The sequence below is a fragment of the Gossypium arboreum genome, chromosome 10 (assembly GCF_025698485.1).
Source record: "Gossypium arboreum isolate Shixiya-1 chromosome 10, ASM2569848v2, whole genome shotgun sequence".
In the NCBI taxonomy this organism is placed as follows: domain Eukaryota; kingdom Viridiplantae; phylum Streptophyta; class Magnoliopsida; order Malvales; family Malvaceae; genus Gossypium; species Gossypium arboreum.
In genome coordinates this window covers 130,760,716-130,832,804 of record NC_069079.1, presented here as the reverse complement: position 1 = coordinate 130,832,804, position 72,089 = coordinate 130,760,716, and the positions used below count along the sequence as shown (strand labels likewise).

Genomic DNA, 72,089 nt, shown 5'->3' with positions numbered 1-72,089 from the left:
TTTTATTGATAAAATTTATTCTCTATACTTTTCGAATTGGCCAATTTTAGTCCATGTTCTTTTTGAAATTTAAAATTTTAGTCCTGACCTAACAAAAGAAATATGTCAAAACTTGCAGATTTAGCCTATATTCTCCAAATTGATCATTATTAGTCGCTATATTTTCGAATTATAAAACTTCAATATTGATGCAAACAACAATCGTTAATCCATTAATTAATTTTTTGTGAGTAATATGTAGAAATAGCAAATTAACATAGTATTACATAGGCGGTAATAACTTTGCAGCACCAAAATTTGAAAGTAATATGTGAAAATAGCTACCATTTAGTTAGGATTAAAATTTTAAAATTCGAAAAATAAAATATTAAAAATGATCAAATTAAAATATTGAGATTAAATTTACAATTTATGCGTAGCACAGAGACTAATAGTTCGAGAAAAAAAACATATATTCCTCTCTAATGACTGCTTGGATACTCCAAAATAAGAAGAAATTTGGGAATTTTGTACGTTATATATACATTTTTTTGGTCAAATCAAACATATAATTTCATTAAAAAATTGGGTTGATCCTTCCTATACAAGAAGTTTGCACATGGTAAAGGTGTTTTTTCGTATCATCATTCTTAGACTTTCTCCCAAACAATGAATTAAGTCGAATAGCTATTGGCTTGAATTTGTGATCTAAAATAATTCTTATCAACATTTTCAATTTATTCATCGATTTTTTTTCAATTAAATCGAAATTCAAATTTCATTACAATAAAAAACTAACCTTAAATAAATCAATATGCCTCCATCTTAAAGAGGGTATGGAATGATCCAAACCGGAGAAGATAAAGAAGGGAGGATTTGTTCTACTCGTTGTGATATGGGGAAAGGCTCCAAGCCTATATCTTTGTCCCTATTTTTTTCTACATCATAGATGTAGATGCCTTCGACGTGAATAGATTCCTCCGTGGAGTAAATGCAATTAGGCTTGCAACCAGGGTAATCAGCGGCGGCAACAGTGAAAGTGCAACAATTTCCCAAGAACAAAGACCTATCCCCCAATGAATAAATCCTCTTCCAACTCTTAGTGTCCATGTCTAGTTTGAAAATCGTATAACCTTTGTATTCATAATCGTCATCGTCATCATATGGATCGCGATATGTCATACAGAGATTTTCACCTAAAGCAAATAGATAACAGGTGCGAACACCATGAAACCTTGGAGGCCGTGAGGCAAATTCCACGGCTTTTGGATGAGCACCATGTAAGTCTTCAAATAAAACAATCTCACCACTATTTAAACAACCATAGAAATTACCCTTGAAATAAATGGCGTCATCAATTAAAAACTTAAAACCATCATCATCGTCGTCGCCGTCGTAACTCAGAGTACGCCATGCTAGATCTCCGGGCTTTGCAAAAGCAATGTATCGACGATCGAGAAAACCCCAATAAATTGCAAAAACTATACAATTAGAATTCGGCTCTTCGGGATTTATAGATAACATCAGTTTTTCCATAAACGCGTGATTTTTAGGAAGGGGAAAGCTAGCTCTTGAGAATGGATTAAACAGTCGAATTTCGCAATTAAAGCCATGTGTTACCAACCAACCAAAAGGACTTCCCCAATATCTACTTCCTCGTAACTCCGGTAAATTGAGCTCATCGAAGATTTCTTCCAATGTACTATAGAAATAATAATTGCCACAGTTGCCACCCTCTCGTAGCATTAAACAAACTGCAGGGAAGTTGATTTTTTGATCCGTGAGGGAAGCTCGCCAAGAACGACAGACAGCGGTCATACGAATATGATGTCGAGGGGAAGCAGTCAAGCTTGCAATGCGTCTCAAAAGATCATCCAAAATATTAGCCCAACTTGAGACATCTGCAATTGTTTTTTCCTTGGAGAGCATGATGATGAACAAATCGTTTGAAGTGTAGCTATGGCTTTTGCGTTTTTGAAAAGAATTTATTTAAATAAATTATATTAAAGAGAGAGGGGAAGATAGTTCAGTCCTACTTAAACATTAAGTACTAATGAGCAGCAATTAATGTTTGAGTAATTATCTTATTAATGTTTAATTATATTTAAAATAATTTAATAATATTTATTTATAAGTCCTTTTTTTGTTTAATTTAATTATGGTATATCATATTATTATTCACTGATAGTGCATAGGACTTATGCACTAATAGTGTGTAATGGCCTAAATTCAAGGTTATCGGAATAATGATTTCGTAACCATAGATCCGATTTAAAGAAAAATTTATTTTAATATTTTTGCTTGAAAATTTATATGATAGGAAAATCGTATGAAAATATTGATAGGAAAATTTTATCGATTTAGTGATTAGTTCGAAAAAGAAATTATTGAAGAAATTGGGTAAAATAAGGTATCGGGACCTCTATCTCGTAAAACCGAGTCAAAAAATAATTTTATAAATATTTATGAAATGTTATTAATGTGGTATTAAAATTTCGTTAGGAAATTTTAATGTTTGGGTAGTCAATTAAATGAAAAGGACTGAATTGTAATAGGTGTAAAAGTTGCTAGAGTGATTAAATAGCTTATTAGTCTAATGAGAAAGGATTTAAAAGGTAATTAGACCCAAAAGTTATTTGGGCTGGCCGGCAAGGGTATGCAATCAGCAGAAAAATTGATAAATTAAGGGTAAAATTGGAATATTGCAAAATTAACTAAATAAAACTAGGACTAAATAGGAAATATCTAGATTTCTCTTCATTTCTCTTCAATTCCAGCAGCTAAAAACGCCATAGGAGGGTTCTATAAGCTGGTATTTCATAATTTTTGCACCAAGTGAGTTAATCCTTGCCTTTTTCTTGTAATTTTTGTGTTTCTAAGACTTTTACAACTAGATCCTACTATTAAATTCATTAGTTTTTGATTTCATGGATGAAATTTAAAGTCACCATGGTTGAGTTCTATAAGTTTATGATGAAATAGAATGAAATTAAAGCTTTAATTTGTTTATGAGATGATTTTATTAGGCAATTTCAATGGAAATTGATTTTTGGGACCTAATTGTGAAAATGTTTGGAATTAAAGTCTATTGCTGAAATTCTGATTCCTAAAGGTTGTAAACTAGTTTAAGGTGATATAATAAAATGTTAATTGAGAAAAATCAGCTCAATTGAGAGGCTAATTGAGTAGGGACGAAATTATTATTTATTAAAAGCTTAGGGGAAAAATGGTAATAAACAGCTTACACTAAAACAGTTTGGACGGCAGCAGTAGACTAACTTTGAAAAATCACCAAAAATTTTAGGAATCGAATTAGAAGATGAACAAAATATGTAATTAAATCTTATTGAGTCTAGTTTCTCATAGAAGAAATATTGTAAGCAATGGATTTGTAAATTTTGAGATATAATGAATTTTGTGAGACAAGGTCAGAATGAATTCGGGTTCCCCTGTTTTGACTTTGAGAAATTATAAAAAATTGAATAAAAATAATTAGGGACTTAAATTTATATGTCTAGAATTCTGAATGAGTCTATTTTAATAAAACAAACAAGAACATCATTTGAATTCTGTATAAAGAGATAATTTATTTTAGTGAAGAAGGGTCAGAACTGTTAGACAACAGAACAGGGGTGACTTTGAAGAATAAACTGTACTGATTGGCTAAACCAAAAATTCTTAAAATTTTATGGTAAAAATATATATGAGTCTAGTTTTAGGGAAAATTAACGGATCTTAATTTCGAGTTCCGTAGCTCAAGTTATAAATAATTTAGTGACTATGACTCAAGTAGACAGCTTTGAATGAACTATAAATAATAGTTGAATTATAGAGAATGTTGCATATGAACATGAAATGTATTAAATTGATAATTAAATTTATTTATTTAGATCCAGAAGATTCAAATACGAAGCTAGATCGAGGAAAGGAAAAGTTCGGGATTAATAGATTTTACTGTTTACAATCAAGTATCAAGGTAAGTTCGTAACTTGAATTATATTCTTAAATTACTTGAGATTGTATGTTTTTGATATGAATATGATTTGAATGTTCATTGTATGAAAATTTATGAAACATTGATATATTTGATAAAATGGGAAGAAATCCCGTTTGAATGAAAGGAAAATTCGATGGATTTCGAAAAGGAGTTGACGGTAAAAGGATCTAGCCGGACGGGTGATCCTATCTGATATAGCCCTCCGAAGAATATGTGTAAAATGGATTTAGCCCGGACGGTAATCCGAATTAGGGTCTCAATTTAGCTTTGGACGGTAATTCAGATCCAAGCTCATTAGAGTAATTGTCGTTGCGGGATTTAGCTCGGATGGTAATCCCGACAATACTCTATGAGTTTATATTGCGAGGATTTAGCTCGACCGGTAATCCCGCCGCAAGGTTGAGGTTCATGAGTGTGCTCTCTGAAATGGAAATGTGCGCACATGAATATGAATTGACGGACCCGGAATTATACACTAAAAGTGTACCTCTGAAAATCCATTGAAATTCCGATAAATTCAACAGGATAAATATGAAAAATAATAAGGGAATGAAAATCATGGTATTGATGAGTACATCAATCATGGTATATATATATATTATTGATACATGGAAATTATTGTACTAACTTGAATGTTGAGTTTGTGCATGTTAGGGTAATAATGCATTGAATGGATATATGAATGTTTATTATATTGTATTGAAAATATTAGGTAAGTATAATTCTTGTTACATGAGCTTACTAAGCACAAAGTGCTTACCCCGTTTCCTTTTTCCCTGTTTTGTAGTGTTAAGAGCTCGGAGGTCGGATTTGGTCGGAGACACATCACACTGTCAACCTCAGGATTTCGGTATATAAAGAAACTTTATTTTGGAAATCAATGGCATGTATAAGCTAACAAAGTAAATGTTAACGTGAAATGAATGTAAAGTTACCCATTAGTATGGTTAACAAACCTGGTTATAGATATGTGATGACGTTATTTTATATAAATGCATGAATCTATCATAAAAATATGTTGAATTGATTTGGTTGATGTGGATTGGTCTCGATTTAATATTACAGGGAAGGTTAGATATTTATAAAAGGGCTATATTGAATATAAAAAAAAAAATTAATTCGTAAACTCCGGTAATGCCTCGTACCCTATTCCGGCAATGAATACGGGTAGGGGTATTACATTTATTGGTATCAGAGCTACGGTTTAGCCGGTTCTAGGACCGATGTAGCAAATCAGGATTAGCTATACATGCCATTTAAATTATTATTGATAGTGTGATATCTCGACCATTTAAAATGTGTTTTTCTTATAGTAATGTCATCCAACCGAGCTCAATCTGAGGAAGTCGGGAGTCATGCTCAACTTCAAAGACAAAGAGAAGAAACTAGCAAGAGAAGGCCCGAGACGGAGGGTCGAGGGGAGGAGGCAAAAAACCTTCTTTCAAATGATGAATGAATGGTTTAATCAATACTTAAGAACTAACCTCAGAGTGCAGCAAGTTCAAGCTTCCCTCCCGCTCCTTCACGGTTCCCGAGATCCCACAAGGTGCAGTCTTGAATCATCGAGAAAAGGAAAGCTCCAGAGATAAAATTCGAAAATTTGGGGTAGAAGAATTTGAGCAGCGAGTTGATGATGATTCCGAACGGCTGAATTCGGTTAGAAAATACTACTCGGGTTCGGAAGAATTATCTTGTACACCGAAGAATGTCCGAAATGTGCCGTCTCACCGCTAAAAGATACTGACTTACCATTGGTGGAATACTAAAGCTTCATTGTTCCAAAAGAAGAAATTACATGGGAATTCTTTCGCATCGAAGTTCGAGAAAAAAATATATCACCGGAGGTTCCTTGACCGAAAAGAAAAGAATTTCTTGAGCTAAAACAGGCAATAGATCAAGATGTCAATATGAAAGAGAATTTGTTCGATTGAGTAAATATGCTCGAGAATGGGTACAATGGAAGTGAAATGTGCAAACGATTCAAGAAGGGTTGAATGAAGACATTAAGTTACTGATCGGAATTCTTGAAATTCGAGAGTTTGCTACATTGGCAGAGAGAGCTTATAAAGCAGAAGAATTGAACAAAGAAAAGAAACAGGCTGAGAGGGAAGCTCGAATTTTTAGTAAAAAATCGATGGGAAAATCCCAGTTTTCTGCTTCAAAGAAATTGAAGAAATATCAGGATCATTCTACTTCAGCCATTGGGTATTCGGGCAAAGAGCGAGGTTCTCAACGCACTAATCCAAGGCCTTCTACTCCATCAGTGACCAGTGTTGGCGGTGTTGGCACTCCTAAACCGAGATGCCGATCTTGTAATAAAGCTCATTTTGGTGAATGCCGATTTAAGAGTGGGGCTTGTTACCGATGTGGTTCTTTTGACCATTTCCTCGAGATTGTCCGAGAAGGGTTGAAAAGAAGTTGAACATATATCGAGCCGAGTAATCTAGTTTCGAGGCGGACCACCTCGACCATCCGGTAATGTCGGTGGTAGTCGAGGAGCTACAAAAGATACTATAGGTAGGCACGAGGTACGAGCACTGCTAGGACATATGCCATTCGTGCGAGAAGATGCTTGACACCGATGTTATTCTTGGTACATTTTCTTTACTTGATATCGATATTCTCGCATTGATTGATCCCGGTTCTCGCATTCATATATATGTGTTAAACTTGCAATTGTTAAAATTTATCTGTTGAACCTCTCGAATTTGTGGTTAAAGTCTCAAACCCTTGGGCGGTCGTGTTAGTGGATAAAATTTGTAAAATTGTCCACCGATGGTAAGAGGTTATTGTTTCCGGTGATTTGATGTTCTTGCCATTTGATGAATTTGACGTGATATTGGGTATGGATTGGTTAACCCAAAGATGATGCGGTAGTAAATTGTAAACAAAAATATATTGTGTTAAAATGTCGAATGGTGAGTTGTTCGGTGAAATCTGATCGACAGAGGGTTATCGATATGATTTCGATAATGGCGAGCATGAGGTATGTCAAAAGGGTATGATGCTTACTTGGCTTATGTACTCGACACCAAGGTATCTCGAGTCAAAGATACTGAGCGATTCGATGGTATGTGAATTTTTCGATGTGTTTCGGAAGAATTACCGAGATTGCCACCGAAAGAGAAGTGGAATTTTCTATAGATTTGATTCCGGAACTACTCCGATCTCCATAGCTCCGTCTCGGATGGCTCTATAGAATTAAAAGAGTTAAAGACACAATTGCAAGAGCTTGTTGATGGGGTTTTGTTCGACCGAGTCATTCACCTTGGGGTGCTCCGGTTACATTTGTGAAAAAGAAAGATGGGTCTTTGAGATTGTGTATCGACTACCGGTAGCTTAATAAAGTAACCATAAAGAATAAGCATCCGTTACCCCGGATTGATGATTTATTTGATCAGCTGAAAGGTGCTACTATGTTTTCAAAGATTGATCTTCGATCGAGTTATTATCGATTCTGGTAAAGGAGTCGGATGTGCCAAAACAGCCTTTAGAACCGTGTACGGGCATTATGAGTTTCTAGTTATGCCGTTTGGGCTAACTAATGCACCTGCAGTATTCATGGATTTGATGAACCGGATATTTAGACCGTACTTAGACAGATTTGTAGTAGTATTCATTGATGATATTTTGGTTTATTCTCGGGATGAAGAAGAACATGCAGAACATTTGAGAATTGTGTTGCAAATTCTACGAGAGAAGCAGTTGTATGCTAAATTCAGTAAATGTGAATTTTGGCTTCGAGAAGTGAGTTTTCTTGGACACATTGTATCTGCCGAAGGCATCAGGGTAGATCCAAGTAAAATCTCAGCTATTGTCAATTGGAGTCCACCGAAGAATGTATCTGAAGTTAGAAGTTTCTTGGGTTTAGCTGGTTATTATCGGAGATTTGTACAGGGATTCTCTATGATAGCTTCTCCAATGACTCGATTATTGCAGAAAGATGTAAAGTTCGAGTGGACTGATGAATGTCAACAAAGTTTCAACCGATTGAAAGACCTATTAACGAAAGCACCTGTATTAGTGCAGCCTGAACCGGGTAAGGAATTTGTTATTTACAGTGATGCCTCATTAAATGGTTTAGGTTGTGTTTTGATGCAAGAAGGTAAAGTAATAGCCTATGCTTCAAGACAACTTAAACCACATGAAAGAAATTACCCAGTACATGATCTTGAATTAGCTGCTATTGTATTTGCGCTGAAGATATGGCGGCATTACTTGTACGGTGAGAAATGTCATATTTATCTTGATTATAAAAAGCTTGAAATATTTGATGACACGAAAGATTTGAATTTGAGAAAGCGCGGTGGCTTGAACTAATAAAGGACTATGATTTGATTATTGATTACCATCCGGTAAGGCTAATGTTGTAGTGATGCTTTGAGCGAAAATCTCTGCTTGTTTTACGAGCTATGAATACCCGGTTATCATTGGTGATGATGGTTCAATCTCTAGCTGAATTGAGAGCTAAACCGACATTTTACAACAAATATGTGAAGCTCGGAAGAATGATGAGAAGTTACTGAGTTAAGCAGGCGCAGTGTGAGTCGGGTAATGATTCGAATTTGATTGGTTCGATGATTGTTTATTATTCGAGGTAGGGTATGTGTACCTCGAATTGAGCTCATCTGAAGATTCTACACGAGGCCCACAGTAGTACTATGTCCGTACATCCGGGAGTAATAAAATGTATAATGATCTGAAAAAGATGTCTTGGTGGTCGGGAATGAAACGTGATATCTCGAGTTTGTATCAAGGTGTTTAATATGTCAACAAGTTAAAGTGAACATCGTACCTTGGGTTACTTGACCAATTACTATACTGGAATGGAAATGGGAAAGAATCACTATGGATTTTGTATCGGGCTACCTTTGTCTCGAGGAAAAAGATGCTATTTGGGTGATTGTAGACCGATTGACAAAGTCACTCACTTTATTCCGAGACGTATGAATTATTCTTTAGATAAACTATTTGAACTGCATATATCTCGAGATTGTCGGGTTACATGGAGTGCTGTCTCCATTATATCGATAGAGATCCCGATTTACGCCTCGTTTCGGGACAAATTGCAAGAAGCCTTGGGTACTCATTTGTATTTCAAGATCGCATTTCATCCTCGACAGATGGTCAATCGGCGTGTAATTCAAGTATTGGAAGATATGCTCGATGTTGTATACTAGAGTTTGAAGGTAATTGGGAGAGGTATCTACCTTTGATTGAATTTGCTTACAATAACGATTATCGATCTAGTATTAAAATGGCTCCGTATGAAGCTTTGTATGGTAGAAAATGTAGAACACCGTTATATTGGATGAGCTCGATGAAAGGAAGATACATGGGGTTGATTTGATTCGGAAAGAAGAAAAGTAAAGGTTATTCGAGATAGTCTAAAAGCGACTTCCGATCGTCAAAAATCATATGCCGACCTTAAGCGAAAAGAGATTAAATTTCAAGTCGGTGACAAGGTATTTCGAAAGTGTCTCCTTGGAAGAAAGTTCTTCGATTCGGTCGAAAGGGTAAATTGAGTCCAAGATTTATCGGCCCTATGAAATCATAGAAAGAATTGGACCGATCGCTTATCGATTGGCATTACCACCGAACTTGATAGAATCCATAATGTTTTTCATGTATCTATGTTACGACGATATCGATCAGATCCTTCACATGTTATTTCTCCGATGTAGTAGAGATTCAACCGGATATGACTTACGGTGAAGAACCGGTCAAGATATTGGCACGGAGACAAAAGAGCTTAGAAATAAAAGATAAATTTGGTGAAAGTATTGTGGGAAAAGCACGGATTGAGGAAGCAACATGGGAACCGGAGGAGGCAATGAGGAAACAATACCCAAACCTCTTTACTGGTAAGATTTTCGAGGACGAAAATCCTTAAAAGGGGGGGAGAGTTGTAATGGCTTAAATTCAAGGTTATCGGAACAATGGTTTCAGTAACCATAGATCCGATTTAAAGAAAAATTTATTTTAATATTTTTGCTTGAAAATTTATATGATAGGAAAATCGTATGAAAATATTGATAGGAAAATTTTATCGATTTAGTGATTAGTTCGAAAAAGAAATTATTGAAGAAATTGGGTAAAATAAGGTATCGGGACCTCTATCTCGTAAAACCGAGTCAAAAATAATTTTATAAATATTTATGAAATGTTATTAATGTGGTATTAAAATTTCGTTAGGAAATTTTAATGTTTGGGTAGTCAATTAAATGAAAAGGACTGAATTGTAATAGGTGTAAAAGTTGCTAGAGTGATTAAATAGCTTATTAGTCTAATGAGAAAGGATTTAAAAGGTAATTAGACCCAAAAGTTATTTGGGCTGGCCGGCAAGGGTATGCAATCAGCAGAAAAATTGATAAATTAAGGGTAAAATTGGAATATTGCAAAATTAACTAAATAAAACTAGGACTAAATAGGAAATATCTAGATTTCTCTTCATTTCTCTTCAATTCCAGCAGCTAAAAACGCCATAGGAGGGTTCTATAAGCTGGTATTTCATAATTTTGCACCAAGTGAGTTAATCCTTGCCTTTTCTTGTAATTTTGTGTTTCTAAGACTTTTACAACTAGATCCTACTATTAAATTCATTAGTTTTTGATTTCATGGATGAAATTTAAAGTCACCATGGTTGAGTTCTATAAGTTTATGATGAAATAGAATGAAATTAAAGCTTTAATTTGTTTATGAGATGATTTTATTAGGCAATTTCAATGGAAATTGATTTTTGGGACCTAATTGTGAAAATGTTTGGAATTAAAGTCTATTGCTGAAATTCTGATTCCTAAAGGTTGTAAACTAGTTTAAGGTGATATAATAAAATGTTAATTGAGAAAAATCAGCTCAATTGAGAGGCTAATTGATTAGGGACGAAATTATCATTTATTAAAAGCTTAGGGGAAAAATGGTAATAAATAGCTTGCACTAAAACAGTTTGGACAGCAGCAGTAGACTAACTTTGAAAAATCACCAAAATTGTAGGAATCGAATTAGAAGATGAAAAAATATGTAATTAAAGCTTATTGAGTCTAGTTTCTCATAGAAGAAATATTGTAAGCAATGGATTTGTAAATTTTGAGATATAATGAATTTTGTGAGACAAGGTCAGAATGAATTCAGGTTCCCCTGTTCTGACTTTGAGAAATTATAAAAATTGAATAAAAATAATTAGGGACTTAAATTTATATGTATATAATTCTGAATGAGTCTATTTTAATAGAAACAAACAAGAACATCATTTGAATTCTGTATAAAGAGATAATTTATTTTTAGTGAAGAAGGGTCAGAACTGTTAGACAACAGAACAGGGGTGACTTTGAAGAATAAACTGTACTGATTGGCTAAACCAAAATTCTGAAAATTTTATGGTAAAATATATATTAGTCTAGTTTCAGGAAAATTAACGGATCTTAATTTCGAGTTCCGTAGCTCAAGTTATAAATAATTTAGTGACTATGACTCAAGTAGACAGCTTTGAATGAACTATAAATAATAGTTGAATTATAGAGAATGTTGCATATGAACATGAAATGTATTAAATTGATAATTAAATTTATTTATTTAGATCCAGAAGATTCAAATACGAAGCTAGATCGAGGAAAGGAAAAAGTTCGGGATTAATAGATTTTACTGTTTACAATCAAGTATCAAGGTAAGTTCGTAACTTGAATTATATTCTTAAATTACTTGAGATTGTATGTTTTTGATATGAATATGATTTGAATGTTCATTGTATGAAAATTTATGAAACATTGATATATTTGATAAAATGGGAAGAAATCCCGTTTGAATGAAAGGAAAATTCGATGGATTTCTGAAAAGGAATTGACGGTAAAAAGGATCTAGCCCGGACGGGTGATCCTATCTGATATAGCCCTCCGAAGAATATGTGTAAAATGGATTTAGCCGGACAGTAATCCGAATTAGGGTCTGAATTTAGCTTTGACTGGTAATTGGATCCAAGCTCATTAGAGTAATTGTCGTTTGGGATTTAGCTTGACCGGTAATCCCGACAATACTCTATGAGTTTATATTGCGGGATTTAGCTCGACCGGTAATCCCGCCGCAAGGTTGAGGTTCATGAGTGTGCTCTCTGAAATGGAAATGTGCGCACATGAATATGAATTGACGGACCGAATTGTACACTAATAGTGTACCTCGAAAATCCATTGAAATTCGATAAATTCAACGGGATAAATATGAAAAATAATAAGGAATGAAAATCATGGTATTGATGAGTACATCAATCATGGTATATATATATATATTATTGATACATGGAAATTATTGTACTAACTTGAATGTTGAGTTTGTGCATGTTAGGGTAATAATGCATTGAATGGATATATGAATGTTTATTATATTGTATTGAAAATATTAGGTAAGTATAATTCTTGTTACATGAGCTTACTAAGCACAAAGTGCTTACCCGCTTCCTTTTCCCTGTTTTGTAGTGTTAAGAGCTCGGAGGTCGGATTTGGTGGAGACACATCACATTGTCAACCTCGGATTTCGGTATATAAAGAAACTTTATTTTGGAAATCAATGGCATGTATAAGCTAACAAAGTAAATGTTAACGTGAAATGAATGTAAAGTTACCCATTAGTATGGTTAACAAACCCGTTATAGATATGTGATGACGTTATTTTATATAAATGCATGAATCTATCATAAAAATATGTTGAATTGATTTGGTTGATGTGGATTGGTCTCGATTTAATATTACAGGAAGGTTAGATATTTATAAAAGGGCTATATTGAATATAAAAAAAAAAAATTAATTAGTAAACTCCGGTAATGCCTCGTACCTATTCCGCAATGAATACGGGTAGGGTATTACATAGTGCATCAAATATTATTCAATAATATAATATTATAATTAGTTTGGTGATCTCCATGAAAATCATATTGTAAATATCTTATTTTATACATATAGTTATAAGGAGTAATATTTAATGCATCGTTAGTGCATAAATATCATATACCATAAGTTAATAATAACATGATACATCATCATCAAATTAAACAAAAATATAGACTTATTAATAAATACTAATAATTTTATTTAAATATAACTAAACATTAACCTTAATTATTATAAACAAATATGAATAACTCCCAAATTTAGGATTTTCAGTTTAGTTTAAGTTGTAGGATTTTGGGTTTAGATGTCAAGGTTTTACCATTTATTTATATTTAATTCTGTTTAAAATTGTAATTTATATTTACTTAAAAGCCCTCCACTATTTTTTAATTTAATGATGAGATGTCATGTTATTTTTACTAATGGTGCATAAGACTTATGCACCAACAGCTCATCAAATATTCTCTCTTATATTATTATTATTATAATAAAAAGTATGATTGAGGCTTTATTTGATAAATCCTTGAAAAATTAAATTAATTAAAATTTTATATTTTAAATGATTTAATTTTTACTTAATTTAATAATTCAAAAATAAAAACAACTTGGTTTTGAGGGCCAATCTGAAGATTGTTAGCAGTTGATGCCGGAATTATGAAGCATATTTGTAAAAAAAATGTAATGGTAAGTTGTATTGCACTTTTAAAAATAGAATATAAATTTAAATTTTAGAGATGACATTATTAAAAAGATAATTTCGACAAGATACAAGAGTAAAAAAACACTGTTTTTGACCAATTTCATGAATGTTTTACTGAATTTATATAGGTGAAATTGCATGTGTTTCATATTAGTCAATGAAACAACAACATGCCAATCCCTAAAGAAACAAGAAGCACACTATAAAAATAAAATTAGTACACCAAACAATAATAAGACCCTTAATCAACATTGTCTCAATTCGAATTTGGCTAACTAGATAAAAACTCCAAATAAAACACCAATATAATTAATCTATGTGGACCTCGAATATATATATCTGTGTATGTTAGCAAGAGCATGGAATGATCCAAAGCTGAGATAATAAAGAAGAATGACGACGATGTCGCATCTTTTTTTGCTTGAGGAAAAGCCCCACTCGAGCACGAAAATTTCTATCTAATGCTAAATTTTGACAATCATAGATGCCCACATCTGAGCACGAAAAAATGACATCCAAGAAGTACTGCAATTAGGCTTGCAACCAGGATAATCATTAGCAGCAACGTTGAAAGTGCAACAATTTCCCAAGTACACAGACTATCACCCAACGAAAAAATCTTCTCCCAATACATAGTGTGCATGTCTAGTTTGAAAATATCCAAAAGCAAAAGATTAAAATATCAAATTAAAGTACTGAGATTAAATCTACATAGTACAGGGACTACTAACATAGTTTGACAAAGAAAACATATATATATCTCTCTAGAATGTCAACCTGAGCATTTGGATTTTGACCAAAATCATTTGAAAAGAAAAGCAAGGAAAATGACTGCTTGGAGAAATTTGGGAATCTTGTACGTTATATATGATTTTTTTGGGTCAAATCAAACATATAATTTCATTAAAAAATTGGGCTGATCCTTTCTATACAAGAAGTTTGTACATGGTAAAGATGTTTTTTCATATCTTTGTCAGAATTTCTCTCAAATAATGAATTAAGTCTGGTTTGAATTTATGATCTAAAAAAAATTCTTATCAACATCTTCAATCTATTCATCTGATTTTTTTTCAGTTAAATCGAATTTCGAATTTCATTACAATAAAAAACTAACCTTAAATAAATCAATGTCTCCATCTTAAAGAGGGTATGGAATGATCCAAACCGGAGGAGATAAAGAAGGGAGGAGATGTTCTACTTGTTTTGACATGGAGAAAGGCTCCAAACCTATATCTTTGTCCCTATTTTTTTCTACTTCATAGATGCCGATGCTTTCGACGTGAATAGATTCCTCCGTGGAGTAAATGCAATTAGGCTTGCAACCAGGATAATCAGCGGCCGCCACAGTGAAAGTGCAACAATTTCCCAAGAACAAAGACCTATCCCCCAATGAATAAATCTTCATCCAACTCTTAGTGTCCATGTCTAGTTTGAAAATCGTATAACCTTTGTATTCATAATCGTCATCGTCATCATATGGATCACGACATGTCATACAGAGATTTTCAACTAAAGCAAATAGATAACAGGTGCGACCACCATGAAAATTTGGTGGCCGTGGGGCAAATTCCACGGCTTTTGGATGAGCTCCATGTAAGTCTTCAAATAAAACAATCTCACCACTATTTAAACAACCATAGAAATTACCCTTGAAATAAATGGCGTCATCAATTAAAAACTTAAAACCATCATCATCATCGTCGCCGTCGTAACTCAGAGTATGCCATGCTATATCTCCGGGCTTTGCAAAAGCAATGTATCGACGATCGAGAAAACCCCAATAAATTGCAAAAACTACACAATTAGAATTCGGCTCTTCGGGATTTATAGATAATATTAGTTTTTCTATAAGCGAGTGATTTTTAGGAAGGGGAAAGCTAGCTCTTGAGAATGGATTAAACAGTAGAATTTCACAATTGAGGCCGTGTGATACCAACCAACCAAAAGGGCTTCCCCAATATCTCCTTCCTCGTAACTCCAGTAAATCGAGCTTATCGAAAATTTCTTCCGATATACTGTAGAAATTATAATTGTCACAGTTGCCACCCTCCCGTAGCATTAAACAAACTGCAGGGAAGTTGATTTTTTGATCCACGAGGGAAGCTCGCCAAGAACGACAGAATGCGGTCATACGAATATGATGTCGAGGGGAACAAGCGTGCAATGTGTGTCAAAAGATCGTCCAACATTTTAGCCCAGTTTGAGACATCTGCAATTGTTTTTTTTTTTGGAAAGCATGATGATGAACAAATCGTTTTAAGTCTAGCAATGGCTTATGAGTTTTTTAAAGGAATTTATGAGGATGATGAGAGAGAGGAAGATAGTTCATTCCTACTTAAACATAAAGTAGGGTTTACTTTATTTTATAACTATCAGATTTAGGATTTTCAGTTTGGTTGAGTTTAGGTGTGAAGGTTTTACCATTTATTTATATTTAATTATATTTAAAAAGTTATTAATATTTACTTAAAAACCCTCCATGATTTTTTAATTTAATAATAAAGTGTCATTTTATGAAAGGTACGATTGCGGCTTTGTTTGATAAGTCCTTGAAAAATGATTTAATTTTTTACACAATTTGGTAATTCAAAAAATAAAAGTAACTTGGTTTTGAGGGCCAATCAGAAGATTGCTAGTAGTTGATGACGGAATTATGAAGCATGTTTATAAAAAAAAAATACAATGATAAGTCACATTGCACTTTTAAAAGTAGAATGCATATTTAAACTTTAGAAACGATATTATTACGAGGATAGCTCCAACAAGATACAAGAGTAAAAAAACACATGCACAATATTTTTAACAAATTTCATGAATGTTTTACTGATTTTGTATAAGTGAAATTGCATATGTTTCGAGTTAGTCAATGAATCAATAACATACCAATCCCTAAATAAAATTAGTACGCCAAACAATAATAAGACCTTGAATGAACATTGTCTCAATTCGAATTTGTCTCACTAGATAATAACTCAAAATAAAACACCAATATGATAAATCAATGGGGACCTCGAATATATATATTTATATATCTGTGTATGTTAGCAAGAGCATGGAATGGTCCAAAGCTGAGATGATAAAGAAGAACGACGACGATGTCGCATCATTTTTTACTTGAGGAAAAGCTCCATTCGAGCACGAAAATTTTTATCTAATGCTAAATTTTGACAATCATAGATGCCCACTTCTGAGCACGAAAAAGTGTCATCCAAGATGTAAATGCAATTAGGCCTGCAACCAGGATAATCATCAGCAGCAACGTTGAAAGTGCAACAATTTCCCAAGAACAAAGACTATCACCCAACGAAAAATTCTTCTCCCAATACCTAGTGTGCATGTCTAATTTGAAAATCGAATTTCAACATCAAAGCCACATGTTACCAACCAACCAAAAGGACTTCCCCAATATTTCGACCCTCATATCTCCGGAAAATCGAGCACATCGAAGATTTCTGTAATGCATCTCAAAACATCACTTTCAATATCAGCCCAATACTGGACAGCTGCAATTTTTCTTTTTTTTTTAATAGATAGAACATTTCATTTTGACATACGGTGAAAGAGGATCATCTTGTTTTAACCCTTTATTAGCTGTAAATGCATGTAAATGTCAAATTTTTTATGCAATGCTTATTACTATTAATAATCTTTCCTTGATCTTTTAAATAGGTGAAAAATGTCTTTAAATACGCTCAAATCCACGTCCTCATAGTTATTGCAATAACAACAATGTATTGAGTTTATTTGGACTCAGAGGATGTAAACATCTTGTTATTGAGTCTGATTCCTTGCGATTTCTTGGTGCTCGAATCCCGGGATTAGGCCATGGAAATATGCAAAAAATTTTAAGAGTGTGGATTCTATGGTGAATGGTATTGGTTTTGTGTAGTTTATATATGTATATAGGGAGATTGATTCATAAATAATAAGATCATCTTCTACATTTTAGCTTGCAAGCCCAGTTTTTTTACCGAGAGCCCATGCTTCAGTTGCTTCCTTCAATATAGCTTTTCCTCGATTGTTAGAAGTCTGCATCGGATAATGACTCATTCCCAATATGATCTTCAGCGAATTTGATCCCAAATTAATTCCTAATTTTCTTCCAAAGCAACTAAAAAATTTCGAGATCATAAGAGCTTTGGAATAATTGATTCTCAATATACAAATCGACAAAAAATTTAACTGTAAAAAGTGAGTAAAATGATTAATTTAAGAAGCTAATTATCTCATTATGCAGCATTTCACAGTTCACACAAACTAAAATAAATTAAAAAAGTGGGAAATTAAAAGAAAATTTAAAACTAAATCAATATGTCTCTATCTTAAAGAGGGTATGGAATGATCCAACACAGCGGAGGGAAGAAATCTTCCATTAGTTCTGACTTGGGGAAAGGCTGCACTAAAGAACCCAAACCTATATCTTTGTCTAAATATTTTTCCACTTCATAGATGCCGTTGACTTCGACATCAGTTAATTCATCGGTGTAGTAAATACAACTAGGCTTGCAACCAGGGTAATCAGCGGCGGCAACAGTGAAAGTGCAACAATTTCCCAAGAACAAAGACCTATCCCCCAATGAATAAATCTTCTCCCAGCTCTTAGTGTCCATGTCTAGTTTGAAAATCACAAATTCAATTCTATAATCAATGTATTCTTCATCATCATCTTCATCGTCATCATCACTGTTACCGTCATCGTCAACAAATGGTTCGCGACATGTCATACAGAGATTTCCATCTAAATCAAATAGATAACAGGTGTGACCACCATGAAAATTTGGAGGCCGTGAGGCAAATTTCACAGATTTTGGATGAGCTCCATGTAAGTCTTCAAATAAAACAATCACACCACTATTTAAACAACCATAGAAATTACACTTGAAATAAATGACGTCATCCCAAATAAAAATACCACCACCAAAACCACCATCATCATCGTAAATCAGAGCACGCCATGCTAGATCACCGGGCTTTGCAAAACCAATGTGTCGACGACCATCATAAATTGCAAAAACTATACAATTAGAGTTCGGCTCTTCGGGATTTATAGATAATATTAGTTTTACCATAGGCGAGTTATTTTTAGGAAGAGGAAAGCTAGCTCTTGAGAATGGATTAAACAGTTGAATTTCGCAATCCCAGTCAGAAGTTACCAACCATCCAAAAGGACTTCCAAAACAATCCCATCCTCGGAACTCCAGTAAATCGAGCTCATCGAAGATTTCTCCCGATATGCTATAGAAACGACGATAATCACCGTTGTTTCATAGCATTAAACAAACTGCAGGGAAGTTTATTTTTTGATCCGCGAGGGATGCTCGCCAATAACGACAGACTGCGGTCATACGACTATGATGTTGAGGGGAACGAGTCAAGGTTGCAATGAGTCTCAAAAGATCATCAGAAATATTAGCCCAACTTGAGACATCTGCAATTGTTTTTTCCTTGGAAAGCATGATAATGAACAAATCGTTTTAAGTGTAGCTATGGCTTTCGAGTTTTTGAAAGGAATCTATGAGGACGATGAGAGAGGGGAAGATAGTTCAGTCCTACTTAAACCAACTGATGTATTATTAAGGAAGCCGCCGGTTACAATTCCCATGCACACCGAACAACTTTCCATCTGCTTCAACCTTATTGGCCGAATCCGGCGGTGCTTTGAAAGTAACGGAAATAAAAAAATTGGGAATGAGTATGTACCGTCTGTTTTCGCGGCTGAAGCAAGCATGGGGGTAGAGATGGGTCTGGGAGAAGTGGTAGTTGAAGGTGACTCCTTAACTGTGATAAAGAAAGCTAAATCAGGTTCTATGAATTGATCGGAAATCGGGGCCTATATTCAAGACATAAAATATGAAAAGAGAAAGTTTAGCGAGGTCTTGTTTACCTTCGTTCCCCGATCAGCTAATGGATCTGCTCATACTCTCGCTTAGGAAGGATGGGTAAGGGGTGAAAGTCTAAATCTTGGATGGAGAGGCCTGGTGGCGATCGTGAATCCTATTATTTGAATGAGTTAACAAATATTATTATTTATACTCAATATTATATTTATATAAATTAATTATTTAATTTGTAAATTAAGTATAATATTATTTAACTACATAAACAATATAATGGTTTTGCCTTTTAATTTAATAAGTTATTTTACTTTTTAACTTAAAAAAGTAAATATTTATCAAAATTACACAGTTTTACCTTTTCTTATTTGAATTTCAGGATAATATAAATTGTATAATTTATATTTGAATTAAATTAAAAATTTAATTTATTATTCGAGTTAATCTAAATAACTCAATTAATTCAAATTATTTAATTTAAAATTTATTTATTTTATTAAACTTTTAAATTAAATTGAATTTTATTTACCCTTAACTTAATTGTGACTAAGAGGTAATCAAGAAATAAATGTCAAAGAAGAAAAGTGAATAAAACAAAATTACGGAGACCCGTGATAGCTAATAGGTAAGAAGAAAATGGAGACCACATGGGTTGTCTGATACTAAACCCTTATATTGTTGTCTTTCACAACTGTTGCTATATGTCTTGTATTTCAAATTTATTTTTTTAAAATTGACTAAAAAATTAGGCTATTTTACCAATTTAACTTAAAAATTTTAATATTTATAAAAATAACTTAAGTTTAAAAACAATCACAAAAATAACTTAAAATAAACAATATTTTTAGGTATTGAAAATCCAATGTCAGCACTACATAGTGTTTTGGCTCCATGATTACTTGATGATTGTGTCAGGCTTTAAAATTTTGATTCTTTTTTTAGTTTGAGAACCCAATGACCGACACCAGAATATATTTTTTTAAAATCGTATCATACTAGTATATAAAAATACTAATATTTAAAAATAAAATTTTGGTTCTAGCCATGTAATGGCCGGCACCATATACTTTTTTCGTTTTCCAATGTAATTTTTTTTACTTTGAAAAATTGATAGCCACACTAGTAAAATTTTAATTTTTTTTTTTTTACTTTAGGACACTAAAGGCTAAATTGGCATTGATCAATGACACAGGCCTGGACTGGCTTAACAAGTCCTTTCACCTTTTTTTTTTTTCATTTCATTACATTTATATTTTCATTTCAATATTTTTTATTTAAATTTAATTATTTCTCATTTCAAAATTTATATTTTCATTTCAATATTTGTTTTCATTTAAACATTCATTCCATTTCATAATATCATTTCATTTTATATTCATTTCACATTTCATTTCGTTTCATATTCATTACAAATTACATTTCATTTCATATTCATATTTCATTTATCATTTCATTTCATTAATTTTTTCATTTCAACTTTTTTTCATTTCATTTCTATTTCAGTTCTATTTAATTTGAATTTCTATTTCATTTCATTTGAATTTCATTTCATTTCATTTCATTTCCATTTCCATTTCATTAAAATTATATTTTTCATTTAAATTTAATTTTTCTCATTTCATTTAATTTATTTATCTTCCCATTTTAAATTTATTTTTGTCATTTCATTTATATTATTATTTTTTACATTTAAATTTATTTTTCTTCTCATTTCATTTAAATTATCTTTTGTTACATTTAAAATTAATTTTTCCTCATTTCATTTAAATTATCTTTGTATCCATTTTAATTTAATTTTTCTCATTTCATTTAAATTTAATTTTTTCTCATTTCATTTAAATTATTTTTTTACATTTAAAATTATTTTTTCTCATTTCATTTAAATTATCTTTGTTTCCATTTTAATTTAATTTTAATGTGTTTTAAATTAAATATGTATGTATATTATATTATATTTAATCAAGTGTATAATTTGAATAAAGTATATCATTTATCTAATTTTTCATATTTTTACAATGTTTTTACAAGAACATGCGCTCAACAATATATCATTTGTCATCTTCGAGTCCGACATTACAGGACGATTGACCGAAAACATAGACACGATGTGGGCAAGTTCATCGGTTGTGTCTGGATGTTCAACACACAGTGCACAGTTTGGGTTCGCCCGTCTCCTAACATCCATGTCATTTCAAATTCTCGTTGATTGTAGTCGACCTTTAAGATGTCTACGGAGGCTACGGTCAGACACCATCTCGAAAGCGGGCTATGGAACTTCCCAATTCGAGACATCAGGCATTACAGGAAATTCGTTCCCCCATATATGCAATGTGCGTTGCAACATGTAGATCTTGTCTATGAATTGTTTAACATTTAAGTTTGCTCTCACACAAGCTGATGAACATGTGCACACGGATATCGAAGAGCCTGAAATATCCCGCACTCGCATCACCTGTTTCACAGATCAACTACGTACACCTAGGTGGAAGACCCGAACGACGGCCGATGTACTCTTAAACTCAAAAAGTCTCCAAGTTGCTCGAATACAATTCTATGTTCATTGTTTGTGCCCTTCGACTATTTACAGCCATGGCCTTTCGGACCCCTTCAACGTACACGTGCCCGGCCTCGATCTTTTTAGTTTGTCTCAACCCTATCTTAGGCTTCAATATGGCCAACCTATAGAATATTGTCGAGAAAACAACAAAAATCGACAGATGACGTGTGCGCTTTAATACAAAATTGACCGCCTCTACCAGGTTGGTCATCATCTGCCCATACCGAAACCCCTCACCGTAACTTTGAGTCCATTGCCAGTTCTTCATGCTACCCAATCATGTTCAGAGATCTGTTGGTAAAGATGACATCTGAGATTCAAGTCTCGCGAACCTCTGCCTGAATCTTCACGGTTCTAACTTATGAGCTGTATATTTAATTTGAAATCAGTATTTTAAAAACTTACAAGCTGAAAAAATTTGAAAAGTAATTTTTGAAATACATACAAACAAATTTTTTTACCCATGTTCATGAGTTCTTTTTTCCAATCTTTATTCTTATAATCTCTGTGGAAGTTTGCTGCGATGTGCCAGATGCAATAAATAGACCTCCACAGAACCCCTGATCTCCTTATCGCAGCAAATAATCCTTTCGGTCTATCTAATATAAGGCAAATATTGTTTTCTCTAGCAACGAACCTCAATAGATTTCTAAGGAAAAATTCCCAAGACTTGAAGCACTCATGCTCCACGATGGCGAAAGCGATCGGAAGTACATTTCGGTTGCAGTCTTGTGCAACAACAATCAAGAGTATTTGCATGTATTTTTTGTAAAATCATGTCCCGTCCACTTGCACTATCGGCTTGCAGTGAGGGAAAACCCTAACACATAGCTTGAATGTCTAAAACAATTGGTGAAAAACTCGTTTCTCGATTGTATCTCCCCGTCCGGGCCTTTATACTACAGTGTTTGTAAATTAGTCACTGTCCCGGGCACATACTCCTGCATCTCGGCTATCCACCCTTGATGCTCGTTGTATGACACATCTTAGTCACCATACAACTCTCGCATTGCCATTTACTTTGCCCACCATGCCTTTCGGTACGACATTTTATATTTGAATCGAGCTTGTATGTCCGCAATAAGGACCAACACATGAATGGTGGGCTACTCGTTCACCAAAGGGATGATGCAATTGCATATAGTTTTTGTATCTAATTTTTTATTGTCTTGCGACATACAAGGAAACGTGCATGTATATGGACCTTCTAGTTTCCTTACCATCCACATCTATGTCCACTACATTAACGTGGCTCGAACACGCCAGTTACAACCACTTGATGCTTTCCAACATTCTCCTACGTACAAAAACTGCGTCGACTTCGTTACTTTATAATCCATACCTAACTTCAAGCTAAGTTGTTTTATAGCATGTAAACAGTCTTTTTTGTTATCTAATTGTTTTCCTACAAACAATTTTTTATCGCCGAATTCATCATCAAGTAGGTGAGTTGGCACAATGTTTGTATATTCCGGGAACTCACGTACAAGAGTCGCATTAAGATCCACGTCGGTCATGAAGGACCCTAGATTATTTCTTATAATTATATCAGAGCCCGTGTTCCTGGCCGAATGGGGCTTGTATTTTCACCCTCTACTGGCTCTTCCTCGTCTATGTCTTCAGGAATGTCATCCAAATTGGGGTCACTGAAATCATCGTTGAGATCATGGTGGGACTGATTATCATTATCGAACCCTTCATCACTATCTTCTATGGTGGCCAACACCTCTGGATGGATCTCTAGATGAGTACACGAGTTTGGGATGTTATACGAACATCCACCGGTGTTTGGATTTTTAGAGTTGGCATTGACTGTTCAAAACCCGACTGATCTTCCTAGGAGACGTTAAGATCAAAATCAATTCTAGAGTGCTGGCTTGCTGGAATTACAACTTGAATGAGATTCGGTTGAGCTATCTCCACGAACAACTCAACCAGGCTGGGATTTTCTATCTCAATGGACAATAAATTACTATCATTGTCACTAGATTATCATCATCTTCAAGCTCTATTTCTGAGAAGTTGAGCGGATCAGTTGAAACTGAAAATTTATAAAACAGTCTCAACATTTACTTTCCGCAACGAGTTGCTATCTTTGTATTGATTTTTTGTTTTAAATCCGCCAGCGAAACACGCTTGTTGAATCTTATTCCTACTTTTTTCGACTTTGAAATACACAGCCTTCTTCAGTTGTATTTATCATTTCTCCATTAAAATGAACATAAACAAACAAAATTTGGGAACTCATCTTAAAAAAATTTTGCTTCCTTCTCAACAAAGAAAAAAGTAAAATTTTTAATCTCGATTTTCAACTAATAAAGCAAACAAAAAGCAAATAAAAATTCAAATGGAAGATAAAACACCTATATATATCTGATAAATTTGGTGCCGGCTATCTACTGGCCAGTACCAAAATTTTTTTTTAAATTTAACTGGTGCGGGCCATTAGTGTTCTAAAAATATTTTTTACATTGGGAGCCAAAATTGTACTTGGTGCCGGCGCCCAATTTTTTTTTTAAAATTTAACTGGTGCTGGCCATCAATGTTAAAAAAAAAAGCATTAGGACACGAAAAAAGTACTTGGTGCCTGCCATTACATGGCTAGCACCCAAAAAAAATTCTAATTCAACTGGTGCCGGCCATCAGTGTACTAAAGTAAAAAAAAATTGCATTGGGACACAAAAAAAAAAACTTGGTGCCAGCCATCTACTGGCAGCTGTAACGTCCTAAAATTTCAGGAAATTAATTGTGAGAATCTGAGGTAATTAGAATTCTGGGCTCTGCTTTTGTGTTCAAGGTCTGGAGTTCGAGTTGCATTGTTAAAAATTTTTGTGATTGTTTTTAAAACAACCTTCACCTATGCGTTTCGTAGTTAAGTTCAATTCTAGGTAAATCAATGTTAAGAATGAGTTTGCTGGTTCACTGGTTAAGCATCTGTCTATATTCTATCTAGTTTCGAGTTCGAATCCCATAGTAAGCGTTAGGAATTTTTTTTTTGCAATTTTCAGAAGGAGGTGGTTAATTTTAAATAGTCTGAAGCATTTCTATTGTATCTCCTTCCTTACGTTCTTTCTTTTTCTCTAAGTCTATTTTTCAATCCTTCTTCTTTTCTTTTCTTTTTCCTTCTTCGGTATTCAATTCTACATTAATTGAGAGTTTTATGTTGCCTGTAAAGTTAACTGTGTGATTATTAAGTAAGTTTTTCTATTATTGCCTCTCGTTTTGTGAGTTTCACTGAGTTAACGATATTATGTCGAAACGGGTTTTGCTCGGTTGTTTGAACGCTTTGTATAATCATTTAATTGGTTACATTTTTAGGCGAAGATCTTGCAAGAGATGGTAACCCGCCGTGTTAGTTTAGTTTCCCCTATTTCGTACGAGGTTAGTATGCGAATTAAGTTGGAGTGGCGTCGCATCTTTCAAAAAAAATTTTTGGCAGTGGTTTGTTTTTGCTTAATTATTGAAATTGATGGTATAATTGATTAGTGAATTATTATTTAGGTTCTGGGTAGTCTCCATAACGTTTCTCTGCCCAAGCGAAATCAGGTACGGACCAGAAACCTTAATTTTGCAAGTTTCGGGTCGCAAAAAATGGTGGCTGTAAACGCCACACGGGCGTGTGACTAGGTCATTTGAGTTACATAGATATGTGGTCTACCGTGTGATCGGCCGTATAACTCACTGTTCATCGAATTAGGCCACATGGGCGTGTGTCTAGGCAGTTTAAGTCACAAACACGGGTAAGCACATGGGCGTGTGAGTCATATGGGCAAGGATACGGCCGTGTGTCCAAGCCGTGCAACTCTCTGTTTACATGTTAGAACTACACGGACAGAGGGCATAAGCGTATGCCCAGGCCGTGTGAGCCACACGGGCAAGGACATAACCATGTGTCTAGGCGGTGTGGCATTATAAAAGAGGCTCAAAACCTATTTTTAAGGCCATAAATATGTTTATGACTGATAATGATTTCTCCATTGTATGAATGATCTAAACTTGATTGAGTGAGAACTCTCTGATACTCTGTAACTGACACATGAATGTTATAACTGTAAGTGCATTATGAATAGTTGTATTCTGCATATGCATGGGTTGAGATGTTGTGAAGAAAGAAGTGATCTACTCTGAATCAGTGGTTAAGCTATTATGTAAATAATTCTGATTCTGGCGCTTTGAAGCATTATGATCCAAAAGCTAAGTTGTGTTATTCTAAACGTGTCAAATAGACACTTTGTGGTGTTTAGGGATGGACGGGCATTGAATGTTCTTAACGGTGTGTTGGGATGGTCGAAGATGATATGTAGCAGATGGGGTCTAGGAATATTTGTATCTGAATTTGATCTGTAATATATATATATATGAAATTGTATATATATAAATATCTGTATACAACTGAACTGTTCTAAATCTGAATTGTAAATAGTTTTGTACCGAAATGAATCTTTGAATATGGACTACTTTATAAATGAATACTAACTGAATAACTTAACTTTTGTTATGCACTGAGTTCACAACTCATTTTGTTTTGGTTGGATTTTAAATGATCCCTAAACTTGAGCGGGTCAATGCAACGGATGCTCAGTCAAGCATTTACCTTTCCTTAAGTAGTTGTTAGGATTTCAGTAACTATATTAGGACGAATCTGGAACGTTATGTACTTAATTCGTTTCATGATGAATGTGTTAGGAAGTGTGGTTTAACTTTATTATGTGTTGTGTGATAATTGCTAAGTGATGAGGTAACTCCCGAAATTTGGGCTAGACGTCCAAGCCTAGTTTAGGGTGTTACACCAGCAAAAAAAAAAAAAATTACATCTTGGTGTCGGCCATTACATGGCCAGAACTAAAATTTGTTTTTTAAAATGCCGGCATTTTTGTATACCAGTATGATACAATTTAAAAAAAAAATACCCTGATGCCGACCATCGAGTTCCCAAACTCAAAAAAATCAATTTTTTAAAGCCTGAAACAATCATCAGGCAATCATAGGGCCAAAACACTAGGTAGTGTCGACCATTGGGTTCCCAAAACCTCAATCTACAGCATATTTTAGGTCATTTTAGTGATTATTTTTGAAGCTAGGTCATTTTTATAAATATAACAAAATTTGGGTTAGATTGGTAAAATAGCCTAAAAATTGAAAACAAAATTTAAAAATTCAGAAAAAAAATATTGTATGTGTAAGGAAAAGGCATGATGGTTACATGCTTCCATGTGCTCTCTTTTCGATTTCAATTTTTTTTTAGAGAAAGAGGAAAACGTGTTCTACAAGTAGATGGTTAAATGTTAAATGTTGATAAGTCAGTTCTTTTGGTTAGTTGGTTAAATGTTAGTTCTTTTGTCCTTTAAGTCTAGAGCTCGATTCTTTTATTTTTCACATTTGTATTTTGACACATTAGTTCTTTTATTTTAATAGGGAGATTTAAAGAAATATGTCGTTTCTTTTTATATATTTATTGGGATACACTATTTTTGGAGAAAGAATGTGAAAACTCGTCCTACAAAGCTTTTTTGGTTAAATAGTTAAATGTTAGTGTTTTTATCTTTGAGTCCTAGGTTCGATTCCTCTCTTACTCATTGTAATAATTGTGATTTCATCCTTGATTCCTAGGTTTGGTTCCTCTTATAAGATTTTAATATGTATTTTTATGTTGTTTTGTTTTTATTTTTAATTAATATTTATAATTAATAAATATATTGTTTTCAAGTTTTTTTTATTAATTATAAATATTAATTAAAAATTAAAAACATGAAATAAAAGATACATATTAAAAACTTATAATAGGAATGAAATTTAGGACTTACCGATAAAATCATAATTATCTAAAATCTAACCAAAATAATTAATTTCTTAAAATATTAATTAAAAATAAAAAAATCTTGAACGACATGAAATAAAAATAAAATATGAGAAGGAGAGGAGTGGAAGCCGAGCCTAGACCTAAAGATAAAAATATTAATATTTAATCATTTGACAAGCTGTAAAAAGCATTTTCACTCTTTCAATAACAGCATATTCCGTAAATATAAAAAATCATCATATTTAATTAAATTTAAAAAGAAAAACAGCATATTTATCAACCCTAATAATTGATGTTCTGTACTTTCATTTATTAATAAATAGATCAAACATAGAGAGAAAGAGAGGTCGAAACCGAGAGATGGATACAAAGCAAAAGAGAATTCGTGTGTTAATGTTCCCATGGTTAGCTCATGGCCATATTTCACCCTTCTTAGAGCTAGCCAAGAAGCTCGCGAACCGAAACTTGTACGTTTACTTCTGTTCCACTGCTGTAAATCTTGATTCCATCAAGCCAAAAGTTTCACCTAATCACTCACTTTCAATTCAATTCATTGAGCTCAAGCTGCCATTGTTGCTCAGCTTCCTTCTTACTACCAAACCACCAAAGGATTGCCACCCCATCTACTGAACACTCTAGTTAAAGCCGTCGACATGTCCAGGGATGGGTTTGCCACAATATTGAAAACCCTTGACCCGGATTTGTTTATTTATGATTTGCTTCAACCCTGGGCACCTACACTTGCTTCCTCACTCAACATACCTGCCATACTTTTCTACACTGCTTCTGTAGCTGCGGCTTCTTTCACATTTCATGGATTGAAGAACCTTAAAAGGGAGGAGTTTCCCTTTCCTGAATTTTACATAAACGATTGCTTTATGCCAACAAAAAGCTCCAGAAACGAGTTTGGGCGTACTCCACCTGTTTCCAGTAGTAAAGAAAGGATTCCTCAGTGCTTTGAACACTCTTCGGATATCATTTTGGTTAAGAGTTTTAGGGAGCTTGAAGGGAAATACATGGGCTATCTTTCAATCCTATTAAACAAGAAGATAGTTCCAACAGGTCCACTGGTTCGAGACGCTAGTGAAGAACACCATGAGAACGAGAAAGAGATACTTGAATGGCTTACCAAGAAGAGAAAAGCCTCCACGGTGTTCGTTTCCTTCGGGAGTGAGTATTATCTCTCGAATAAAGAAAGGGAAGCCATTGCTGAGGGGCTTGAGCTTAGTGAGGTGAACTTCATTTGGGCCCTCAGATTCCCTGTTGGAAATAAGGAAAAACCCAAGCTTGAAGAGGCCTTACCCGAAGGATATCTGGAAAGGATTGGTGAGAGAGGGCTGATGGTGGAAGATTGGGCACCACAGGCGAAAATACTGCAACACTCGAGCATTGGGGGATTTGTGAGTCACTGTGGATGGAATTCTGTAATAGAAACCTTGAAATTTGGAGTTCCAATTATAGCAATGCCTATGTGTTTTGACCAACCATTGAATGCTAGGCTTGTACAAACTGTTGGTGTTGGAGTAGGGGTAAAGAGAGGAAAGGATGGGAGCCTTGAAAGAGAAGAGATAGTCAGAGCGATCAAGCAAGTGGTGGGAGAGAAAGATGGGGAGAATATAAGAAATAAAGCTAGAGAAGTGAGTAACTATATTAAAATCAAAAGAGATGAAGAGGTGGATGAAGTTGTACAAGAATTTATCCAAATTCTACATAAAGAAGGGTTGAAGATTCATAATCAAAATGTTTGACAGCTTAATTCGGGGACAAACAAATAAGCTTCAGGTTTGATGAAGTCTCTTCTGTTTGGTTTCATCACTTTCCCTTTAATGGAAATCTTAAGAGTAATGGAGCTTGAATTGAGAGATCTTACGACAGGCTTTGTTGAATAAAGTGGAAGCTTCGTTGATTGTGTTAACATTTGTATGTCATGTCCATCTTTGGGTAGTGTTGTGTTGTGCATTTTCTTTTTGTTGGTTTTGTTTTGCCTCAGTTGTATTTTGTTGGTTTTGTTTTGCTTCGGTTGTATTTGTAAGGTGATTGTGAATGGTACGAAATTTAAGATGGTTTAAGTAAAAATATATATTAGATTTTAAAAAATGGATTATGACAAAAAAAATTAAATTTTTTTAAAATATGAGTCAGGTTTGGGCTTAAACATTCAAGGCTCGAGCCTAAACCATTTTAATTTTATAATATTTTATATTATGTTATTTTTATATATTATGTAATTTAAAACACATTAAAAGATAAATTTATACTAAATATATAATACTACTTTAATGTAAACATTAAAATAAAATTATTAAATATTAAAATAAAATAAAATAAATATTTTTAAAGAAAAATTAAAAAATAATATGGGCGGGCATAAAATGGGCTTAGGCTAGTCTTTGCAAATATGGACAAATTTGAGCAAAATTTTAGGCCCAAATTTCGGGTTGCACCGGGCTTGGGCAAACATAAAGTATGTTAATATCATGCTTAGGCCCAACTCGAACCAGGCCAGACCCAATCCATGATCACCTCTAATATCATGCTAAAACCTGAACCGGATTGATTTAGAACAGTTTAGTAATAATCAATTTTTTATGTCCGCCGGTTTAGTTTCGGTTCAAATATGGAAAAACTGAATACCTTGGTTCGGTTCAAAAAAATTAAACCGATCTCACCCCTAATCATAATCATTGAGTTCATATAACAAGGGTTGTCGAAACTTCATTTTGAATCGAATTTAGAGAGAGTTTAGATCCAAAGGTCTTCGAGACTAAATTTAATCTATTGGGATAATTTTGCTATTAGTCCCAAACTATAATAAGTTGTAAATTTAGTCTTTGTTCTCCAATTTGATCATTTTAAGTCTCTATATTTTCTCGAATTTTGAAATCTTAATTATGACTCAGATAGTAATTGTTAAATCCATTAACTTAGCTTGCATAATTTATTGCGAGTATTATGTGAAAATATCACGCTGATGTGACATTATATACATATAATAATATATGTATCAAATAAGATTTTGAAAATAGTAAAATGTAACTTGATGAATTTAATATGTTATTATTTAGCTAGGACGGAATTTCTAATTAAAAGAGTATAGGATTAAAAATGACCCAATTAAATTACAAAAGCTAAATACATAACTTGCACACATTATAGTGACTAGTACGAAAATTTGACCTTTATTTATTCTAAGGGATAAAGAACACTACTTTTCTCACATTGATTCCTAGACTTTTTTCTAGTCTACATTAGTCTCAAAACTTGGTAGCTTTTCCCAATTAGGTCCCTAAATTCAGATTTTGTTAAGGTATAATAATGTAGCACTCTAAGATTGTGCTACATCATCATTTGAAAAAAAATAAAGTTATTATAATTTATTTATGATTTTTAATAAATTTTAATTTTTTTAAAATTTTATATAAATATTCACAATTTTTTAGTGTCGTGTCATCCGTAAACAAAATCTAAATTTAAGAACAAAATTGATAAAGATGTCAAGCTTCAAGACTAAATATTCCTTTATACCTTTACTATAATCATTTTTTAATTACCCCTAGAGGCATAGAGATTAGTGTAGATGGTTCCCGTTGAGGCCACATGATGCATGTGTTTGTCCGGTGATGATTCAGAAACTAGGCAAGTTTGTAGTGAATTTTGACTATTAGCCGCCCGGCCAAGGGCGGCTTTTACTTGTCTACTTGTCTAAAAAAAATTGAAAAATGTTTTATTAGTCCTTGTACTCTGCATAACTTATGGATTTAATCATTGTACTTTTATTGATCAATTTCAATCCCTGTACTTGTCGAATTGGTCAATTTTAGTCTTTAGACTATACCAAAAGTTGTAGATTTAGTTTTTGTTCTCCAAATGGATTAATACGAGTCGCTATATTTTTGAATTATAAAATTTTAATCTTGATGCAAACAACAACTATTAATCTATTAACTAATTTTTTTGTGCAAATAATATGTAGAAATAACAAATTAATATGGTATTACACATGCAGTAATATATTTGCAGCACCAAAGTTCTAAAGTAATATGTCAAAATAGTATGATTTGGTTAAGATTGAAATTTTAAAATTATACATAATATAGGGACTAATGGCATAATTTGACAAGAAAAACATACATGTCTCTCTAGAATATCAACCTAAACATTTGGATTTTGACCAGAATCACTTGAAAAGAGAAGCAAGGAAATGGCTGCTTGGCTACTCCAAATAAGAAGAAAATTGGGAATTTGGTCAAATCAAACATCCAATTTTATTAAAAAATTGGTTTGATTCTTTTTATACATAAAGTTTTCACATGGTAAAGGTGTTTTTTCATATGATCTTTCTCATGTTTTATGTCAAAGAATGAAATAAGTCAAATCAACTATAGGTTTGAATTTGTGATTTAAAAAAGAATTGAAATCCTATCTTAACCAGCAACCGAGAATTCGATCTTTATTTTGGATATGGAACATTTTTAAAATTTGTGATCAGCGTTTATTTTTTAATGGACTTATAGAATGCGAAGAATTATTTTCTAGACTTGCTTCGATAAATATATTAAGAAATAGAAAAGAAATAAGAGACTTTTTTTATCATGGGGTAATTATTTATATTATTTTATTTTATAAAGAGAAGAAAATGGAGTAAAATTGGAATTTAGTGATTAGAAGGATATATATATATATATATATATAAAAGAAAATTGGGTAATTTTGAAGTAGTTATCTACGTTGTTTTAAGAATCGGATCGGTTGAAAGGGGAATTGATTGGAGTATCGATCCGAAATGAAATGCTAAATTAGTTGATCTGCGAATTAATTTTTTTATTAAGAATTTATTTATATTGAATTAGACGAACTGATATCAAAATAAAATACTAATTCGAAATTCAAAATTAATTAATTAAAAGAAAGGTACAAACAAAGTCAATAATGATAAATGGTAGCAATACTTCTAGAAGGAAATGAACAGGTAAAGGAAGAAATATTTTTCTTTCAAGTTTATCTTTTTTCAAAAAAAAATTGAATTAGATATTTTTCATAGACATAATCTCATAAATATAAACAAAATTTTCACGTATTTAAAAAAAAAGTTAATTTAATTTTGGGTATTTTCTTTTTGTATTTTTTATATCCGTTTTAAGGTCTATGTTCGGAGTTTGTGGCTTCTCTTCTAACAATGTCGTCTCTAGAATTTGAACTATACAATACACCTTACCATCAGTGGCGGAGCCAGAATTAGATTGTATATTTTTACGATAGTAAAAATACAATTTCATAATTTTAATAAATTATATCTTTATAATTTTAAATAATTAAATTAAATATTATTATTTTTGAGAGGTTAAACTATAATTTTACTCCTACTAATTTAAAATTTTATAAATTATAAAAGATTTAAATAAAAAAATTTTCCATTTAAAGGGACTGACCCTGCTTACCCTTTGGCTCCACTACTTATGATTGCACCCAAAATTTCTAAGGATCATAATGAATGATTAAATAGTTACAAATATAAAATGCATATAATTACAATAACTTATATTTTAAGATTATAACTTATGGTAGCCCCAAAAATTAAAATCATGATTTTTACGTAAAAAATTAATAGAAAATGCAGAGATTCTAAGGAAATAATTTTGCATGTGATCACATATTTACTTTTCTCCTAAGCAAAATAATAATAATTAATAATGTGCACAATAACCAAAAAATTGGTATATTCTTATAAAATTATTAAAAATTATAGTATATGTTTTTTATTGGAATAATAATGAATTTAACCTTCAAAGTTTGTATATTTTACAATTTGGTTTTTTAAACAAATTTAACTGTAATATTTATGTAGAATATGTAAACATTAAAAGCTAAATTTGTTATTGTATCAATCAAAACTATCTATACTATATATGTAATCGGGCTCCAGCTAAGTTGTTAAATTATGAAAAGGTCATTATTTTAATAAAGCAATAAATATTAATTTAAGGATATTTTTCTCTTTTATATAAACACTAGAAAAAATACATGCTTTTATGAGGGAGTAGAACCTAAAACACTAAATATACTGTCTCTCAAATGTACGATTTAAACCAAAGTAATATTTGATTTTCATGTCAATTCTTAATAAATATATTACATAATTATTTTCACTCACATAATAAATGTGTAATAATTTAGTGTACAATTGACGGAAAATATTAACTCTATAATTAATTTTTCTTAATTTATTCACTTTCGAAATTTATAAAATTAAATTATTCTAATTTAATTATGAGAGAGACTAATTTGTTTAATATCGAAATTAGCCCACAATATCGTTTTAGCAATAATATTAAAATAAATTAATAATGATAGCCTTATAAAAAAAGGTATCATTAGTTTGTATTAGAAACCCATAATATAATTTAGAGTAAATTACATTTAAGGTCATTAAATTATTAATAAATTTATAATTTAGTCACTTAATTTTAAAAGATTACAAGATAGTCACTAAACTACTCAAAAGTTTTCATTTAAGTTACTAGGCTATTAATATCGTTGTTGTATGACTTTCTCTATTCGCACTGCCTACACCAATAAAAAGCTCTCTTCCTCTTTTACAGTTCAATTTTTTTCACAAAATAACTTTAAATGTCTCAAATTTATGAACCAAAATCCAAACAATTTTTTTCTCGAATCTCCAACATTATCCATTAAATCAACTTGGATCTAAGGTATGTTATTCTACTCATTAATAGATATCAATTCACCATACCAATCATCAAACCATCAACTGGAACTCGCTACCCAAACTTAAAAAAAGAATAACTTAACATCTTAGTAGCTTAAATGAAAACTTTCGAATAGTTCAATGACCATTTTATAACCTTTTAAAGCTAAATGACCAAAAAACAAACTTACTAATAATTTAATGAGCTAGGATGTAATTAACCCAAGAAAATAATAATTAAGAACGTTATAACAAAGGTATCATTAGTTTGCATTTATATAGGTATTTCCGTTAAAAACACTCTTCAAATCCCCCCCCCCCCTGACCGCCTGCTTTCCGCGTGTAAATTTCTTCATCATCGTCACTTTCCTCCAAGTCCAGTCAACACATACAACCTTCATCCCCCATTCCTCTTCTTTTTCTCTAAAACCCCTTAAATTCTCATATTCTTCCTTCTCCTTTATACATAAAAAGAAAATCTCTAGTTTTCATTAGACCCAAAACAAACAGAAAAAATGGGGTTCTCAAAAGAAGAGAAAACAAGGAGAATTTTAAGAGGCTTCAAAACAGTGTTTTTCTTAATAACAATGGTGATTTCATTCCTTGTTTTTTCAGCTCCAGTTTTCTTCGTTATCGCCGATGCCCTTTTACCTACCGCTTTGCTTTCAGCTTCAATTCCACCTTCTTCTTCATCTTTATTGAAAACACTTTGTTCTCATTTCAGTAACTATGATTTTAGATACTCTCTCATTGATATCCCACTGATTTCCATTATCAGATCCGCTGTTATAATCTGTAAGTTTCGTAAAAATTCATAAACAATAAATGGTTGTTCATGGTTTTTTTTTTTAAATTTTTTTGTGTGTTTTTGTTAGGTGTTTATAGCTTTTGTGATGGGCCAAAGCTTTCAAGGGGACCTTATTTGGGGATTACAATGATTTGTTCTGTTTCTTCGTTGTTTTTCGTGTCGTTAAAAGCTTCGTTCGTGTTCAATTCGAGTAAAGAAGGGTCGGCCATGGAAGCTGCTTTGTTCATTTGTTCATTTAGTTTTGCTATTGCTCATATGATTGTGGCGTATAGAACGAGTTGCAGAGAAAGAAGGAAACTCCTTGTTTACAAAATTGATATTGAAGCTGTAAGTTTCTCTTTTCTTTATTTGGTACAACGATGCAATTAATTATATAATTTTAGGTCTAATTTTACTTTTAGTCCTTATATTCTTCCCACATTTAAAATTTAATTAAATCCATAAACTACTTTTTTAAAACAATTAAGCAAATGAAAAAAAATCATTAATTAATCAAATGGTAAAATTATGCAATTAGATTATAATTTAGAGCAAAAGTTTGCTTAGGAAAGTTAGAATATAGTGAAGGAACAAGGAAACTTCAATTATAATTTTGGTCTAATTTTATTTCTAATCCTTATACTTTTGCACATTTGAAATTTGGCTAAATTGAATTGTGTAGAAGGTCAAATAAGTAATTGAGAAAAATCATGGTACAGTTATGCAATTAATGTATAACTTATAGCAAAAGTTTGCTTAGGGAAATCAAAATATACCATCTTTAGATGCTTATAGAGAAAGAACTAGGAAACTTCAAAGGGTCCATCAATTCATACATACCAAAATTGTAGAAAATTGGAAATATCATGTTTCTTGAAAGTATAAAAATGTTTAATTATTTTTTAATTTCATTGATATAATTGATTTTTTCCCTTTTTTTCATTGGATTATACCTAAAACTTGATAATGACCCTAGATTTTAATGCCAAACCTACTAGTGGTTCTAGATGCACTTAATGTCAAAATTGAAAAAAAAAATTATTTTTATATTTTTAATTATTAAATAATAATTGGGTTGATATCAACTATAAAAATCTTTTATTAAAAATTGTTAGGACGGTCAAATTTGGATGTCTATTAGAAGACGGCTAGATGGTTGACTTTTTTTGGTTTAATTCATGATTTGGGTCCTTGAATTATATTCGTTTTTCATTTTGGTACTTGAAAATTTTTTGTTCCACCTGAACTGTCATTTCCATATGTATAATTTACTTAATAAAATCTTTTTGCCTTGATTGGCAAATTCCAAGTGGAAGGAAAATACATGGAATCTGTGCTGGCATGGGGGGACTGCATATATGATCTAATATTTATCAACTTGATATTCCATTTTCAACTTTGTGCCCACATTCATCCATGTTCACATAATATATATATCTCCACATTCATCCATGTTCACATCCATACATATATGTATGTATATGGAAGTTTATGGGTTACTCCAAAATTTGCAAGTGGGAAGTCTTGTGCTGTAAAGTTAGCTAATTTATGCATACCTTTTTTTTTTCCCCAAAATTGGATTCCACCTATTTATTCTATTCACATGTCAATGTAAAGCTAAGATTTGCAAAAGAAGGAACTTTGAGGAATTCCATATGCTTTCCTTTTCAAAAAAGAACCCCTTTTTTGTATTTATTAAAAAATATCTATATTGAAAAATACCCTAAATCCGATATTAACCCTTATATTCAAAACAATAGGAAGAGGTCTTGACATACAAACATTTGATAGAAACAAATATCCTTATTGTTCTCGAACCCACGAAATGAGTTTTTTTTGGTGAAGATCTAATGTTGTTAGGTTAAGAGTTGGTGTTCGGATTTGGGTTTTATTAAAATCGAATTTTTAGTTTTAACTTTTCAAAAATTTATAATTTTAACTTAACTTTTCATGCAAAATTTCTGATTTTGGCCCTGTTCGAGTACTTCAACTAGAAAGGGATGATTAAAGCAAATGAAGATATTGATAAAATGTAAATATAAAACTGATTTATTTATTGATGAAGTTTTAATTGGTTTGAACAGATTTCAGCTTGCAAGAATGGGTTTCCAAGGTATCAGAAGATTCTCCAAGATGAAAGAGTGAAGTAAATGCTTTACTACTCTTTAACAATGGAAGCATTTTTCCACTATAGCAAAAATTCTTTTTCTCCCCTTTTTGGCTCATCACTTGATTCTTCCAAGCAAGATTTTTCAGGTAATGCAACTCATTGCCCATTGTGTACAATCCTTTGTTTTATTTGCAAATCCAATGTGCTTGCTCATCTATTAGGACTAAAGCCATGATTAGGGATGACAATAGAATGGATATTTTTCTCAAATTTGGTTTTACTTAAAAGTTTAATACTCAAATCCGATTTTTATCTTAGCTTTTGTATTTTTTTCAATTTTAAAATTCAGGTCTAATTGTTAGCACATTTTAGACTTGAAATATGAAAAATATTTCAAATTTAAGAAAAGTGCATAGACTAAACACATTTTTAAACAAAGAAAACATTTGACTCCAATATTTCTTAATATTTAAAAAATGATAGACGAAGCTCGTTTGATCTAAATCTGACTTGAATTTAAAAATTTTAATTAAAAAGATACCTTTATAAAATCGTCGAAATTTGATAAATTCGGATTATTTTACCATCTTTAATTAAATTGAAATTTTGTTTGGTTTATTGTGGTAGATGACATCATATCATAACACTGACTCAATTTATTCATGCATTTGCTTCTTGCAGATTTATTCATAAACAAATGAGTTAGCTGGAAATGAATGAAGTTGAGAAGCTAGGGAATATCAGTATATAAAATGATGAAATACATGTGTGTATATATTTATTTATTTAGCTGGTGATTGTGTATCACTTGGTTGAGGCTAGATCTTGAGGATAGATTCAACATTCTTTCATGATTTTGAGTGTATAGTTTGTATTGCATATCAAAATTATTTTAAAGAAGGAATAGGCCAAAGGCCTTTTCAACAACTTCTTTTTAATGAAAATATGCTCTATTTGAAAAGATATAATTTTCACGAATTATGTCTTTTGTTACCAAGATTTATGTCGATTAATTATTAATAAAAAGTCATGATTATTCAAGTAGATATCTATTGAAGTGGCATGAAATTTTTTATAAATGTTGATTAAATCTTAGTTCAGTTTGCATCAGCATTGTTATCAATACAAAAGGTTTGAGTGCGCTGAAACTCATTATCCTCTTATGTAAGGGTAGGGGAAGGGCTATTGGTAATTCTAAGTATTGTACCAAGACTAGAAATTATTATGCTACACTTGTATCAAAGAAAGCAAATAAAAAAAATTACTATAAATTTCATTTGGCCTGTTTTGTAGTGCAAAACCTAGATAGCTATTAACTTCATTATATCCTCGAAATTTATTTGTCAATAACTGTCGTTAATTTCTCGTAAGCTCATTTTTTATAATCACGGACCAATAAACGGAAGCTAGGCTAAGAGCCGCTACCATTAGTGGGAGGAGAACCTTTACAAGATGGTTGGCCAAAAACTCTCAGATTGTCAACGGAAAGAACGACGAATGAGGGGGGGGAGGTCGGACATTATTCTACCGGAGGAAAGAAAATAAACGGAAAAAAAAAAAAAGAAGAGGAGAAGAAGGCGGCCAAGCGACAGCTAGCACGAGACCGATTGCGTCAACAGTCGCAGCTTGAGAGAGAAAGGCTCTTCCAAAAGTGTTTCGAGAGGACAGATGGAAGGGATGAGTGCCAACTTTAATTGATTTATTTTCGCTTGTCTTTTGTTGATGCAATAAGATATGAAAATGTGGTTCAATATGTGATCTTTTTATCGAAAGATTTAATGGCGAATAAAGTACATATTGAGGAGGAGATGGGAAGGGGTGCAACCTAAAAATGGGAAATTTTTATTTAGTCCTTTTAAAATTTTTCAAATTTTAAATTAATAAAGATAAAATTATACTTTGACCCTCCTTAAAATGATAAAAATTTAATTTAATCCTTTAAAATTATAAAGATATATACTATTAAAATGATAAAATTGTATTTTTACTTGTGCAATAATTTTAATGATGAACCTACATATGTCGAATCTAATATTATAATATCTAATCAGATTTTGCATCTCCATGATCATCTTAACACTATTAATTTAGATCTTAAAAGACTTGACTTGTTAAGGTAAGAAAGATTAAAAGTAAAAATAATAATCAAATTGTAGTAAATTAAAGTAGATGGATTAAATTTTAAATTTTTAGGAGGGAGTAAAACTATAATTATACCTAAAACAAACAACCAAATGAAATTCATAACGTTCCCAAACGACGTCGGTTCAAGTCCCGATTTCTTCAGTAAACGTAGTCGTTTAATTTCACCTTTCATCAACCTTCCTAGCACCATTATAGCACAAAAAAAGCTCGGAGCTTCACACACTTCACAAAGGAGCCTAAAAAAAAAAAATGAGGTTCAACTTCGATATAGCTGAATCCACCGAGGACGATTCTCGAAGGTCCTTAACACCTAAAGAAGATGTCCAATGGGTCCCGCTTCAAAACCACCCAGTTTTCACCACCACCGCCGACGGAGGAGGAACAGCCGCCACTGCTTCTGCGTCAGCTGGAGGTGTTAGAAATCTTCTAGCTTGGGACGGAGCCTCAAGACTATATTATTGGGATTCCAATCAGCAATGCCTCCATCGAATCTCCATTCGCTTGGGCGAGCCTGACCCTACTTCCGTCGTCGCCGCCTCTCCCTCTAAAGTAAATTTCCGAATCTTAGATAAGACAACTTGCTTGCTAATTCCACCACTGAAGTATTGCTTGAAATCTTTGAATTTGTATGTTTGAGTGGGAAGACAATGAATTTGAAGAGATTATTAGGTTTTATGAATTTTGAATGGTTATCTCTGTTTGGTTGTTGTAAAAAGGAATGGTGAAAGAACAAAACCATAGTTGATCAGTAAATGAAGAAATAACTATAATGTAACATGTGCAATAGATTTTAGTGTTTATATGAAAGTAAAATCATGCATTTCTGTATGCAATCAAAATTTTGTTTCCTTTGTATGAAATTTTTTTGGCCTTTTGCTCCTGAAAATCTGACAAGTTTGAGCAGAGCATAGAAGTTTAAGGACCTTGGCATGCTTTTAAAAGCTTAGGATGAGTGTCAACTAAGCCATTGTCGTAGTGGCAAAGGGCTGTTGCCTTCACACAATGAGTATGGTTATCAAATGTTGCCTGTATGTTTGAACAGTTATGTTAATTATAGTTGAATGTATATATGGCTTTAAGTGTTTAAATGCAAAAGAAGTGATTGTGATAATATATAGGTGTTGCGAGCAGACAAGGAGCTGAATTTTGTGGTTAATAAAATCTCTATCAACAGGAATGGATCAGCTTTACTCCTAGCTGGTTCAGATGATCTATGTGTCATGTATCTTTATGGACGTTCTTCTACAAAAGAAAATGCTATCGTTTGCAGGTAATTGTGTGAAATAACACGTTTTATGTATTACGCATGCCAGATTTTGTTTCTTTTGTAGTGCTGTTAATTGATGAACAAGTTGATTGTAGCTAGATGTTTTCTGAGTTGATATGTTTGAACACTAATTATTGCAATAATATTTGGTTTATTAACCACTAGACATTAATAAACATAACATGTCTAGATTGTTGTTTGTAGAATCTCTGCTCACACAAAGGTTTCTACTCTGCTTGTGGTGTCTTTCTCTGTTTTCCTTGGATGCTTCCACCTAAAAGTTGACAGTTTCTTCTGCAGGACCGTTTCAATTGGTTCACAAGTTTATTCTAGTGATAGCAGTGCAATACGCATTCTTCAAGTGTCATGGCATCCCTATAGTGACACTCATGTTGGAATTCTCTCTTCTGATTCAGTTTTCAGGTATAGAATAATCATACTTTTATGTTTCAGTTTGCTTTAATTGATAATAGTATGAGGGATGCTTATAATATATTACTTGCTTCGAGATTATTACCTGGTTTGGGAGGAGAGGTGAAGAATTGCAATAAAACTCATGAAGAAATAAAGGGTAGATTTATTTTAAAAAATTTGAGGCTTATTTAAATATGAATGCTGCCATCAATGTCTTTCTAGTTCCATAAGATTTCAATTCCATTTGAAATTGTCTCTCTCTCCCTTGTGTGGTGTGTATGAGTTTCCACATATAACATGTGAGTTTGTTATATAGTTTGTCACACCTATCACATTCTTTCATTTCTTATATTCTTCTGCATCTTGCGATGCACTTTTGATGGTAATCTGGTTAAAAAATGTATAAATGGTATTTGTGTTTGATTGAAGCATGTGTTATCTTCTTATTTTCATTTCTTGCAGACTCTTTGATTTATCCTCTGCTGTGGTGCAACCAGAACAGGAGTATTATCTGCAGCCTGTAGAACCTGGTAGATCAAGGAATGCTGCATCTATCTGTCCTGTTGACTTTTCTTTTGGGGGAGACCACCTGTGGGATAGGTTTAGTGTAAGTTCAATTTATTTCTAGTATGTGAAATATTTTTCTTGCTGCTGCATGTAATGGTATAATTGGCAGTGACTTGATGCAATTGACGGAAATCTTATTACATGTTTTGTCCTATGCAATCAATGACGTTTTTTGAATCTCCCTCGAGTTCAGTAGCTAAACTTTCTTCAGACATAATGGATGGCAATTGATATTTCCTTTCTCATTGATGAATTTGTCTATAATTTGCTCTGCTGGTGCATGCTAAACCTTTCAAATCTTATTTCACGGTTTAGATGTGACTATCTAATTTGTTGCCTCGATGGTCTTGCTTCTCTATACTTAATGAATTTGCTAACGTTCTTTCTTCTTTCTATTTTTAATAAGGTATCCTTGACTTCTTTCTCTTGTATTATTATGATACATCTTTTTCCTATTGCTAAGTTGTTACATTTTGGAATTAATTACTATTCACATATTGTGGCAATTATTGAATATAACTTTTTTGTCATTTAGGTCTTTGTATTATTCAGCGATGGATCAGTTTACATCCTCTGTCCAGTCGTTCCATTTGGAAGGTATTCAAGATTTTAAATTTCTTTGGTTTATTTTACTTGTTTTTCCGATTCTTGTATTTAAACCATCTTCATAACCGCTGTTTCATTTATAAATTCACTTGAACCATGTTTCTGATGTTACTGTTAACACTTGCTATATTTTGTTATATTTATTTTTTGATTTGCTGGATTATCTATTTCTAAACAGCGTTTATAAATGGGAGTCAATATTGGAGATTTATAGCGATGCTCATACTTTTGGACTGAAGTCAGCCAAATCGGCAGCTGTTAATAATTCTAATATGGCAATCTCTTGGTTAGAAGCAACTTTTCCTGAGGTAGCACAAGAAGCAACAGACAGGGAAAATCTCTCTACCATAAAAGCTCATTCACATGCTTTATTTGATGCGTCACTTGCTCTGCAGGTATGTGAAATAATGGTTTTGTAGCTTATCTTAAGGATATAAATTTAATTTTTATTGGAGATACCTGTTTTAATGTACAATTCATGCTTTTTCTAGGAATAAACAATTTAGAATCGATCTGTGTATCACAGCAATTTATGCTTTTCCAGGGACCGTTGCATAAAGTATGTCATGGTGGGGAGGATGAAGATCTAGCAGTTAGGGGTGCCGAATGTGAAGGCCGTGCAGTCAGTTTTCTCTATAATTTAGTCAGCAAAGACTCAATTCTGGTGACGGCCTGGAGTGGTGGGCAATTGCAAATAGATGCCCTAGCCGATGAAATCCAGCCAGTTTGGATTACTGGTAGTGCACCTCGTCTTCGTGTTGATTCCTTTGATCACATTCGTGGGATTGCTATGATCTGTGAATCAATCCCTGCCGAGCATTCTATTGTGAAGCTTGATCAACCTCTTGATAACACTGTTTGGTTGGGGCATCCACCTCCGTTGTTGAGACTGGCAATTGTGGATTTAGCTTTGCCAAGGAAAACAGAAGGCAGTTCTCTTATCACGATGTTTGCAGATCCACTTATGCCTGAAAGAATATATTCTCTTCACGAGGGAGGGGTAGACTCAATAGTGTTGCATTTTCTCCCTTTTACATCTCAGATTAACGGGAAGGATGAGAATATCAAAACTCCCTCTGTGCATCCCGTGCTGAGTACATGCCAGGGAGAAACATCTTCATCTTCACCTTCTCCTCTTTCTGGCTTTGCCTCACTATCAGATTCATTCGGATATTCGTGGGTTGTGGTAGTCACTTCAACTCAAGAATGTGTTGTGCTAGAGATGAAAACTTGGAATTTGTTGCTTCCCATTCAAATTGACAAAGAGAAGCCGATTGACATGGAACAACAGAAGGAGAAAGATACTCCGGATATCATAAGCAAAGAACTCCTCAGTGGTCCTAAGTCCGTGCTGGCTCCTCAGGCCTCACCTAATCTGCGTTCTATTTCTGCAGATTCTATCGAAGGTCGATCTGCTCTTCACCAGTACTTCAAACTTTTCCATGAAAATTATGTCGAGTATGCGCATAAGGTGAGAATGCATCATTCCATTTACATCTATTTACTGGTATTGCTTTTCTCCGCCACCGTTTTTGTGATAAAAGTACCATGGAAGCCCTTGTACTAGGAGGTGGATTTTACCCCTTTTACTAAAAAAATGGGCAAATTAGTCCCTATATGTTAGATCAAAGAGCAAATCAGTCGTTTTGTTAAAAATTTCATCCAATTTTGCTTTTAAAACTGGTCATTGTATGTTAGCATGAGGTACACGTGGCTCACCATATGTAATTATCTGGTTATTCCATCAGCTATGCCAATTTTTAAAAGCAAAAATGGATGAAATTTTTAACAGAAAGACTAGTTTGCAATGTGATCTAACGTATAGGGACTAATTTGCCCATTTTTTAAGTAACTGGGACAAAATGCAATCTAACTCATAGTGCAGGGTTCTCCATGGTACTTTTACCCCATTTTTGTGTATGTAATTTCTCTCGCAAGATAAAATTTAATGTTTGTTTTATTTTTCTCGACTTCTGTAGGTGTACTTTGAGCTGAAACATCATGGACCTCAGCTAAAGAGAATCATAGACGACCAACACGCTCGTTTGGATGAGGCACAACAGAAGATATTGAGAGTTGAAGCAAAACAGCCTATGCTGGATGAAAGGATTGATCGTGCAGTCCAGAGACACAACTCTTTGGAGCAGCGTTTGCAACGTCTGAGAAGACTCCCTGGGGCACACAAGAAACCATTGTCTAGAGCTGAGCGAGAGTTTAAGTCCGAACTCGGTAATCTATTTCATACACATCACAATGATTTTTACTTTATCCGTAGCATGTCTATTAACCACCTCACATCATTCAACGATTTGTTTGGTCATTACTCAGATCAATTTACTGGAGTTGAACTGGATGCTTTAAGATCCTCCATTGATACATTACGCGCAAGGCTTAAAAGGTATACAAAATCTTCAAAAGACAACGTAACGACCCAAAGGAGGAAAATACCTGGTAGGAACCATGCCCAGGATGCTCAAATCTCTCAACTGAAATCGTCACTCGAGAAACTCTCACTGCTCAATAGCGAGAGTACAAAAAAGGTCGAACTTGTTGAATCGGCGATAAAGACCATGGAAAGCAGCAAAAACAAAACAATCCTCTCGTGATCGAGTTGCAGCGAAAGAATTGAAAGCTCTTTCACAGTTCCATTTTTTAGGTCTCAATGGAGCATTTAAGAAGCTATTTACCGACATGGTTATGTATGTTAGGGGAAGTTACTGGTTCTTTGGCCATTGAAGAAAAGCTAAAGTGGGGGAAATCACCATTTTTAGTTCTTAATTTGATTGTCCACTAAAATTTATGGCTTTTATTTAGCATTGCAGTGGAATACAGGAAGTTTATGTTGTAAGTGTGGAGAAATTTAAAAAAGTTGGGAACATTTTTAGTATTCATACATAGATCTAGAGTTCAAATTTTTTATTTTATTATTCTAAATTAAAATGCTAGAACCAGATTGGTCCGCTCGATTAAAAATTAGTTGGTATATCGGTTGAACAAAGTAATTGAATTGACTTTTGAACAAACTGTATTAAATTAGTTTTATCAAACTAGTTAGATCGGGAATTGATGGTCTAATAACTTCAACTTTTAGGTCGATTTTTAAAACATTGAATTTATCTAAAGTCTTTGACTCAAATCAATTCACCTTACTCAAAATTAAAATATTTTCAATTAACTTGAAATTGATTCAACCTAAAATGATAAAAATTTAAAATAATCTAAATTAATAATAATTTGTCCCAGAAAATGACTTATCATCCAAACACAAAATAATATAATCTCTAAATTACCCAAATTTAAAATTATTCCAAAATTTACTCTTATTCAAAACCAATTAATCTTAGAATGCATAAAAATATGATTATGTATATAAATCTTATAAAATAAAATGAAATAAATTTAGATTTAAATAAAACTAGATTTCAACCCCAAATCCAAATGAAAAATTGAATACTCTCATCTCTTGCTTTGATTCTTCAACTTTTGCATAAATACTTATATTTTCTTTTCTTTTCTTTTCTCTTTTTTGTTCTTTTCATTTTAATGGAAATGGATGGATTCTACCATTAGGGCATTGTTACAACTTGAATATGGATAAAAAATATATATATAATGCCCAACACATAATAAGAATCAAATTAATTTACATCCACTAACTCTATTTTTCCTTTTTTTTTTCCCCTAATTTTAATTATTGCATCCCACACCATCCAAAATTTTATTACACCTCTTCTTTTCTAACATTTATGTTTTAAAAGTACATTTGGCTAAGAAAACTATCCGTCTCGACGCCGCACATTGATCGGATAACGTTTTTGTGTTCGCGTCGTCGGAAAGAAAACGAGTTTATCTTCTACGGCCGGCTCCCAACTATTCCAAGAAAAAGAAAAGGGTTACTTAAAACATAAAAAGATGAAAATTGGGGAGCAAAATGGTACATGTATGTATGATACCTGAACCGGGTTACTAGATGGTGTAAGAATACGGAGAGTTCTACTCTAGCAAGCTCGTATCCCGGGCACAATCGAGGCCCTCCTCCAAATGGTGTGAAAACGTTTCCAGGGCAGCTTATTCCCGATTTACTCTGTTAAAATCGTTGGTCACTCGTTAGTAACATTTTTTCTCAAACATGTTCGTTTATACGCTCGAGGGAGATGGGGAAAATGAGGAAAACCTACCTGCCATCTCCATGGATTGAACGTGCGAGCATCTTTGAACTGATTGTGGTCGAGATGTACGGCTCGGAATGATGCGAAAACCCTCCAACCTTTCGGAATTGTGTAACCTGGTTGAACCGAGTTTATCACTAAGTACAAAGCTAGCCTGAAATTTTATAGTAACATGACTATCAATAGACCATGATCAAAGCGTGTTTTCTAACCTTTTATGTTGATATCCGTCATTGCTCGTCGGAAAACTCCGCTGATTATGTTTGCAACTCGTAACGTCTCGTTAACAACCTGAAAACACATTGAGTTCGAAAATTAGGGTCAAGGCCCGGGTTTGGTTTCGAACTACATGGCAATGTTTCGAACTTACACATTGAGTGAATGGCATTGACTTATAATCACTCCATTGTAAAGCCTCGGATTCGGATTTTTTCGCCCTAATCCCTTCATGTTCTTCCTGAAAATGAAAATTTACAATCAAGAAGATTGATAAAAATCTATCATCTTTTGGCAAACAAAATCTATACGAGTCAATATGAATCATAGTGTTATTTGTTTTATAGATTAATAAATAAATGAAGGGAAAACAAGCTTTAATGTTTTGATCTAATTATGGTTTTAGTCCCTCTACTATGCTAAAATTTAAAATTTAATCATATAATTTAAAATAAGAAAACTATGTTACTCGTACCCACACCCACATGATTGTTCGAATATGACATATTTAAATGTGAAATATGAATATCGAACACCGCTGTAAATATAATCGGTAAACTATTTTGTAACCCAATTATAAAAAATTACAAAATAATCACCCAACTACTCTTTTTTTTTTTTTTTTGTCACCAGCTCGCTAATGTAAAAATGAAAACACTCAAAAATCCAAGATAGTTGGGTGACCAGAAAATGAAAATTTGAATAATTGAATGACTATTTTGTAACTTTTTATAGTTAAATGACCAAAAAAGAAATTTACTAATAATTGAATGATTACTAGTATAGTTTACCCTTTATAAAAATAATACTGATAAATGGGTCTTGAATATGACTCGTGGACCTATGTGGGCCTCAAAAGTAATCATGGGCCATGCGGTGTTCACATGAGCCCAATCTCCTAAAATAGTCCCACACAAACACTGATTTAAAAAAAATCGAACGGCTAGGATTAAAACCATCATCAAAACAAAAAAAAAAACCCTAGGAATCAAAAAAAGTTTTTGCCTTTTAACTTATAGGGTTGGTGTAATGACTCCTTTTTTCTTTTAAAACTTTACCACCGTCCGATGGTCCTTTCATCTTGAAATCAGCACCTCTCATTTCCCAACGTCTCACCTAGGGACCATGGGTCAAATCATACACCCTATTGTACACGATAGCATCCCACTTACCCAAAAATACCCTTTGGAATCTGTAAGCCTGGGGAAAGGGTTGTATGGTCATTTCAGGAAAGACAAAATGGTCAAAGAGTAAGAGTGGTCAGAGTCTCTGACAAAAGGTTCAGAATTTTTCCTCCCCATTTTTTAAATTATTAAAACACTTATTGATTATTATATTAAAATCCGATTAAATTTAAAATAGAATAAATTTAAAATCGAACCTCTAAATACATCAACTCAAAATAAGACACAAAACCATTTTTTAAAATTTTATTTAATTTAAATCGATCCAACTAAAAATTAATATTTCGACCGATTCAACCATAAATTGAGGCATCAACTTGTCCTATTAGACAAATTGCAGTATCTACTTTGACTTTGATGATTTTAATACTTCTTTACTTTTGACCTACACCACTAAAACCAAATCCAATCTTACCATAAAAATTTTCCCTTTTTTTACTTTTCCTATAAATGTTAGGACAGCATTTTCAATTTTAATTTTAAAGTTAAACCTAAAAATATATTAATTAAAATATTTTTTAAAATTCCATTTTGATTCACCAAAAGAATATTTCCATAATTAAAAAAGGCAACAACATAGATGCACCAATAAAAATAATATTTTTAATATTATGATGAAAGTGACTTAATTTTTTATCAAAGTAAGGGCCTTTGATCACATGATGGGAACAATCAAAAGATTTATTTTAATAAATAAATAAATAAAATTATTTTTTTATCAAACTCCTGTGTGGCAAGTATGTTCCCTAAGTACATCTTTGGCCATATTATATAATATAATAGTATACTTTTAATAAGTAAAGTAAGGCCATGTGATTTAATCATCTCATTATTTCATGTGTGAATGCTTTGTAAAGACTTTTTATTTACTTTTTTAAGGTTATGAAAATTGATTACTTGAGAAAAAGCAATGCCCCAATTTTTTAGATTTATTACTTTCTTTTCTTAAGATCCCCCACTATGGAATTTTTGTGGGTTAAATTATAATTTTGATCTTTTTACTATACTTAAATAGAAAATTTAGGGTTTATTTGGATGAACGGTGTATTTACATTAGTGTCAGTAGTGAGATTAAATATTATAACGATATTGTAGCATGAAGAAAAACTGAAAACTAAATAACAAAATTTCAATATTTAAAAAGGAATGAAGACATACCTTGAGTTGAGCCAAAGCAAGAGGTGTCTCAGTCAAGAACTTGACAGCAAGAGTCATGATAGTTGAAGTTGTTTCATAACCAGCAACAAGCAATGCTACCAAAAAATCCACTATTTGTTCATCTGAAAATTTATCATCCCCTGCCAATAATGCTGCCAACATATCATTCTTTTTTGCCCCTCTTTCATACTCTTTCCTCCTTTCCCTCACTATTAAACTCAATGCCTCCGCCACCTTGGTCCGAGCCTAAAAAAACCCGAACCCGAATTATAAAAACGATATTCCGATATGACAACATATAAAAAAAGAAAATATTAATTACTTACTTTGATGGCTCGACGATAAGTGGTTGAAAAAAGTGGAAGCGGAACAGTAAAGAATCCTTCAATAACTAGAAGGTATTCTTTTCTTAAACTTTCACTCCATTCACCAGGGTCATAGCTCATTAGTTGCTTCACTGTTAACTCAAAAGTTATCTATAAAATTAAATAATTAATTAATTAAAAATAATCATGAAGTATAATTAATTAGGAAGCAATAATGTAAATTTAAATTTTGCAAAGGACTTAAATGTAGATTTATCAGTTTTAAGAATCAAACAACATTACATGTTGGTTTTAAAATTCGAGTCTTATGAATAAAAGGAAGAATACTAAAAAACCTTTGCCGCATTCTAAATAAAAAAATTCAATTCAATCCTTTTATAAATATAAAAATCATAAATTAATATATAATAAAATTACATCTTCTAATTCTCTAAAATTTTAAAAAAATTATTTAATTTTTAAAAATATAAAATTATAAATTAATAGACGAAAAATTTATAATTAAATTCCAATCCTTAGTTGAACGTTACTATCAAATATCAAAGTTTTTTAAAAAATTAATAATAATAATAATGAAAATGATGGTTTAAAGTTTGAAAAGTTTTCAAAACAAAATGATTTTAAGCCGTAAACTTTATTTTTTCAACTTTCTCCCACTGAGTCACCACCGCCATTTTTAACGTGTTATATAATGATTAATAAACCCAACAAGGATGACCAAACCAGCGAGTCAACTCAGTACTATATATGTATAAAGTAAACATGTAATAATGTCTTTTTTTTGGGTTACCTTCTTGGCTTCTTCCATGAGGAAGACACGGTCGGTCCATGAATCCAAGTTGAGCCGGATTAACCGGTCTATATCAACCAAAAGATGATCCCTTATAATCGACGAGTTAGCAAAACTCATAGTTAAAGAATGCATCTTTTTATGTAGACTTCCTTTCATTAAAAGCAAAGAGTGTTTCCCAAGCAAATTTGATATCGAACCGGGGTAACTACACTCGAACAATTTCCCTTCGTTTTGTAAAATGAACCGGTTCGTTTCCGGTTCAGCCGAGAAAACAGTCGGTTCACCGAACACATGAGTTGTGAAGATCGAACCGTATCGTCTCACCCTTTCGTCGATGAACGGTTCAGGGTTCTCGGTCTTGTAAGCGGCGATAAGTTGGAGGGTTTCTCCGACTAAAGGTAAACCCAGATTTCCTGGCGGTAAACGGAGACGACGGTGACGGGAGGAGCGGTGGAGGAGGAAGGAGACGGCGGAGATGAAGGCGGTGATGAAAATATAGTGAAGGAGAAAAGCCATGAAAAAGGGTGTTTATTTGAAAATATATAAAAAAGAGATATTGAAAGAAGAGAAATGGGGAAAGATGGTTTATAAAGAGGGAGACAGTGTGTGTGTGGTGGTTTTATTGGGAAGGGGAAGATAGTAAAAGAAGCACACGAGGGGTATCTCATATCTGTAAGAATCTTAGGGGGAAAGGGATGAAAAAGAAAGAAAATTAAATGTCTTGGGGGATATTTTCAATATCTGACACCTTTTTCCTCTCTTTTTTTTCTTACTTTATATTTAAATTTTGACAGTGTTAAATTTTTTTATCTTTTTATTAATAATAATAGAATTTAATTATTTATTTACAAATTTATTGATGATGTGTTTTGTTTATTTGCCATGTTTGAATTCCTTGTTTGAAGCTTGGTATGGTAATAATATTAAATATAAGAAAAATGGTGACTTGTTTCTAATTTATTCTTTAAAAAAATTAATTGACTCGATTGATATGGTATTATTGTCTATGTATGAATATGTGTATTCGAGTATACTGAAGTATGTTATCCTCTTATATATGGGTTGAGAGTGGTTATAAGTAATTTTAGACATTGTGTCAAAAAGAGCATATATGATCGGAACCTATAATGAGATTGTTTAAAAAAATTTGTAGTATGTGATATATATGTATCACATGTAATTCTAATTGATGTACAGATAGGGATAGGATTCTTTTTAAAAATAAGGAATAAATAAATTATGGATAAATCCAAGCGATATTTTCGTAGGCGTTTGCTCCTGATCCAATCGGGGGATCGAATTGATTATAGAAACATGAGTTTAATTAGTTGACTTATTAGTGAACGAGGAAAAATATTTTCTAGGAGAGTAAATAGATTGACCTTAAAACAACAACGATTGATTACTATTGTTATAAAACAAGCTCGTATTTTATCTTTGTTACCTTTTCTTAATAATGAGAAACAGTTTGAAAGAAGCGAGTCGACCACTAGAATTACTTTTCTTATAACCAGAAATAAATAGGCTTACCCCTTCAATTGATTCAAAATTATCAAACGTAGACTAATACTTTAGTAAAAAACTCTGATAATCAAAATTGTCGTGTCGTAAGAATAAATAAATAAAAGAATCAAACCTGATTGGGGAAGAAAAAAATCTTCTTTTTTTTTATTGAGCTTTTTCGCTCATCTTGTTTTGATGACCTTATTAGAATCATAATTTTTTTTATCATATTATAAATTTTTTTAGAGCTAAAGTGTAATTTTACTATTATACTAAAATATAATTTCATAAAATTTTAAAGGGCTAAATAAAAATCTACCATTTTTAGAGGCTAAGACCACTACCTTCTCCTTCATCATGGCCTTAGATTCAATTGTATACATCTTTTACAAATCATAAATACATCAGTGCATTTTTCATATTCGATAAATATAATTATTTGTGTATGTAATATCTAGACATAAAATAATGTTAGGTCGATAACAATGTTAATGATTTGTAAAAACTGAATTAAAAGAATTCATATATATACATGGTGAAGTTAGAAAATTTTTTAAGGGGACGAAATTAAATTGTAATTTTTACAATAATAAAACTACATTTTCACCATTTTAATAGCCTATATTTTTATAATTTTAAAAGATTAAATCAAATATTTATCATTTTAAAGGGGGCCAAAATATAATTTTACCTTTATTAATTTAAATTTTAAAAATTTCAAAGGTACTAAATTTTTAAAAATCTCTTGGCCCACCAAGAACCTACTAGAAAAACCAGAGAAAATCTCTCTTTAATCAACTTCAATTTTATTGAGTTATGTCAAAATAATAAATTTAGTCCCTAGCATTTACCAATTTTGTCATTTTGACACTTAATTTTTTTTTATCACATTGACCCTCAAAAACCTAGAACAATATTGATGTGGTTGTTTACATAGTTGTCTACATGTAATTCATAAGAATTCAAAAATAAAAATAATATTTAGTAGTATACGTAGATTCCTACGCTAATGTCACTAATTTTAATAATTTAATCAATTTTTTCATCTAAAAGAAAGTAATTTGACTAAAATTTAAAAGTTGTAATCCGAAGTGAAAAAATAGGTAAATGTTAGGGGAAATTTTTGTCATTATCCCATTAATCTTTATGTTAGGTGTATATCTTAGGATGAGATCCTTGTTACTCCTTGGGGATACTTTTTTCATAAAAATAGTATATCACTTCAATTAAGTAATTGAAGGTACTTGATCTGATATCCATATGGAAAAAGAAAAGTATGTTATCATAAATATCATAATTTTACTATAATAAAGCAAATATGCTCCAATGCTAAAAAAAATAGAAACTATTATTTTAAGGTTTAATGAAAAGAGATTGTCATTATTCCTCCACATTGTCCCAACAATTCCCAATTTTAAAAGGCAAAAGAAGTAAGAAGTTCTAAAATTCTATAAGTAAATGTAAAGTTTACATTCCATAAAATTTGTAACTTTTATAATTTAGCCAATTGAGTTTTAGCTCGATTGGTATTGGTATTGGTATTGTTGTCAGTATAGGAAGACGTGGGTTCGAGTGCGTTGAAGTGTATTATCCTCCTATTTAAGGGTTGGGAGGGGCTATGGTTAGTTTTAGGCATTGTATAAAAAAGAGCATGTATAAAACAAACTTATAACAAGATTAATGTTTAAAAAAAAACATTTATAATTTATTTTTATTAAGATAGGTCACCAAGAAATTAATAAATATTTTAAAATTATTAAATATATAATTATTATGTTTAGCAAATAATATCTTATGATTCATTTCATATAAATTCACGTGTTATGATTCATGAATTATAAAATGAACATATAAGAGCTTAATCATGCTAAGATATATATCTTTATTAATTGCCTTATTTATACATGGAGAAGTTTTTCCCTTAAAATTAGGGCTGAGCAATAAAAATCGAAAATCGACTTGAACCAAAGTGTTTAGACGGTTTATGGATTACAAATTTAAAACTACAGTTATTCAAATCGAATCAAATTTTAATTTTTCATGATATAAAAATAAATATTTTATATTTAAATTAGTGAAAATAATTTAAAAGTTCTTAAAAATTATTTATTTTTAACAATATTTATTAAAAACTTGGATATTTTGTTAAATAATATTAAAAATCATAAAGAGAACTCTTTTGTTAAAATAAGTCTAAAAATTTAAAACCAAAAATTAACATAAAAATAAAAATCGAACCAAATTGTATTCAAATTAACGATATAATTTTTTTAAAAAACCTACCTAACCGAACTAATATCACCCCTAGTTAAAATAACTAAAAGGTATTATATGCAAGCTTAATAAGCAACCTTTTTGGTAATGAGGGATTGCCCTACAATTTTAGGGAATAATTTTTCACCTTAAAATTTTATTTTCTTAAATATGGAGGTTGATGATATCATGTTCATCCACATGGTCCCCATGAAGGACAACAAGCTCTCTACCCACTAGACAACCCCATAAAATAATTATCCTTACAAGAACCCACAACTCTTTGTTTTATATGTTAATATTATTATTTAAAAGGAAATAAAAAATCCTTTAATATGAAACTTCTCTCTTGATTGGTAAAAGGAAATAGTTTTCAACACTTTTTAAGATGAATGGATGTATAAGCTTAGATAATGCTTATATATTTTATAATTAAATTAAATTTTTATTTTCAAGTCGAGTTAAATCACTCTAAACTAAAATTCAATTTGTTCAAAATTGGATTAAATTGAATAAATTATTTGGCCCGTAAACATATATAATACATTATTATATATATAAGAGATTCAATTAAATCGGTTTATAATTTTTATATTGTTAATATTTGTAGTTTTCATGCATGTAAAATTTTGATTTAATCGATATCTCTATTATATTGATCTAAAATATTGTTTGTATTAATATATATTTAATGATTGAATTTTTCTTACATAAAATGAATAGTTAGAAAATTTTAATTTATACCAAATCGACATACATGATCTATATGAATAAATAATAAAATATAACGATTGGATTATTAAAATACTAATCGTATAAAAAGTAACAACAAGTTAAAATCTTACATAGGTGTGAGTGAATCCTCCCATATATATCATTTTAAATTATTTTTAAGAATTGCCGATTGAGTCTTAGCTCGATTAGCGTCGACATTGTCGTCAGTGCAGGAGGACTTGAGTTTGAGTGTACTGAAGTGCATTATCCTCCTATTTGAGGGTTGGGGAGAGATTATGGGTAATTATAAACATTGTATAAAAAACAAATATGATAAGAATCTATAATGAAATTAATGTTCAAAATTTTATTTTAAGAATTATGAAACAAATATCAACTAATATGATCCTCACCATTTTTTTTATATATTTTAAATCAAAGTTTTCTTTTCCTTTGAAACAAATGTGTTATATTAAATTTATTAGTGGAGATTTAAGAACCTTTTAAATAATCATGGATTTTCCAAATTAAGGGATTTTATTTGTAGCTAAGTGTATAGGTTAGTTGTTTTGAGACAGATTTCAAAAGACCCTCAATTCCTGGGATTTGGACAAAAATTCCAAATTGTTATTTTATAAAACATTGACAACTATGTAATATTTTTTATACACCAAGTGTTAATCAAGTGGCATTAAAAAAATAAAATTAATAAATTATTTTTAGATTTACATGCATTTTAAAATTATTTAGTAATTGGATTTAAATGGATTTGTTAGTAATTATAAATGTGTGTTATGTTTGAGTAGTAAGTGGAGAAATTATTTTATGAACCCTTCTCACCAGATCATTCATCATTTATTTTCAATTATTTAATGACATTTTATCAATTTTTTCCATATCATTGACACATAACTTTGGTGATTTTTTTCCACCTCAAACCTAAACTTAAACTCTGAACCTCGAACCCTAAGTCTTTTAAAGTTTAGGGTTTAGAATTTAGGGTTCGATGTTTGAGGTTTGGGTTTGGGGTTCATTATTTAAGGTTATGGTGTAGGATTTTGGATTCGGGGTTTTGAGTTATGGGTTTGTGGTTCAAGGTAAAAAAGTTATCAAAATTATGTGTTAATGTCGTGGAAAAAATTACTAAAATATCATTAAATAATTGGAAAGAGACCGTAAATGATATGGTGAGAAGATTCCATAAATTAATTTCTTGTAGTAAGTGATATTGAATTGAGTATAATTGGACCTCAATAATGCTTTCCAATTCTAGGAATATGGTAAGAATTTGAGTAATCACGCAAGTAATTACAAATAATTATACTCAATTTTAATTCCTCTATGACTTTCTAAATAAACTCGTAGATAGTTTAACTTTAAGAATTTGTTTTATACAATAATAATAGTATTTTAGTTTTAGAACATATATTTTATTTTTAAATATAATCATATGTTATTTTACTGATCTGATTTAAATAATTAAAATTTTTATTGATAAAAGATAATTTTCATATATTTTGACCTACTAAATATTTAACTAAATTATATAATATTTATTATAAATTATTTTTACATGATTAACGACCAACGGATAATGAGAAAGAGTATATGTTTAATGTTAGAGAGGAAAACCTCAACAAATAGGGAATGCTAGAGTATTTAGATAAAATTGTATAGAATGTTTATTTTTCTTGTTAATTTTATTATAATTTTATTGTTGAATACTTTTTAAAAAATATATCACAAACGATTATTTGATTTTAATTTTTGTTATTGTTTTTCTGAAATCTCAAGTATTATTGATATTCTTTTATAATTTTTAATATTATTTTAAAAATTATAATATCTAGTTGTATAATTATAATTTATACTACCAAACATAACATAGGGAATCACGATATAATTGCACTCTGTCAGTCAAACATGTTTAGGGAAGTAAAAATCCTTGTAATTACAAGAAAGTATAATTACTATCCTACTAATTGCATTTTCATCAAATTACTTTATGGTGTCCAAACACACCCTTGATAAAAATGGTTAAATTCTATTATTAGTCTTTTTATTACGTGCAAGTTGTGGATTTAGTCCATTTACTCTAATTTGTTATATTTTAGCTCTAACCCAAACGATGTCATTTAAATCTTTTAGACCAAATTCCACTATTAGTCCTGTACTATGCGTAAGTTCTGGATTTAGTCCATGTTTTCCAATGTGATCATTTTAGTCCATACATCAGTTTTTCCACATGATCAAAGCCATCAGTTTAACCACAACAACTAACGATTTGATCAAATTGAAACTACTAATAATAGTATAAATGTAGAGACACAATTATGCCAAATTAAAGTACAAGGATCAAATCTCACATTTTAGCATATAAAAGGGACTAAAATTGTAATTAGATCATTATATAGTGATCCTAACAAAATTCATGTTGGATTATGGGAATCTAAACCCAAACACATGTGCCATCATATCCTATAGTTTCTTGCACTAACACCAATGTTAATTTAATATTGAATGATTAAGATGCTAATTGGTTAATTAGTCATACTTAACATTAATGCAAATCATAGGATTTGGGAATATTGAGATAGTGACGCCTTTAGTGCTCTTTGAATTGATCTTCTTGGCACCCTTATCCATACACTAAGCTATATGGAAGTATTTTATACCCATAAAATTTCCAATCCCTTATCTTTCCTTTTCTCTCTTCAATTATTCTTTTTGTTTCCAATAATAATTATCCATAAAACGAAAGGACGTTTTAAGATGACGAATTAATTAAAAGCCCTTCTTTTGCATGTTCATGGCAAGTCCTCTATGCTGAATAATCAATGTCACATTGTCACCCAAAAAAGAAGAAAAAAGAAAAGTTTGAATCTCTTCATTACAACACTTTTCGACCATCTACCGTTATCTTTTTAATTTTCATTTCATGATTCAAATGAGAATCATTGGTAACATATGGTGATTTTCGTTGATTCAGGGTCGGTTGAATTGATTGGTTGATTTGTATTTAGTATTTCAGTAAATATTGGTATTTAAATCTCTTCAACAATTTCAATTAATAAATAATTTCAACAATTTCAATTAATAAATAATTTGTAGGTATCAACCTGACATATTTGACCCTAGAAAAAAGGAATGATTTTCATTAGCTATTGGTATTAATTTGTCCATATCATTCGGATTAAAGTAAATATAGAGATTGATATATGAAAATTTTAAATTATAGATTCTGATCATATCTGTTTTTTTTTACACAATACCTAGAACTATTTATAAATCATCTCCAACCCATAGAGGTGAAGCCAGAAAAATTTTTAGGGGGGCCAAAATTAAATTGTATTTTTTTTATGATAGTAAAAATGCAATTTTACCATTCTAATAGCTTCTTTATAATTTTTAAAGGATTAAATAAGATTTTTGTCATTTTCGGGGGGCCAAAGTGCAACTAGATTTTTTTTAGACAATTTCATTATAGATTCTGATCATATCTGCTCTTTTTGACACAATTCCTAGAACTATCCATAGCCCCTCTTCAACCCATAGGGGTGAAGCCAGATATTTTTTAGGGGGGGTGAAATTGAACTAAATTAAATTGATCATTTTTACGGTGCCAAAGTGCAATTTTACTATTACAAATTTAAAAATTTAAGGGCCTTAAAGGGAAAAATTCCATTTTAGGGAGTCGAGACCCCTGCCAGCCTCCCTGGATTCGCCATTGTCAACCCATAAATAGGAGAATAATGCGCTTTAGCGTACTCAAACGCACGCCCTTCTATACCGACAACAATAGCCATACCAATCAAGCTAAAACTCAATCAACAATTATCAACTAGATATCTTAATCTATTAGATTGATATCCATCATCTACAAAAACAAAATAGCTTTAGGTAATGGCAATCCTCCAAAAGCTTAAATATTTGAATATGTGAAATATCAAATTCAAATATTAAAAAATAAAATAATAAAAGATATATGTATCTTAAATTTAGATGAAATAGTTATTAAAATGTAACTATTTTTTATTCAATGATTAGATAGACAGAAGTTTACATCAACTAAATCAATAATTGCGCCAATTAAGTCTGTTTACGGAAAAAGTCTCGATTTTTAAAATTTAGTCTCAAATTTAAATTTATCAAGTCAAATTTGTCGATTCTAAAAAATTTAATTTTTTTTATCTAAATTTAATCAGAATCGTTCAATCCATGAATGGATTTAAACTAATGATTCCTCAAACAATCGAAACCGGTCGATTCGATTAGTACAAGCCGTGCTGCTCCCTTCAATATGGTCCCCTTGATCCAACCCCCAAAACCCACCTTTGTTTTCTCATTAAAAACAAGACCCTACATTTTTTTCTTGTGCTCTAAATCTTAAAAAGATAGCATATGGGACTAAATAAAACCAATACCACTCAATATTCTCACATTACCATGAAAAATATGAATCATCGAAAACTCATCAAGTTTTATTTACAATATTAGGTTGCAATTTTATTTCTTTTGTGGGACATTAACAATTTTGAATTATATATATGATATATGAATTATATACACTTGCCGACACATTTTTTTTTGTATTTTATAATTTTATTTACATATATTTCTATAATAATTAGGTTTTGTTCCTAAGAAAATTGTAACAAGTAAATGAGTAATGTGACTATATTTGATCAAATTTTATATAATAGATCCACTTTGATTTTTCTATTATTTTAAAAGTTATGCTTTAATCTAAGTCACTAACATCGTTAAAAAGTTTAATTAGTTTTTTAATAATCTCATTATAGATTATGATAATATCTGCTATTTTTTTACCTATAGTCCCTTTTTAACCCATAAATAGGATGATAATGCGCTTTAACGCATTCAAACTCATATCCTCCTCTATTGGCAACAATACTCATGTCAATCGAACTAAAATTCAATCGACAATAGTTCAATTAATTGATAGATATGAAATTTTTAAAAAAAATGTAAATCATGAAATTAACTTGGATTTTTTTTTATCAATAAGTGAAAACATCTATTTTAATAATCATAATTTCACATCACAAATGGTATAAGAAAATTCAATTTCCAAGTGTTTTTAGATTCACATTAGTCGATCGTGAAATTTTTTTAATGATGTTAAGAATAAAATCGGCGATAATTGAGACAAAATATATTAAATTAAAATATAATAATTAAATGTTAATTAATCATCGGTTTAATGGTAAATAATTTGTGTTGTTTAAGCTTTTGTTGACATTAATTATCAAGTTTAAACTTAAACAATTCATTCATTTACCTCTAACAAAAAAAAACGGGAGAAAGTGATTTTTTTCTCCAAATATTTGAACCAAATTCGAATTAGAAATCGTCATAATAAAACTAATATCAGACCGTAAAACGAATAAGAAACACTATAAGTATACTAAACTTAGTAATTGTGGATTTTTTTTCTTAATAAATGCACTTAGTGTACTCTTTAAAATGATCATATTAGGCAAGTTATTATTTCAAATTAATTATTAATTATTACACTTAATTAATTATTAACAAAGTAATAAAAACTCAGCAAAAAAATCATTCTTCAATTATTATATTGTTCTCAAAACCAGCCTAGAATTTAGGGTGGGAGTCATTAGAAAAGGTCACTTATTGGACCACAAAGGCCAATGGTCACAATTTGTGGTGCATAAATATGTTATTGTACCAATTATAAAGCAAAAAAGGACCACGAAATCTCTTCAAATCTTTACTTCTTATTTATTCTTTCTGTGAAGGGGACCAAATAATTCATCCCATTCAATTTTGAGACATTATAAATCAAAATCAAAATAAACATATATATATATATATATTTCTTAGATAGTTAATTTTTTTTATTCTAAAAAGGTAGAAGTGAAATAATTATACTAGCTAAGCAAATTCTCATTTAGCCAAAAGCAATCTTATTATGGGTTTATCCTTTTGTATTGATAAAAATTTACATACCAATTAAGCTAAAACTCAATCGACAGTGACAAAAAAAAATTAAATACAATTTAAAAAAAAAGTTACTTACCTAACAACTAATGATTTTATACAATGAAATAACCTAGTTTTCATATTCAAAATCGCTTTTGCTATTGCTAGATGGATGCAAACCAGAGAGTTCTTTGCAAGGGGGAAGGGAAAAAATCATTTTAGGGTGTTTTTCAAGCATTTAATTTCAATAAAATATTTGTATAGTGTTTGTAGGTAATATATGTTTAGGAAGAAGATGTTGATATATGGAATTATAAGATTAAATGTACTAAGTCTAAAGTTGATTCAAGATGATGAGTGATAGTTCAATACTTATATATTCAAACTTTGTAATTTGGACACATTTATAACTTCTAGCTTGAACACTTTTTAGTGTTTCGATCATCTCAAGCTCTAAAACTTTGTTTTGGGTGTACTTTATATTGTCAAAAAGGAAATTTGAAGCTCTCTCCAAATATTGGCACATAAATGCTAAATACATTAGGAACAAATCCAAAAATAAAGAAAAAAAATTATAAGAATTTTGATGTATTTTCATATTTAAACCATATCTCCTAATATACTTGGAGTTTTGAGTTGAAATATCTACATTGAATGTGTAATATGTAGATCTTCAATCAACTTTTTTTTTACTGTTCCCAATTGAAGCCGTTATCTTTAACAAAAGAAGTCATCAAAAAACATGTGGAAAATGATTCTTAAATATGATAAAGAAATGGACCTAGCAATTTATTACTATCAAGACATTTGCATTGCCATTTAGCTCTTCCTAAACTCCTACAAATAGCTTTTAGTTTTTAGAATAGGAAGCATCTTGGAATTGAGATTAAGATCATTTTCTTATTTGTGTTTATTTTGTTTTTCATTGTTCTTCACTATCCTGTTCATTACCCTTGTAAAACCCTAAGTTTGTTATTTCTAATATGTCTTTTTTTCTCTAAATTTGAGTTATTTAAGTGTGTTATTCTCTTCTATGTTTTTCATGCTGGGGTGAAAGAGTGAGCTAAAATGAATTATTAGTAACTTGTTATAATCATACTTGTAAAATAGAAGCCTTGATTTATTATAGACAATAAATGACACAAAATATGTTTGGATAAATTAACATTGATTTATTATAGACATATAAATTTTGACATAATAAATATTTGAATCTTTTCTATAAGCTTTGAAGTTATCAAGTTATTTATAAAACCATATGTTATATTTTTGGACTAAAATGGTTGAGCATTTATACTACATCATCCTTTGCTTATGGATTCATCTACTTAACTTTTTGGACTTGAATTGTTTGACAATCATACTTGACACTCCTTTGATGGATGCACCTTTGCTTAGGATTCACATATTTAATTATTGGACTTAAATTACTAAATTATCCGATTCAAACCCTCATTGTATGTCGATTCTAATTGAATAATAAAATTGTATGTCGATTCTAATTGAGTAATAAAAGTGAGTATTAAACTTTAAACTTAGTAAGACACGAAGAATGCATCCTCTAACCTCAGTTTATTTTATTCCAAGCATTTATTTTTATTTCTGGCGTTTCTGTCTCCCAACTTCATTTTTGATATCTCTACACTCATTCCAAATTTAATGTTAAATGTTTGTTTTATCATAATATTTGTAAATTTTAATCAACTTTCCTATCGATCAATCTCGGACTTTAAAGATTTTATTACTTCAGCATAACCTACATTTAGGTTTGTAGGCATAGAAAGTGTCTACCTGACCTCTCTTTAAGTAATCTTACATTCCATTGGTAATATATCGTTTTTTCTTTTTCTTTTTTTTTACAATTGAACTCTAACTTTTAGCGACTTCTATTCATTTTAATTAAACCAAAACAAAATTCTAATAATACTAATGAATCAAATTCTCTAGTTCTTTAATATATTGTTCAAGTAACATTTCAATTATATTTATTTATTACTACAAATAGAGAAGATTTAATATTTAATCTGTTATATTACATTTAATGTTACAATATTTTTTTTCTTTTCCATTTTGCTATGATTAAAAAGAAGGTTAGTTGCTTATTGTTCTTCCCTAATTCTAATTTATCTACTTAAAAAATTAAAATTAATTTACTAGAGAAATACATTAATTTATTAGTAAAATAAAAGAAACAAAATCTATATTGTAAAATTTTGTAAAATGTATACTTTCAGGTAACCTTACAATCAAACAACAAAATCACTAACAAGTATTGGGTGCAGTAGTAAGGCACATTACACTTTTGAAGAGATAATTTAAGTTTGAATCTTATAGACAACATTATTAGAAATGACAACCACAAACTCTAACATAAGCTATAATACGGATATGAAAAATTTGTTGTTTCTTATCTTCTTGTAGTATTTTTCTGGTCTTCTTTTTCTTGGATGGTGGGGGGATGGTTTCAAACTTAAGAAAGGTCAATTTTTTAATGTCAATTTTTTAGTGTCAATTTTCCTATCTTGAAATTAGCTAAACATTATAAATGAAAATTTATTTAGCCATGAAGCATAGCCAAATCTTTCAACCAACTAGCCCAAAAAGTTGGATGGTGAAGGGTATAAAATTATTGAGGACATTCTTCTGCCTTTGTCCTGCAAATTGCCAATAGTTGATAGGTACCCAACTATTTGTCCAAAATGTGTCAATAATTAATTAGTTGAGAATAATTTGTCCATCATCTTATCCATTGTCCTTATCATTTTCCAACTTCAATTGACACAACAATTGATTTTTGATTGTTAAAACTTCATTAGTCTTACATTATCTTAGTAGTGGATGAAATTCATAGGATGAAAAATAGTTGGTCAAAATTTGTTTTCACTCCTTGTATTTTAGTAAACTTTGGGGTTTAGTCCTTATACTTAAAAAATTTTAAAAATAAAATTATATTACTTTTTAAATTAAAATTTATGATCTAATCGTTGACACTATTAATATTTTTTATTAAAATTTGCTTACTATCATATACGCATACTGAATTCGTAATAATTTGCTTTTTGAAGTTGGTATGATTGATTAGGTGTAGTGATAGCAAATTTTAGTTAATTGTGTAAATGACTAGAATAAAATTTTAAATAAAATGTAATGCAATTTAATTTTAATTTTTAAGTATATAAATTAAAATTAAAATTTTATTTAAGCACAACTATGGAGGACATATTTTTACTAAAACAATTTTCTCCTTTATTTCAAGAAATGGTTCGTGACTGGGAAAGTTTAAGAGAAAAAATAATAGTAATTAAACTTAGCCGATTAAATATTAGTTTGATTGGTATGAGAATATTCTAAAATTTTATTATAGGTTCTGCTCTTTATGACACAATATTTAGAACTATCAATAGCCCCTCCTCAACTCATAAATAGGAGGATAATGCGCTTCAATATACTCAAATTTACATTCTTCTGCATTAGTAACAACACTAATGTAAATTAAGTTAAGACTCAATCGTTTAGTAATATACTTTTTTAATTTTACAAATAGACTTAAAAAACAATCACGTGTCTCATTTATTTTATAACCTTATTTTTTAATATTTTATTATATTTTATAAGACGTTTACCATCGCTCTAAGTCGTGACCAAATATTTTTCTTTAAAATTAACATTTTTAATCATTTAGATTGAACCGACTCTCATTCAAAGCCTGATAAGCTTTTATACATGCCAAAAGATTTTGACAAATTTTACAACATAGATTAATATATATATATATATATATATATAAATAATAAAAATAATAATAAACTATAAAGCAAAAATCTAAACGTTGCAGAAAATAGAAGACAGTGATTGATGAGATTTAATGTATTGTTTCAAAGGAGTTCAACCTTTGCAGAGTAAAAATAAATAAATTATCAATAATATTTGAGAAATTTTATATAATAATAACATTATTTTTATTTTTCCGGTAGGGAATAATTTTAGGAAAATATTTCAGTTTTATTTGACAAATGGTTGATAGTTGATTGTTGACTACAACGATTAATTTGACTAACTGATTCTATTAATTGTTTATTTAAAAATATTTGGTAAAATTTAACTGAAAATTGATATGTGTAAAATGACAAATAAGGGCATGACACGTTTTATTGTTAAGTACTTATTTGTTTATAATACTTTAATCTTTATTGGATGAAATTATTGAAATAAAATACTATTACCAATTAATTAAAACTTCCATTATAGAAATTAATTAGTAAATATTTTTGAAATTTTAAATAAACAATTTTATTAAGTTCCTTATTTGTAAATTTCTTAAGTTGTATAAAAATTATTTTACACAAATAAATTGAAAATAAATTAAGAGTACATAGATTAATTAGTAAATGTTTTTTAGAATGGGGCTCTTGATATATTGGCACCTCTATTAGGTTTGAAAGCATGTAGCAAAGGAAATGATTTTTGAGTAAGTATGGTGATATATGTCATTTCACATATCTTATTTCCAATTAACTATGAAAAAAGTTTTCCATCCATGTGTATTTTGTTTTGGAGGTTTTAACTTAACAATCTCTTATAAAGCTCAATTTACCAAATACTACAATTAGAGGGTTTGACTACCCAATCCTCCATTCAAGAGCGAAGCCAGGGGGCTGGCATGGGCCCCGGCCCCCTTAAAATGTAAAATTATTATTTTGGCCCTTAATTTTTTAAAAAAAATTTAAATTAGTAAAGATAAAATTGCACTTTGGCCCCCTAAAATTATAAAAATTCAATTTAATCCTTTACAAATTATAAAGATATAAAATATAAAAAATTAAAATTTCATCCGGCCCCCCTAAAAAAATTTTCTGGCTTCGCCCCTGCCTCCATTTGTGCTAAGTCAGCTAAAAAAGCTCAAAATTCTGTTTACCAAAACCCTCTTGGTATATTGTAAACTCCACAAGTAAGATTAGAGAGTTAACAAATGACCTATAAAAAGTATAATAAAATATTTAAAAAAAACATATGACAATTTTTTAAGGTTGCTTGTAAAATAAAAAAAAGTATACTGTCAATCTATTAAATATTAACCCATAATTTTAATACATATAAATAACTTATATTTTTTATATTTTAAAAATATTATTATTGTATTATATTATATTAATATCAAATTTTAATTATATTATTATTTGAATATCTTAATACTCAACAGAGCCAAGCTAGAAACATTTTCTAGAGGAACCGAAATTAAATTATATATTTTTATAAGTGTTAAAATACAGTTTTACCATTATTAGCTTATATTATCATAGTTTTGGTAAGATTAAATAAAAATTTATCATTTTAAAAGGGTCAAACTATAATTTTACTATGTATTAACTTATACTTTTATAGATTTAAGAAAGTTTATAGAGAAACTTTTTCATTTTAGGGACTAGGACTTATATAGTCATTTTATACTCAATTCAAGCGACATATGAGTCTAGCCAATATTTTTATCTATAAAGGGTAAACTACATTAGTTGTCATCCAATTATAACTTTTTTTATCACATAACTATAAAAAGTTATAAAATAATTATTCAACTACTAGTAAATTTTTTTTGGTCATTGAATTGTATTGAATGTTACTATTTGTTATATTAACCAACGAGTGACAAAAAATAAATTTAAATAGTCGATGACCATTTTATAATTTTTATAATAAAAATATTTATATAAAAACTCAAGCTAAAACTTGAGTCAATTTACATATAAATCATATAAATTTATTATTTTATTCTTAAAATCAAATAAAACAATATTCAATAAAAAATCCAACTTTTAACATTATTCAAAAATAGTGAAACAGAGAGAGTTAGGTCAAAGTGAGTCAACTCTGTCACAAGTCAGCCTCACGAAACACGATGTCTGATCCCACACGTGTGGTACTGAGGAAAAAAATATTATAAAAAATAGAAAAGAATAAAAGTTAAATTGAAATTTGTACACTTTCCAATGTCTGAAATTTCACACGAATGGGATGTGTCAGACATGCACGTGTGCCTCTATTTAATGTTTTCTGCTCTTTTTTGACAGTGACTCTGAAATAAGAAAGAGAAACAGATCACCCCCTAGCCCTCACATGCACCCCTCACAAATGTTTATACTTTCTTTTTAACTTTTTCATAAATTATATATTAAATTTTGATTTTTTTTTTAAAATTTAGTTTCCCAAAGTATTATTTAAAAAAACGAATGAATTTATTGGTTGAGACCCCTTTTGATGGACATTTATATTTAGTACGGTGTGTTTATCCTTCTTTTTATCTTATATTATAGTATTTAATTTTATTAATATCGTTATTTTTTACATTAACAGCAAGTAAACGCATTGCCCATCTAAAAAGGTCCTAAGTCTTAGCTCGATTGGTATGGATATTGTTGCCAATGTAGGAGGACGTGACTCTAAGTGTGTTGAAATACATTATCTTCTTATTTATGAGTTGAGGGGCTATGAGTAATTTTAGATATTATGCAAATGATAATCTATAATGAGATTATTAATAAAACGAATAAATTTATTATTATTTCTTTGATATAAGTATTAAACAACTCATAATTTCCTAAATCATTATTGAATTTTGGATAATTGATTGGTATATCAATTCCGATAAAAAAATTAATTTGGTCTTTAAGCAAACTGCTCAAAACTGGTAAAATTTAAAAAAATTGAGACAAAAAAGGATGGTTGGGCTTGTTCATAATTTGTTTAAAAGTTTTATAAAGTTTTTAATTGTTTATTTAATTATTTTTGGATCAACAATCAAATCAGTTGAATTGGTGATTTGGTTAGTTTGATCACTAGTCCGGTTTTAAAACGTTGCCCCAATCTTTAAAGTAAAAGATATTATGCACTTAAACGCTTTTAAACCCCGTGACTTTTAAGACTCAAATGAACACAAATGAATTTATTCCTAGTTAAACAAAATTAATTGTATTTCCATGCGGCTCTGATTGTAACACTCGTCATCATTTAACAACAGTTAATTATCAATTTAAATCTATTAATAACATTACAAAAGTAAATAGACCAAATGTGTCAACTTAAAGTATAAGGATTAAAAATCAAATTTAAATATAATAGAAGGCTTAAAACTAGAAATAAACCAAAATTTAGATACATAATATTTTATGAATATCTGGGGATATTTGGGCCTATTAGCAAAGCAAAAATATAGCTGAGTGCTCCTCCAGTTTTAGGTGCATTGGGAGCAACCACCCAACAACTAGTTTCTTCTTTTGTTTACTGATGAACTTTCCAATAAAGATCATTCGATAAATTATATCAATTTTTTATATTGAAAAATCTTATCACAAATTTCATGCAAATATATATAATCGAAAAGCCCCTACTTTTATTTTTTTATTTAACATAATTTTTCAATTTGATTTTTATTATTTTTAATTAAATTTAGTCTTCAATTTTTAAAAAAATTAAATTTAATCATCAACTTTTTAAAAAATTGAAATGTTTTTAAAAAATACTAATTAAAACTTTAAATTTTTAAACATGTTGGCCTACAGCAATCTACGTGTACTTCATGCTAATTTTTTTAAATGAATATTTTATAACTTTAAATTATTTATTGATGTGACATATAAAAAAATTAGCGTCATATTAGGCTGCATTGTTTCACTGAAAATAACTTCTAAAAAATAGATTGATTTTTTAGAAAAGCTTATACTTTTTTTGTATTTAGATGATTCTACGTAAAATATTTTTTCGTTGTGAGGCAAATTTTCTTGAAATCATTTTGTAAACTTTTTCTTAGTGAAACGAACATGATATAAATAAGATAATATTTTGTAATATTTGATATCACATATAAACTTAATAATACACAATGCTTAATCAAAATTTAATTTAAATATATATTACATGTACGAGAATGCAAATTGACACACTAGAGTTGGAAGGGATAAATGAAGCCAAACATGATTTAAACAAATATTTATATTTATATAATTTAAAATATTCCTATTTTATTCTAGGTTAAAATATATTAGAAGTTCTTATACTTTTGTTTTTAGAATTTAGTCATACTTTTAGATTTAAAAATCCAGTCCGTTTGTTAATATTATTAAAATTATTTTGTTAAATTCAAGTTCATTACAACTTAAATTTTTAGTTAAATGGAGAGTATTTTATTTAAAAATATCACACCAATTTTTTTTAAAAATAATAATGTTAACAATTGGACCTGAATTTTAAAATCTAAAAAGTAGAGGAATTAAATTCCTAAAATTAAAATATAGGGACTAAATTCGAAATTTGTGAAGAGTACATGGACTTATGACATATTTTAACGGTATAAAATATTTATTATTAATATATTTATATTTATAGTATATATTTATTATTAAAATATTAATATAAATACTTTTCAATAATATATGAAGAATATTATTTAAATTTTAAAATGATTGTTTTAAAATTTATTAATAAAATTTAAAAATAATAAACTATATTAATTATATTAATAATTTGTTATATTATTTAATATAAATAATTAAATATTTATATTTAATAATATTAAAATTATAATATTATATATTAATATTATAAATATTTTAAAATTAAAATTAAAAACTTATTATTAACATAATAATATAAGGCTTGATTGAAATTAATTTTATATTAAAATAAATTAATCGTTGATTTCTAAAAATGATTTGTGCTTTTTAAAAGATAAGTCATTTTATAGAAAAATGATTTATTTTATGTTGACCTGTAAATCATTTTTCACTTGCCAAATTGCTTTCCATGAAATTAACAACGGCATTTTTTGTGAAACAAATGCACCCTTAGTATGAAGTATACGTAGATTACCACATAAGTTGTCTCGCCAACATCATTAAAAATATTAATATTTTTGTTAACATTTTCTTTAAAAATACGATTTGACTCTTTTAAAATATTAATAGTTAAATTTAATTTAAAAAGCCAAATCGATAAAAGATATAAACATTAAAAACTAAATTTATCATCATGCCTATTCGTTTAATAGACTATGAGTATAATTATAAATACAATTAATATATTCGAATAATTATATCAACGAATGTTTAAGTGTAGTGGTAAGACACATTAAAAACAACATTATTAGGAAGAACGATCACAAATTCTAAATATAAACAGTAAAAATAAACACGAAAAATGCAAAAATCATATATTCAGATAATTATACATAACAAAACTTAAATCAAAATAAATTTAGAATTAAAAATCGAAAAATACTCAAACTTATATTTTCATGAAATTAAAACCTCATTGACTTTTTTTGTATATATAAATAAATCTTAGTTGTCAATTAATCATTGATTAGGATTATACAAATTCGAATTAAAATATTTTTTTCCTTTTTTTGTTTATTTGATTGATATGATTGGAAGATTAGTAGTACCAAAAGTTTTGGGGTTGGTTCCCTTGGAGATTTTGTTATGGAAAATTCCTATTATTGACTTTTTTACCTAAGATTTTTCCCTTTCTTTTCTCTCTTCAAATATGATGGTGCTTGGACTTTTTATTGATTTTGTCGGCCAATTTTGGGGTTTTAATTTTTTGAGTTTTTATTTTGGTGGATATATATTTGAATTATTAAAGAATAAATTTTTAAAAATTGAATATGCTTCTATAGGATATGGAAAATTTTGAGTAACATTTTGGTCCAATAATCTTTATCTTATTTGTTATAGGTAGATTGCTTCAATCTAATTAAAAATCAATTGGTACAATAATTTAATTATATAATTGAAATTGAAAATTAAAAATCTGTTATAATTAATAATAAATTGTCGAATTCAATTTATTGAATAAAATAGAATATCATGTTAGTTCAACTATGATGTTGACATGATATTCGTTATGTTTTTTTTATATAACTCACACACCATCAATGGTAGTAAACTATACACATCAGGTAACTCTCTAGAGTTTAATCCTAAAATATGAGTATGGGTAATCACCCTTTGAGGAATGGACCAAAAATCAGGGTTGCATTTACCATTCATTAATTAATAGACATGTTTTAATGACTTAAAAGCCAAAATTTCCTACCGTAATTAGACTTGGCACCTCAAAGATCATGGTACTAATGTGCCTCTCCCCCTTATTATATTGTGTTGTATCGAAAGAAAATATATTAACCAATAATTATTAAATGTAATAATAAGGTACATTATATTTTTAAAGAGAATGTAAATTTATATTTTAGAGACATAATTATAGGAGTGAAGAGAGAGGGCAAATAGGGCCTTTGCCCTTTCTAAAATGAAAAATTATGTTTTTAGCCCTTGAAGTTTTATAAAATTTTAAGTAAATAAATGGTAAAAGATTTATATAACTCAATCTGAACACCCCAGAAAAATTTTAGTTTCGTTGATGAAGGAGTAATCCGAACCTTAAATATAGATCATAAAATAAACATAAAAATTAAAAGGAATATCAATAAATTATTTTTATCGATTTTGGTGAAAATAAATGGAACTCTTTTGCTTTATTTTTTCTTCTTCCAATTAGATTCTTCTTTGTAAGTAGTAACTATTCAATTAAATTCAAAATTGCATTGGCACTTGAAACCTTGGGAGGTTTTGTTTTTTCCTCTCTTTTTTTCTCATCAAAATAATTAAGGTTGAATTGTTCTCTGTGAACATTCAATTAAGTTCATGATTATGAAAAAAATAAAATGATTAAGGTTTAACTAATATATGTTAAATCATGATTACCATACCAAACCCATTTTTTAAAAAAAAAAACAAAAAACAAAAAATGGCAGTGTTACAGTGATTTCAATTTTCAATGGCATTTTGCCATTGTTTTGTTTGATGATGGTGGCAGTTTGCATGCTACTTGGACCTGTCTTTTTCTAACACGTGGCTAAGAATGTTACTTCCGCGACATGTTTTCGACATTGACACGTGTGGAATCATGGTCCACCTCATAATTTTTCCCTTTACAGCCTATCTATATCATAAGGATCGTTAAAGTGTATATCACACAAGCTCTATGATACATACTACTATGCCTCTATAATTATGCCTTGGAAAATGGTTGTTATCTAACTTTTGGTGCCATATGATTGTATGATTCTAAAGAATTTTTAAAAAGATATGACATGACATCAAATATGATATTAATGTGTATATATATATACACGAATACATGAATTGATAAATTTAATTAAAACTTTATAATTATTAGAAGTAATATTTTAGTTTTTATCGTTCTTGACACATCGTAACATCGACCACTACATCTTTATTAGGAGTAATACATAGGTAAGATAGGTTGACTTATCTTGTTAAATGAAGATAAGCTTTCTTTTACATGACGCACTTGGTACCTCGTTTAATCCATCTTTGTCTCATCATAATTTATCAAGAAAGTTATTGTTTTCAAGTTATTAATCAGGATGGGACTTGTGCCGTATACGTAT

The 72,089-nt window shown here is 30.5% G+C and overlaps 6 protein-coding genes and 1 pseudogene across 7 annotated transcripts; 3 read left to right on the top strand and 4 right to left on the bottom strand.

The window, feature by feature from the left end:
• Positions 1-804: 804 nt before the first annotated feature.
• On the bottom strand, positions 805-1,908 carry LOC108462270 (F-box protein At3g56470-like). Its single transcript, XM_017762240.1, has one exon. It carries the CDS (start codon positions 1,906-1,908, stop codon positions 805-807), a length of 1,104 nt encoding a protein of 367 aa, XP_017617729.1.
• Positions 1,909-14,690: 12,782 nt separating this feature from the next.
• Positions 14,691-15,683, bottom strand: LOC108462271 (F-box protein At3g56470-like). The gene has a single exon (XM_017762241.1). The coding sequence runs from the start codon at positions 15,681-15,683 to the stop codon at positions 14,691-14,693; it is 993 nt and encodes a 330-aa protein (XP_017617730.1).
• Positions 15,684-17,756: 2,073 nt separating this feature from the next.
• Positions 17,757-19,567, bottom strand: LOC108462881 (F-box protein SKIP23-like). 2 transcript variants are annotated; one of them, XM_017762791.2, is made up of 3 exons: positions 19,437-19,567; positions 19,253-19,330; positions 17,757-18,290 (listed from the first exon to the last, which is right to left on the bottom strand). In XM_017762791.2, the coding sequence occupies exons 2-3, from the start codon at positions 19,278-19,280 to the stop codon at positions 17,875-17,877; spliced, it is 444 nt and encodes a 147-aa protein (XP_017618280.1). In that variant the 5' UTR covers positions 19,281-19,330; positions 19,437-19,567; the 3' UTR covers positions 17,757-17,874. The 2 variants fall into 2 exon arrangements, with proteins under 2 accessions (XP_017618280.1, XP_017618279.1); XM_017762790.2 differs by having other exon boundaries at positions 17,757-19,330.
• An 8,457-nt stretch (positions 19,568-28,024) lies between these two features.
• LOC108463140 (UDP-glucosyltransferase 29-like) lies at positions 28,025-29,630 on the top strand (annotated as a pseudogene).
• Positions 29,631-34,753: 5,123 nt separating this feature from the next.
• On the top strand, positions 34,754-38,390 carry LOC108461982 (uncharacterized). The gene is made up of 4 exons (XM_017761981.2): positions 34,754-35,244; positions 35,325-35,584; positions 37,321-37,492; positions 38,028-38,390. The coding sequence occupies exons 1-3, from the start codon at positions 34,965-34,967 to the stop codon at positions 37,384-37,386; spliced, it is 606 nt and encodes a 201-aa protein (XP_017617470.1). The 5' UTR covers positions 34,754-34,964; the 3' UTR covers positions 37,387-37,492; positions 38,028-38,390.
• Positions 38,391-39,636: 1,246 nt separating this feature from the next.
• On the top strand, positions 39,637-45,318 carry LOC108464089 (nuclear pore complex protein NUP88). The gene is made up of 9 exons (XM_017764181.2): positions 39,637-40,040; positions 40,610-40,761; positions 41,059-41,181; positions 41,635-41,779; positions 42,275-42,336; positions 42,524-42,740; positions 42,890-43,816; positions 44,325-44,574; positions 44,674-45,318. Exons 1-9 carry the CDS (start codon positions 39,741-39,743, stop codon positions 44,949-44,951), a joined length of 2,454 nt encoding a protein of 817 aa, XP_017619670.1. The 5' UTR covers positions 39,637-39,740; the 3' UTR covers positions 44,952-45,318.
• An 803-nt stretch (positions 45,319-46,121) lies between these two features.
• On the bottom strand, positions 46,122-50,707 carry LOC108464090 (cytochrome P450 90A1). Its single transcript, NM_001330024.1, is given in 8 exon segments — positions 46,122-46,215; positions 46,299-46,429; positions 46,524-46,630; positions 46,727-46,805; positions 46,885-46,971; positions 49,073-49,318; positions 49,399-49,548; positions 50,189-50,707. Coding segments are annotated over 8 exon segments (1,413 nt in total).
• Positions 50,708-72,089: the final 21,382 nt, after the last annotated feature.

What these genes read in the sequence shown, in the direction of transcription:
- LOC108462270 (XM_017762240.1), bottom strand. Translation starts at nt 1,908, where the DNA reads ATGCTCTCCAAGGAAAAAACAATTGCAGATGTCTCAAGTTGGGCTAAT.
- LOC108461982 (XM_017761981.2), top strand. Translation starts at nt 34,965, where the DNA reads ATGGGGTTCTCAAAAGAAGAGAAAACAAGGAGAATTTTAAGAGGCTTC. An exon ending in CAGATCCGCTGTTATAATCT is followed by an intron (nt 35,245 to 35,324) that starts GTAAGTTTCGTA and finishes TGTTTTTGTTAG; the next exon opens with GTGTTTATAGCTTTTGTGAT. An exon ending in ACAAAATTGATATTGAAGCT is followed by an intron (nt 35,585 to 37,320) that starts GTAAGTTTCTCT and finishes TGGTTTGAACAG; the next exon opens with ATTTCAGCTTGCAAGAATGG.
- LOC108462271 (XM_017762241.1), bottom strand. Translation starts at nt 15,683, where the DNA reads ATGACCGCATTCTGTCGTTCTTGGCGAGCTTCCCTCGTGGATCAAAAA.
- LOC108464089 (XM_017764181.2), top strand. Translation starts at nt 39,741, where the DNA reads ATGAGGTTCAACTTCGATATAGCTGAATCCACCGAGGACGATTCTCGA. An exon ending in TCGCCGCCTCTCCCTCTAAA is followed by an intron (nt 40,041 to 40,609) that starts GTAAATTTCCGA and finishes GATAATATATAG; the next exon opens with GTGTTGCGAGCAGACAAGGA. An exon ending in TCTTCTGATTCAGTTTTCAG is followed by an intron (nt 41,182 to 41,634) that starts GTATAGAATAAT and finishes CATTTCTTGCAG; the next exon opens with ACTCTTTGATTTATCCTCTG.
- LOC108462881 (XM_017762790.2), bottom strand. Translation starts at nt 18,621, where the DNA reads ATGGTAAAACTAATATTATCTATAAATCCCGAAGAGCCGAACTCTAAT.